Source organism: Callithrix jacchus, chromosome 21 (genome assembly GCF_049354715.1).
Source record: "Callithrix jacchus isolate 240 chromosome 21, calJac240_pri, whole genome shotgun sequence".
NCBI classification, from domain to species: Eukaryota; Metazoa; Chordata; class Mammalia; order Primates; family Cebidae; genus Callithrix; species Callithrix jacchus.
In genome coordinates, this window is record NC_133522.1 from 10,351,666 (window position 1) to 10,423,754 (window position 72,089).

Sequence of the window (72,089 nt, forward strand, 5' to 3'; positions counted from 1 at the left end):
TTTTTGTTTTTGTTGCAATTGCTTTTGGAGACTTGGCCAAAATTTCTTTGCCAAGGCTGACATCAAGAAAAGTATTTACTAGGTTGTTTTCCAGAATTTTTACAGTTTATAGTACTACATTTAAATCTTTAATCCATTTTGAGTTAATTTTTTTTTTGTATGGCGAAAGATAGGGGTCCAGCTTCAATCTTCTGCATGTGGCTAGCCTAACATCCCAGCACTATTTGTTGAAAAGGGAGTTTTTTCCTCCATTACTTATTATTGGCAGCCTTGTTGAAGATCAGATGGTTGCAGGTAGGTGGCTTTATTTTTAAGTTTTCTATTCTGATCCCTTGGTCTATGTGTCTGTTTTAGTACCAGTACCAAGCTATTTTGTAACTAAAGTTTTTTAGTATAATTTGAAGACAGGTAGTTTGATGACTCTGGCTTTGTTCTTTTGGTTTAGGATTCCACTGGCTATTGATAAAGACCCTCTTTTGAATTTTACATTTTTCCCCTAATTCTGTGAATAATGATATTGGTATTTCAACAGGAAAACATTGAATTTGTAAAGTTCTTTGGGAAGTGTGGCTATTAATATAATATTAATTCTTTCAACCCATGAACTTGGAATGCTTTTCCATTTGTATTGTCTCTGATTTCATTCAACACCATTTTGTAGTTCTCCTTATAGACATCTTCCTTGGTTGATTGTATTCCTAAGTATTTGATTTCCTTTATGGCTATTGTACGTGAGATTCTCTTTTTTATTTTATTGTCAGCCTGGATGTTGATGATGTATAGAAATATTTTGAATTTTGTACATTGATTTTTGTATTCTGAAACTTTACTGAAGTCATTTATCCTTCTATTAGGCTTTGCCAGAGCATTCTGGATTTTCTAGATGTACAATCATATCATCAGTAAAAATATATATATATTTTCTTCTTCTTTTTCCATTTGAATGTCTTTAATTTTTTTCTCTTGCTTGATTGCTCTGGCTAGGACTTCCTATGTTGTATAGAAGTGGTGAGAGCAGGTATCCTTGTCTTGTTCTACTTCTCAAGAAGAATAGTTTGAACTTTTGCCCATTAAGTATGATGTTTGCTGTTTATCTGTCATAAATGGCTCATATTATTTTAAGGTATGTTCTTTCAATGCCTAGTCTATACAGGGTTTTCAACATGAAGTGATGTTAAATTTTGTTGAGAGATTTTTCTGCTTCTATTGAGATAATTACATGGTTTTTGCTTTTTATTCTATTTATGTGGTGAATAACACTTATTGATATGTATGTACTGAACCAGCCTTGCATCCCAAGAATAAGGCCTGCTTGACTGTGGTGTATTAACTTTTCCATATGATGCTGGTTTCAGTTTGCTAATATTTTGTTGAGGAATTTGCATCTGTGTTCATGGGGGATATGGACCTGAAGTTTTTGTGTTGCTGTTGTGTCTCCACTAGGTTTTGATGCTGGCATCATAGAATTAGTTAGGGAGGAGCCTCTCTTCCTTGATTATTTTTGCAATAGTTTCAGTAGGATTGATATCAATTCTTCTTCATAAATCTGGTAGGATTAGGCTGTTAATTTATCTAGTGCAGGGCTTTTGTGGTTGGTGGTTTACTTATTATAGATTCAATTTCAGAAGCTTTTAAAAAATTTTTGTTTTTTCTTATGTTATTGGGGTACAGGTTGTGTTTGGCTACACTAGTACCTTATTTAGTGGTGATTTTTGAGATTTTTGAACAGTATACACTGCACCCTATTTGTAGCCCTTTATCTGTTGCTTTCCCCCACCATTCCCCTCAAGTCTCCAAAGTCCATTGTATCATTTTTATGCCTTTGCATCCTCATAGCTCTAACATATCAGTGGGAACATACAATGTTTCATTTTCCATTCCTGAGTTATATCACTAAAAATGATAGTCTCCAAATTTATCTAGGTCACTGTGAATGCTATTTTTCATTTCTTTTTGTGACTGAGTAGTATTCCACCACACACACACACACACACACACACACACACACATTTATATATATCAGTTCTTTATCCACTCATTCATTGATGGGCATTTTGACTGGTTCTACAATTTTGCAATTAAAAATTGTTCTGCTGTAAACATTTATGTGCAAGTATCTTTTTCATATGATTACTGCTTTTCCTCTGAGTAGACACCCAGTAGTGGTATTGCTGGATCCAATGGTAGTTCTACTGTTAGTTTTTAAAGGAATCTCCACACTGTTTTCCATAGTGGTTGTACCAATTTACATTCCCACCAGCAGTGTAGAAGTGCTCCCTGATTACCACATCCATGTCAACATCTACTGTTTTTTGACTTTTTGGTTATGGCTATTCTTTCAGGAATAAGGTGATACTGCATTTTAGTTTTGATTTACATTTTCTGATCATTAGTGATGTTGAGCATTTTTTATATGTTTGCTGTCCATTTGATAAGTTTTTTCCGTTTTAATTAATTTCAAAGAATGTTTTGATTTTTGCCTAATTTTGATATTCACAGAAGTGTTATTCTGGATTAAGCTATTTGATTTCTAAAACTACAATTTTGGCAAATGTTTTTGGTATTAATATTTGTTTTTATTGTCTGTGGTCTGAGAGTGTGTTTGGCATAATTTCATTTATTGAAAATTTATTGTGGCTTGCTTTCTGACTGAGCATATGATTGATCTTCAAATGTGTTCTGTGTGTAGATGAGAAGAATGTATATTCTGTGGTTATTGGTTGGAATGTTCTACAGATGTCTATTAGGTCCAATTTTTCAAGTGTTAAATTTAAGTTCAGAATTTCATTGTTAGTTTTTTGCCTTGATGTCTAGTGCTGTAAGTGGGCTGTTGTATTCTCCGACTCTTACTGTGTGGTTGTCTAAGTGTTCTCGATGGCCAAGAATAACTTGTTTTATAAATCTAGGTGCTCCAATGTTGGGTACATATGTATTTAGGACAGTTAAGGCATCTTGTTGGATTGATGAACTAAAATGTTTATTATTGTGTAATACCCTTCTTTGCATTTTTTATCTATTAATTTTTACTGTTGCTGGTTAGCAAACCCTGCTCTTTTCTGTTTTTCATTTGTATGATACATCTCTTTTTTCACCCCTTTTCTGTAAACCTTGAAAGTCTTCACATTTTAGCTGAATTTCTAGTAGAAAGCAGATGATTTGGTCCTTTTAAAAATCCATTTTCCCAATCTAAATATGTTAAGTGGAATATTTTTGCTGTTTACATACAAAGTTATTATGATATGTGAGGTCTTTATTATCCATCATAGTAATGTCAGCTAGTTGCTTTGTAATCTCAACTGTGTAACTGCATTATCAGGTCTCTGAACATTCTATTTATGTGTGTTTTATTTTCCATATCTAGAATTCCTTGGAATATTTGTTTTAGGATCAGTCTGATGGCAAAGTTTCTTAATGTTTGCATGTGTGGGAAATACTATTTCTCCTCTGTTTATGAGACTTAGTTTGACAGGATATAACATTCTTGGTTTGAATGTTTTTTTATTAAGATTAAAAATGGCCCTCGATCTCTTCTGGCTTTTAAAGTTTCGGCTGAGGATTTCACTCTTCATCTCATGGGATTCCTTTCATAGGTGATTTGACACTTTTCTTTATCTCCCTTTAAGAATTTTTCTCTAGCATTTTCCTTGGATAGTGTATTAGTTCATTTTATTTTGCCAAAAATGAATACCTTAGAATGAATAACGTATTTTCAAACATTGGTTTGTTTGGCTTATGGTTTTGTAGCTGTACCAGCATGACAGTAGCATCTGCTCAGCTTCTTGCGAAGCCTCAGGAAGCTTTTAATGATGGCTGAAGGGTTTCTTGTTGCTGTGCAATTGAGGTTCTCAAAAATGCCCTTCTGGTGGCTACAATTGAAATGGGCTCAGAGAAGAGCTTCTTCCCTCTGTCCAGAGCAGACAACTGTAGCTTGTTTGCCCACCATTGCTGGGACGCTGCCACTCTGTTTAAGGAGGGAGAGATGGGCCCTGTTTTTGTGCATTCCTGGGTGGGATGGCTTACTCACCACAAGGTGCAGCCATTGCAAAAAGCACTAGAGAGGCTGACACCAAATGTGCATGCACAAGACTGCAGCTGGGAAACCCCTTGTTGTGTCAACAGCAGTGGACTGAATGCGTGGGAAATCACCCCGCTGTCTATTTCTTTTCCTGGCCACAGGTGTTGCCCTCCTTTTGTAATTGGCACTACGCCTGCATTTCTTCTGTCCCAAGGCTACATTTTTCTCACTCTTCTGGTTGCATTTAAAAGGCTGCATTTTCCCCTTTCCTGGGGGTGTGATGTGCTGAGGGCTTAATCTGTGGGGAACCCAGGGACCTGCTTGTCCCTATAGTTTCCAAAATCAAAACATGTTCCAGGGTATGTTTGCAGGGCTATGTAACTTATGTAAGTGCAGTGACATAAGAGCTGAGGTTCCCCAAGGAAGGCGGTGACCCACAAAGGGTACACAACCAATCTGGCACCTGCTGTCTCAGTTGGAGGCTGAGGGGAGTGCAAGTGCAGTAGCACAAGCTGGCCACTCAGTACTCTGACCCTTAGTAGCTCCCAAATTGCCTGGACAGTGTTGCCTGGTGTTGCAAAGGCATGAGCCCTCTGCAAAATTGTCAGAGGCCTTATGCCTTTGTCAAAGGTTTAGAGAAGGTTTAGGTGGCAGGAACAGAGAAGGACCCCCCACCTAACCCTTCTGTGGGACTCTGAGCTCCTCGAGTCAGTCTTTGCCGGAGGTTTGCTGCTTACTTCTTCTGTGCCCCCGCTTCTTCATGTGGGCTCTCTGATCGGTCTTAGCTCTATTTCCTCAGGTTTCCATTTGGATAATGACTATTCACCTGTAATTTTCATCTTCTTTCTAGGGAAAAATGCCATCTAACATCTGTAGTGAGCCATCTTGGGTGGCTCAGCCTCAATTCAAATATATAAAGTGTCACTTTGGCTTCATAGAGTAGAGTAAATTTTAGGAAGATAAAAACGGATGCAGCAAAATTAACTAGAAAAATCTGCCATGATCATAAATGGGAAGAAATATAGCATGCCCTAGAATAATGGCAGTGGGGATGGTAAAAATCTCAATAAATATTTAGGAAATACAATGACTAGAATTAGGTAATTAATTGGAAACAATAGTTTTCTTGGATAACTAGGTGTGGTCATGCACTTAAATTGCAAATGCAGGCAGATGAGTAAGTTCGTGGGAGGAATTAGTGAGTTCAGTTTGTGATGTGTTAACTTTGAGGCTTGTGGGGCATTTAAATTGTGCCATCCAGTAATCAGTGAATATGTAGAGTTGAGGCTGAATAAAAGGTTTTGAGTTCTAGGTTTCAGGGTTGCTAGCATATGAATGATATTTTGTGATGAAATGAAATCATTTAAATATATTTCATTAAAGATGACTAAGGTATAAGAAAGACATATGATAACCACTAATGTTTATGAGAAATGATGAAGATGAAAAGCCTGCAAAAGAATCTAAGGAAAGGTAGCCAGATAGGTCAAAGGAAAACCAGAAAAAAAGCAACACTGAAGTTGGGGGAAAAATGGCGTTCTCAGGAATCAATAGTCAATAACATCAGCTGCTTAAAAGAGGGATACAGTGAATAAGGACTTGCTGTGAATTAAGAAGGGGAGGTCGTTGGTGCCTTTAGTGCCACTTTGCATTGAGTAAGAATTGAGGAACAAGAGAGAGAATGCATGTTTTTATTTGAAGACATTTGGTTCTTAAAAGTAGAGCTGTACCACTGAAGAACAATAAAGGGTCTAGAGAGAATATTTTATTTTTAAATGTGATAAGATTGTGATACTTAAATGTTAATGGATACTCCCATGGAAAAGGAGAGTGGTTGAATATAAAGGAAGGAGATAAAATTTCCAAGTAGAAATATTGTAGTTGTTATAGTTTTATTGTAATCGCTTATATAATTGGTTAAAGTGCCTCTAAGAAGATAACCTCTAAGCATCAATTATTTACTTCATTTAGACAGAAGTTGCTTAGCAAAGTTTGACTTAAGCCACAAAGAGTGGCAGTATTTTTGGCCTTTTGTTGCAGGTTGAAATATGATTAAATGATTTCAAAACTGTTCTCTCTTGCAGACCAGCCTTCATTTATTTTCACTGATATATGTGTTTAGAATATTTCTTTTACAGAAACATATATAAAAAATTCAGGAGCATGGAATAAAAATTATTTGTGGATTCCTATTTCTGGTTAGAGTATCAGAATAAAGTCTATTTAGAATCATAGGATAATTTCGGAGAAAACAACCTTCTAATGGACCACAATTTCTTAAAAAAGGCAGTTATGAAACATTTGAAGTTCTTAGATTTAATGATTTTCCCCTGAAACCATTAACCAAAATTTTACTTTGTGAGGCTAACAGAAAGCGAAGTAAATAGTGTAGAATTTTTTAGTTGTTGGTTATTATGATTATTCATTCACTTTGGTAGCCTCACACTGCTAAGGGGGTAAATATTGGAGTTCAAGACCTACCAAAGTGAAGTTGCTCTAGTAAAACGTCCAGACTTCCAGCTGAAAAAGCTTAATTGCAGAGAAACATAATATGGTTTGCACTGTACAGATTCAGAACCACTACCTACATTCAGCTCACACACTGTTTGAATTGAGGGAGCTTCCTCATTTAGCTTTCAACCAGAGAATAAGGAAACTCTTCCCAAAAGGGAAATAATGACATTGAAGCCTAAAAATGTTTCAATAATATTTTCATAAAAAATTTCAATGAAAAATAAAAGCTTTAGTTAAAAATGTTATAAGACACATTAAAAATGGGGAAGAGATAATTAAAATCAAGTAGTCAGATGGTAGATGTAAACACAATAGGCAATTACTTTAATAGCTTGAAAACTCTAAATAAAGGGAAAAATTGTCAGACTTTATTAAAACAAAGAAGTTGTATATTTCATATAATAGAACACTTTAAATATAAGAGAACTGAAAAGTTGGTATCAAAGACACAAAAATATATACAATCAACACACCAGCCAAAAGAAAACTTACATGGCTCTACAAATGTTAAAGAAAGTTTACTTTATGTCAGAAATGTTAAGAAAAACAGATATTCAAAAATAGGTAAGTTCTCAAGTAAGATATAACAAATATACATGAGTAGACACATAAGAAAAGAGTTTCAAAATATATGTGCAAAAATTATCACAGCTAAAAGAGATATCCCAATTCATAATCTTAGTGAAAGATTTAAAAAAATTCTCATTTTCTGGTGAAAATAGGAATATAGCAAGTCTGAAAAGCACCATTAAAAAATGAACAGAATAACAATAAAACACAATGTAAATAAAATAGAGATTATAAATCCTCTAGTTCTCATGTCACATTTACTATATAGTAAACCATTATAAACCAAAAATCAATGAATATCTTTTTTTAATTTAACTTTTAAGTTCAGGGTTACATGTGCAGGTTTGTTCTACAGGTAAGTTTCGTCATGGGGGGTTGTTGTGCAGATTATTTCATAACCCAGGTGCTGAGCCTAGTACCCATGAGTTTTATTCCTGTTGCTCTCCCTCCTTCTACCCTCCACCCTCTGACAAGCCTCAGTGCCTGTTACTCTTCTCTCTATGTCCACGTGTTCTCATCATTTACCTCCTTATAAAGTGAGAACATGTGGATTTGGTTTTCTGTCGCTGAAAACCTTAGTGTGTTAAGGATAATGGCCTCCAGCTCCATCCATGTTCCTGCAAAGGACAGAATCTCATTCTTTTTTAGTGACTGCATAGTACTCTATAGTGTATATGTACCCCTTTTTCTCTTATCAATCCACCATTGATGGGCATTTAGTTTGATTCCATGTCTTTGCTATTGTAAATAGCGCTCCAATGAACAAATATGTGGATGTGTATTTATGCCAGAACAGTTTATATTCCTTTGGGTCTATACCTAGTAAAGGGTTGCTGGGTCAAATGGTATTTCTGTTTTAGGTATTTTCAGCTGCAGTGGCTGAAAAAATTTGCATTCCCACCAACAGTGTATATAAATGCTACTTTTTCTCCACAACATCACCAGTATTTGTTATTTGTTTACGTTTTAGTAAAAGCATCCTGACTGGTGTAACATGGTATCTCACTGTGGTTTTGATTTGTATTTCTCTAATGGTCAGTGATACTGATAATTTTTCATATGATTGTTGGCTCAATGTATGTCTTCATTTGGAAAGAGTCTGTACAGGTCCTTTGCCCACTTTTTGATGCCGTAGCTTTTTTTTTTTTCTTGTAAATTTGTTTAAGTTTCTTACAGATGCTGGCTATTAGACATTTGTCAGGTGCATAGTTTGCAAAAATTTTCTCCCATTCTGTAGACTGTTTACTTTGTTGATAGTTTCTTTTGTTGTATAGAAGCTCTTAGGTTTAATTAGATCCCATATGTCAATTGTTGCTTTTCTTGAAATTGCTTTTGGCATCTTTGTGATGAAATTTTTGCCTGGTTCCTATATCCAGAATGGTATTACTTGGATTCCTTCCAGGGTTTTTATAATTTTGAGTTTTACATTTAAGTTGTTAATTCATCTTGAGTTGATTTTATTATATGGTGTAAGAAAGAGGTCTAGTTTCAATATTCTGTACATGGTTGGCCACTTATCCCAACACCATTTATTGAATAGGAAACATTTTCGCCATTGCTTGTTTTTGCCAGCTTTGCCAAAGAGCAGAGAGTTTTAGGTGTACTGCCTTATTTCTGGGTTCTCTATGTACCCATATCATGCTGTTTTGGTTACTGTAGTACTGTAGTAAAGTTTGAAGTCAGGTAGAGTGATGCTACCAGCTTTGCCTTTTTTTGTTGTTGTTTGTTTGTTTAGGATTGGCTTGACTATTTTGGCTTTTTTTAGTTTCATATGAATTTTAAAATAGTTTTTCTTAGTTCTGCGAAGAATGCCATTGGTAGTTTAGTAGCAATAGGACTGAATCTATAAACTGTTTTAAGCAGTATGGCCATTTTAATGATACTGAAGAATAAATAATTTTATAGTATTGAATCAATTCAGAGTTATAATCTCTAACCACATGGAATTAATATGAATATAAAAATCAATAAAATCTCCAAATATTTTGAAATTAAATATTAATTTATATTAAATAACTCATAGATTAGAAAATGAATCACAATTAAAATCAGAAAATATTTTAAATTGAAAAATATAAAATTAAACATCCAAAAGCGCAAAATTTAGAATCTCAATTTGTATATTAGTGTTGACTGAAAAATTATATATATGTTTCAAAAATAAAAATGCATATCAGTCTCTATAAATCACAGGTAAAATTAAAAAGAAATTAAATATAATAACAGAAATTGACTACCAGAAAACAGAAGTACAATAAAAAATAATGATAGAGGATAGTTTTTGTCAAACTTCTGTTAATATGTATAAAGAAAAAAAACTGAATAATATCTGAATTTACAATATTAGCAATTAAAATTTGATATCACAATGGTGTGTTCAAATATAAAACAGTAATAAAGAATGTTAAAGTAACTTTTGTAATGATATAGAAAATCAAAATAGTCTTGTATCTGTTAAAGAGATTGAATCTGAAATAAAATCTTACCACAGAAATCTCCAGATGGCCTTCAGAGTAAATTCTTCTAAACATTTGGGGAAGAAATAAGAAATAACATAAATTGTTCCAGAAGAAAACAAAGCAGGGGGGGGGGCACCTCTGAACTCATTACATAAAGCCAGCATAACTTTGCTACCAAAATCTTACTATATGGTAATTCCAATCATCATTATAAATAATATAAACAAGTAGAATTTAGAGATATTCAAAGAGTATTTATACATAATTCCCAAACTGACATTATTCTAGCAATGCAAATGTGGTTTAATATTTGGAAACCAATGAATGTGATTAACTGAATTAATAAACAAAACAAAAAATTAAATAATCTCATAAATGCAGATATATATTTCATAAAAATATAATAGAAACTCATACAATATGTATCTAGAAACTTTTTATTCTGATAAGGAATATCTTAAGTAATTATACAGGAAATGTGCCAATTTATAATGAATTTCACATTGAAATTGGCAATGAGATAAGATTGCTCACTATTCACTTCTGTTTAGCATATTTTTTGGAAATCCAACCACAAAAAAGAGTAAAGAAGATCAAATGCTAATTGCATCTCTTTTCAGTTAACATAGTTAAATACTTAGAAAATCCCAAATAATCAATAGACTACTAAAATTTAGAAGCAAATTTTAAACAATTGATATTTATATAATATCCCATGCAAGAATTCCATCAGAAAATATACATATTACTAATAAACATCAAGAAATAGCTGAATAAGCAGAGGCTATATTAGATTTATAAATTGGATGATTTCATTTTCATAAGATGCTAGCACTGTTTATGATTATCTAGTGTCTAAAGCATGTTTCAAAATTTATGTCAATTTTTTGGGTACAAGTGGAATTCTGTTACATACATAGATTGTGTAGCAGTGAAGTTAGTGTTTTTAGGGGATCCGTCCTTCAAATAATGTACATTGTAAACATTAATAATTTCTCATTATCCATCCCTTCGTGAACCACCACACACTTCTGAGTAGTCATTGTCTATCATCCCACACTCTAGATTCATGTGTATACATAATTTAGCTCTGACTTACAAATGAGAACATAAAATATTTATCTTTCTGCATCTGACTTGTTTTAATTAAGATAATGTCCTCCTGTTCCATTCATGTTGCTGCAAAATATGATTTAATTTTTCATGGGAGAATAGTATTTCATTATGTATTTGTACCATCTTTTCTTTATCCAACCATCCATTGATAAACACTTAATTCCATATATTTAATATTGCAAATAGTGCTGTGAAAAACATACAAATGCAGATATCTTTTTAATATAATAATTTATTTTTCTTTGAGTTGATAGGTTCTGGCAGCATTGCTGGATCAAATGGTAGGTTGATTTTTAGTTCTTTGAGAAGTTGCCATACTGTTTCATATAGAGGTTGCATAATTTACATTCCCATCAGCAGTGTTTGGGAGTTTTATTTTCTCTATACCTTTGGCAACGTCTTACTTTTTGTATTTTTAGTAATAGTCATTCTGGCTGGGGTAAGATTCTATGTTATTGTGGTTTTAATTTGCATTTGTCTGATGAATTGTGATGGTGAATATTTTTTTCATATACCTGTTGACCTGGCCATTTGAATGTCATATTTTCAAAATATCTATTCATATACTTTGCCCACTTTTTAACGGGGTTATTTGTTCGTTTCTGTTGGTGAATTGAGTTCTGTGTATAAACTGGATCTAAGACCTTGGTAGACGCATATTTTGTAAACATTTTGTCCCATTCTCCAGGTTCTGTGTTCTCTCTCTTATTTCTTTTGCTGTGTGGAAGCTTTTAGTTTAATTATGTACCATTTGTCTATTTTTGTTTTCGTTGCTTGTGCTTTTGGTGCCTTAGTCATGAATTCTTTGTTAAAGTATGACACGTTTTCTTTTTTCTGCTTTCCTTTCCTTTTTCCTCCTGCTTTCCCTTTTCTTTTCTTTCTCTTCCCTTCTATTCTTCTCTTTCCCTTTTTCCTTTCCTTTCCTTTCCCTTTCCCTTTTATGTTTCCTTCTCTCCCCTTTCTCTTCCTCTTCCTTTCCCCTCCCTTCCCTTGGCAATTGTAAGCCAAGGTAATTTTAAGAACAGCAAAGTGAAGGCTACAATTTTCATGTATTATATGTTATCAAGTGATATAAATACACCAAGAACTTCTAAAGTTCAATAAAACAGATACCAGCCCAAAAGAAAAAAAGAATAAAATAATTTAACTAATATTTTATAAAAATATCAATTCTAATGATCAATAACTGTATTGCCAGGTGTTCACCATTATTAATAATTATAGAAATAAAAATTAAAATCACAATTAGATGTTATTACCCTCATTAGAACACCTAATTATGAACCATACAAAAATATTAAGTATTGGTAAAAATATAAACAATGGAAACTTGCATAGTTGTGTTGTGGTTTATCACTGTGAGCATAATATACTTTAGTTACTTCGGGAAACTGAATTAGTTTACAAAGCTGAATGTACATTAGCCTATGAAAAGTTTACATGTGTTTGTGTCTGTGTGCATGTACTTTTACAAGGTTGTATCCACCTTTGAGTGCTGGTAACATCATTGAGTCTGGTGCTAGTTATTCTCACCAAAGTATACAAGTTAGAGCTTCTGCATTTTTCTTTATTAGTTACGTATTATTTTTCTATGGCTGCCATGACAAATTACTCCAAACTAGATAATTTCAATAAAATAAATTTGTTATCTCACAGTTCAGAGGTTCAGAAATATAAAATGCAGGGTCCTTTAGAGTTAGCTCATTCTGAAGGCTCTGAGGTAGAATCTGTTAAATGCCTCTCTCCCAAGAGGCTAGGGACAGCCAGCAATCCCTGGCATTCCTTGGCTTGTAAATTAATATCTTTAATCTCTGACTCTCTCTTCACATGTCCACTTGTCTACATGTTATTTTCTGTCTCTTATAAAAACATTCTTACTGGACTTGAATCCCATTTAATCCTATATGTACTCATCTTGATCCTTTAGTTATATTAGCAGAAAATCTATTGAAAATAATGTCACATTCTGTGATTTGGGGTGGATATATATTTTGGGGGGATATTATCAACTTGTAACACTTACGTTTCAATAAGCTGGTTGCATACAAAATATATACTCTTAAAATCACATATAGTATTAGGTTAATCAAATGATTAATGCTTATTCTTCGTGGTACATAAGTTTTAGCTAAGTTTGTTCTACAGGAAAAGAGAATTGATTCTGGATTCATTTTTAGCACCAGTAATAATAATAAATTAGCACATATTTTATAACAAGTATATTTATGTGTATACATATGTATATTTGTAATAATATATGCATTTGATAGCAATAGAAATATATATGTATGTATATGTTTTTATCGTCTGTATCTGTGCTACTTATTGCTTATTTTCCCTTGACTTTGATAAAATAGATCAAAAATTTTAATTTGACAAAATATGGAAAATCAAAGCAAAATGTATTTTGTGGATGTTGATTTATAAAAATAACTATATTTCTAAGCTTAAAATCAGTGGCTATATAATAAATTGATGTCATTATACTTTTAATAATGTTATATGTTAATTTACTATGGAACTATAATAATGTTGAAATTTGCAAACCAAAAACATTTCTCTTCTTATGTTTGTACATAATTTGAAACTTTACCCCAAACACATTTTGAATTAAAGACACTAATCACATAAATGTATAATTATGGCTTTCTCACTTATAAAAGCTGATTTTTTACACTCTAAAGATGGTTTTGGATTTAGTTTTCACCTTTCCAAAAACCAATTCATTTCTTATTTTACGTGCAATATGTTCATTATGATTTTCTATATGGCATATTGAAATAAAGAATTCTATCTTTGCATAATCCATACAGCTTTTTAAACTAAATCTCAATTTCCAAATTAAGAAATGAGTGCTTCAGCACTGCCTGTTTATATGCATACCAAAATGCTTATCTTGGTTTTATGATGTTGTTTGTAAGCTCTGGAGATACTAATGCTAATTTCGTCTTTGTTACTTTCTCGGATAATCTGTTCTGAGGCTTTGTGTATTGCTGACATAAAATGTTCAGATTTTATTTTTCCTTAGTGGACCTGTTGTTTAGTCTTGCTGTTGCTAAAACTTGTTATCATGTATCCTGCTCATTCAGCTGCAAGGTTCAATCCCTGTCCATCATGCTCTCTAATGCCCAATGTCGCTACTTTCCGGCAACTTTCTGTTTTTCTTTATTGGTATAAGCTCTTTTTCCCCTTTGGGAAGATAACAGTTGGTCTTATGGTAAGACTTATTTAAAGCTCTTTTCTCATTTTGAAAATATAATATAGTTTAGCCTTTATACATACAGGGGAAAATAATGTAATGGTATTTTTCAGTAATGATATTCTTAACATGGGGAAGTAATTAAAGAAAACTGTTGGAAAACAAGCCTAGTCAATGTAGAGGTACAGCGATATATTAAATAAAATCAGCACAGTCAACATAAAATAAGTGTTACAAAACAGAACATTAGCCTTTCAGATAGTGTAGGAGCATTATTAAACAGAGAATGATCTCAGAAAATCAACACTCCCAGTGATATGAGGATCAGTTAATAAAGGTAAATGAAATAGGACTGTAGACTTTCTATCATCCTAAAACACATGGATTAAAAAACATTATTGTTAAAACAGCATGCTTCAGATAGATAAAAATCTTCCATTCTTCACCATGTAAATATAATGCAACAAGAAATCAGACAGTTTAAGGAATGTGGCAGATGTCGTAGCTGTACACTTCCATATCACCTTGGCACTCATTCTTCCATGCATTCAGAAACTCTTGCTACTGAAAGCACCTGCATCTCTCCCCTGATGACTTTGCCAGAAGCACTTACCTAGAAAGCACTTTGGAAATGCTGGGAAAGTGAGTGACCAGGGAGCAGCTCTTACCCAATGACAGTGTAAGAGAAAAATCACAGCGACTTCCTTGCCTCATAAATAGGACAACTTATAAGTGCATTCTACCCCAGGGCTACTCCAATATCACACCCTAGAAGCAGCCACAGTAGCTGGGGGCTTCTTAGAAATCCCAGTGGCATATCTTAGACTTACAGAGTTGGAATATCTGGCAAATGAGCTTCAGAATTGCTTTAAGTGGATTTTTAGGTAGTGCTTATATATGCTAAAATTTGGGAAGCAGTATTTTATACTAGGAGCCACAAACCCATTTAGGTTATGTTTGTTACTGAAGCTGAGGCAAACCACCACAAATAAAAATTGATAAAGCAACACAAATGTATTATCTTACAGGTCTGGAGAAGTCCAACATCATTCTCATTCCGCTGAAGTCAGACTTAGTAGAGCTGATTACTTCTGGAGGTTCTAGGACAGACCCTGTTTTCTTGCCTTTGCCAACTTCTATTACTTGAATTGCAATCCTTTATCTCTATCTTCAAAACCAGCAGTGCATGTTGTTGTTTCATCTCCTTTACTGACTCTACTTTGGTGTTCATACTGCCTTCCTCTGTCTGACTTCCTTCCGCCCTCTGGCAGGGACTCTGCGACTACCTTAGGCACGAAGAATAATCTAGGATAATCTCCTCATCTCAAGATCCTTACATGAATCACAGCTTTAAAGTCCCTTTTTTTGCCAGGGAAGGCAATATATCCATAGGTTCTGAGAATTAGGACTGAGGCCTCTTTGGAGCCATTATTTAGCCTACCTTGGCTGGATAATAAACGTGTAAGTCCTATCTTCCAAGAGGCAAAGTTGAGGCTACTGCAGAGTCAGTTTATGTAAAAAGAGAGAAAGCTCCCGCCCTGCTTCGTTTTCCTGGGGCGCATCATCTCACCTGCTGGGCCTGCTTTGGCCCAGGTGGAAAACTTTCTGAGGAAGAACAACTAATCCGAGAAAGGGAATATGTGGGGGTGGGAAATGTTGGCTCCCTCTCCACCTATCAGTTTCATTCGCTGCCCGAGAAATACCCAGATATTTGTATTCCTTTCTTTCCTGAAGAGTTTTGCAAACTCAACTGGGGCAGCTGGGCAATGGTGAGGCAACTTTCTGAGTCTTTGACTCCCACCTAGACTGAGATTCCAATGCTAGGCACCCAGAAATTTCTAACCAATGCAAAGGTGGCAGCTGGCCTGGACCCTGTGCAGTAGTAGTAAGGTGAGCTATGGACTGATGACCCAAGTTTGGACAGAAACAGGCAAATGGGAAGTCTTAGCTTGGTTTCCATAACTCACAGTGCTACACCGCTAGGCATTGGTGCCCTTTGTCCATGAGGGCTACGTACATAAGCCGTGTGCCAGGTGTGACCTAAAAGCTGTGGTTTGCTGATATCGATTCTACTATTTCCCAGAGGTCATCATTGGGAAAGAGCTCCAGTTGCTCACGACAGTGATCTGCTGATGGCTCCACCCTCTACTTAATCCCTTCTCTTTCCTGTCCCATGGATTTCTCATCCCACCCTAATGCTTCCAGAAACAACTTCTCAAATAAATTACTTGCACATAAATCCTTTCTTCAGCAGCACTGCTCAGATAACAGAACTGGGACCAGAGATAGTAGAAATGTTTTAGGAAGTCAATTCTATTTGTCTAATATACACCAATTATAAACTTCATTTTTTATTAATAGCAGGCTTCTGGTAGATAGAAAGGTATAGGTTTTTTCTACTTATTTTCCCATTGGTTTATTTGTTATGATGGTGTTGGGTATAGACAGAAGAGCACAGTAATATTAATAAGGTAAAAATCCAGGGATGATCTCTAAATGAAACACACAATAGAGGAGACAATTATCTAGGAATATAAGGAAATTGATGAAAAAATACCGTTCAGCACTGAAAATGGTTATTTGGACCTCTAATATTTGAAAATCATGCTAGAAGAATAAAGAGCTTGGGCTGGGCGCGGTGGCTCACGCCTATAATCCCAGCACTTTGGGAGGCCGAGGCGGGTGGATCACGAGGTCCAGAGATCAAGACCATCCTGGTCAACATGGTGAAACTCCATCTCTACTAAAAATACAAAAAATTAGCTGGGCATGGTGGCGTGCCTGTAATTCCAGCTACTCAGGAGGGTGAGGCAGGAGAATTGCCTGAACCCAGGAGGTGGAGGTTGCGGTGAGCCGAGATCGCGCCATTGCACTCCAGCCTGGGTAACAAGAGCGAAACTCCATTGCAAAAAAAAAAAAAAAAAAAAAAAAAAGAATAAAGAGCTTGTCATACTTTTGCCCACTTGGCAGGATATTTTCTAAATCCAAGATAGCTAGTTCTCTGCTGAAGGTCTGAATAATGTTTCTCTAACACAAAGTTAAAATGCAAGTTTAAAGTTGGAAAAACTGTTCGCTTTCAATTATTTGAAGGAGGGACCATTTAATAAATGCCTTCATATATATATATACATACATACATATTTGTCCTTTCCTGGGGCAAAATAAGAATAAGATGGCAGAGATGGAACATTCAGAAGGATAATGTATATATTTCAGTTAGGTCTTAATCTGTTTTGGTTATAATACAAAATCTAAACTTTGATACTAACAGACACCATTTTTCACAAATATGTAGCTAATGTAACAAGAACCCACATTTTACAATTTCAATCAAGCTAACCGTTTTCACAACATATCCTTTACTAATATTATAATTAGAAAGAAAAATTTCATGTAGTGTGATTGTCACTAGTGAGATTCCAATTTAACTGTAATAACATTAGTGAGTAACAGGGCATGGAAATGAGCTCTATAAACTGGCAGAAGAAGGAAAAGATTTTATACCCACACTCTATTTAAAATGTGATCACTACTGTCTTAGTGCTTCTGTGATTGCTCAGGTTCTCAGGTAAAATATACTTAACACCTTAAAACAATTAACGTTTAAAATAAAAAAGCCAAGCTTATATAGAGGCAGTTGGAATTTGAGGGATGCATTCAGTAATTCATGTTACCTTTATGTACTAACTACAAGTGAATGAATGAAACCTACTGCCTCAACTAATAGTAAATATTTATCCATTTTATTGAATTTATTATCTCAGATTTTTAGAACATTTTATGTAAGTATAAAGATTAAAGTTAGATAAAATATAGATTTACACAGAAATCTATAATACAAGGATTTATGTAGGAAAGACTAATGTTAAAATGATAGAAGTAAATATATTTACTGACCTAATAACTTCTAAACACCTGACATGTAAGTAATTTCCAAAGTGGTGAACACTGTCACTATTTCTATTTCTGAGACCTTTACAAGAGAGGCAATATCATATTCATTGCTTTAATATTTTGACAATTTGTAAAATAAATGGAACATTGGTTTTACAAATCAAACCATAAACACTGAAGTGTATTAAATTTTGGCCTGTGGTAAGTTACCAATTAAGGATTAACACACCTGTGTAACTCAATAGAGCAGGAAGAGTTGAACGTTGAAAAATTTATGAGTATGTAGGCTATTTACACCTTTAAAAGTGATAATGAGTAAGAAAATAATTTGGAAACACTGTGTTAAAGACTTACGTGTTTTTTTTTTTTTTTTTTTTTTTTTTTTTTTTTTGAGATGGAGTTTAGCTCTTGTTACTCAAACTGGAGTGCAATGGCGTAATCTTGGCTCACCGCAACCTCCACCTCCTGGGTTCAGGCAATTCTCCTGCCTCAGCCTCCTGAGCAGCTGGGATTACAGGCACGCGCCACCACGCCCAGCTAACTTTTTGTATTTTTAGTAGAGACTGGGTTTCACCATGTTGACCAGTATGGTCTCGATCTCTTGACCTCGTGATCCACATGCCTTGGCCTCCCAAAGTGCTGGGATTACAGGCTTGAGCTACTGCGCCCAGCCAAGGACTTAATTTTTAAAAGAAACCAGAGATTGCAGTTTGTCCCAAAAGCATGGTTAACTTACTATCATTATGTCATTTTTGTAGTTTCTTCATGACCAGTGTAACGACATGTGTCTTCTCCCACAAAACGGTACACTATTGGTGAACAGGTTCCATATCTATTGTTCTCATTATAGCTTCCAGTGAACAAAATACTTGTATAAAGAATATGTCCAAACCGACGTTATTTTAAACCTCGCCTCTGAACACAACTATCAAACTCAGCTTTCTTTAACATTTTGCACATAGGAAATACAGAAAGCACAGGTAAGCTATATTTTATTTTAAAAGAGAGGATTTTATTGCCTATATTTACGTTAAAAGTGGGACTGATAGGAGGCCGAGGAGGAAGACTCACCTGATGTCAGGAGTTCAAGACCAGCCTGGCCATCATGGTGAAACTCCATCTCTACCAAGAATATAAAAATTAGGCAGGCATGGTGACAGTCACCTATAATCCCAGCTACTCAGGAGATTGAGGTAGGAGCATCATTTGAACTGGGAGGCAGAGGTTGCAGTGAGCAGACATCACACCATTGTACTCCAGCCTGGGTGACAAGAGCGAAACTGTCTCAAAAAGGAAATAAAAAGGTGGGGGGGGGAGGAACTGCTAATGTATCTATATTAATTTTTATATTTAGGTATAATTACTATATAAATATTTAGGTATAATTAACATACAATAAAGTCCATTTATTTAAATGTATCAAGACTTGACAAGTTTGCCAGTATGTACATCCCATATAATACTTCCCACATTCAAGACATTGAATATATTCATAATCTGCAAATCTACAAAGTGTTGATGTGCCCTATGGTAATCATAGTTTCCTACCTACCACCCCAGTGCCAGCTTTCTCAGGCAACAACTGATCTTACTTTTGTCATTATTGATTAAAGTGAATGTTCTGTGTGTGGGATGTCTGCAGTGTTGGGTGGAGCTGACCTCCCGTCCCTAGGGCTGGCTCTCTGGAACATGATGGCTGGGGTGCCAGTCCCTCAGGCTGGTCTTGCTCTGACATGGTTGTCATGCCAAAGAGAGGAATGTGACTCAAGTTCTGGGTCCATGATGCCTGCTCCAAACTAGGGATTATGGCTGATTATGCCCGCCCATATCTGGCAATCATGAGATCTGGATGATTCAAGAAAGCAGCCACCAATGCAGTTTAGCAGGAAGCAAAGCCTATTTGTGGCCTAAAAGACTTCCAGGTTCCTTTAGGGGAAGTTTTTTTCTGGGACAGTTGAGTACTGTGACATCATCAACAGCAGTGATGAGATGAATCCTGCTTAGGAGGAAACATCCATTAGAGAAACAGTCCCAAGAAAAATGAAAAGCTAGCAGCATACAGGAGACCTGAATGGGGTTGGAGCAGCATAGTGTCCCATGGATATTTGGCTATTTCTGGCCTCCTACGTCTGTCCTGAGGATATTGTGAATTTTTTTCTTCATTTTTAGAAATGCCTGGACTGTCACTTTTGGACCAGGTTGTACGGAAAGCATTACATACTGGGCGCTTTTGGTCTTTGCACCTGTGACCACAGTCAACGGGGAAGCTGTCCTGACTCTGGGCATATGTAGTCTAATCTCTGTACTGTATCTACAAGTGGTTTGCGGCTCAACTCTCCAAGAATTCAGCCATTGCAGAAGGAAGGCACTCCCAGAGCATTAAAGAATTCCAAATGCTTTTCTGGTGCAGAAAGATGGTTGGGCCCAGATAGACACCAATGTGGGAAATCAACTACAAGTTCAAAAAACAGGAGCCTACATTAAAGAGCAAGTATATATGGGACGATTTCAGTCTCTCATTCAGTATGAAGATGTTCACACCAACTCAGTCCAGGCCTGCTGCCTGTTGTAGGTCACTACCCTCAATTTCATCTTTATCTCTTATCTCTCTTATCCTTTTGGGATTTCCACATGATAGCCTGCTTGATTATGGTATCCCATTCTCTTAGGCATTGCTCACTTGCCTTCGATCTTTTTTCCTTCTGCTCCTCAGACCATAATTTCTATTGTCCCATCTTCAAGTTTACTGATTCTTTTTTCACTATGCTTAGATCTGCCTTAGAGTCCTTCCAGTGAGTTTTTTAGTTATTCTACTTCTCAGGTCCAGAATTACTTCTTGGTCTCTTTTTAGGTTTCCTAATATTCTGTTAAGATTCTCCTTTGTGGCTGGGCTTGGTGGCTCACGCCTATAATCCCAGCACTTTGGGAGGCCGAGGCGGGTTGATCATGAGGTCAAGAGATCGAGACCATCCTGGTCAACAGGGGGAAACCCCGTCTCTACTAAAAATATACAAAAAATAGCTGGACATGGTGGTGCGTGCCTGTAGTCCCAGCTACTCCGGAGGCTGAGGCAGGAGAATTGCCTGAACCCAGGAGGCGGAGGTTGTGGTGAGCCGAGATCGTGCCATTGCACTCCAGCCTGGGTAACAAGAGCGAAACTCCATCTCAAAAACAAACAAAAACATTCTCCTTTGTTCATGTGTGGTTTTCTTGTCTTTGTGTCTTAGTTTTTTGAGCATCTTTAAGACTATTGTTTTAATGTCTGCATTTTAGATCTTCTCTCATTTTGAGAAAGTTTGATTTTTTTTCCTTTGAATGGACCATATTTTCCCATTTCTTGGTCCGACATGTAATTATCTTAAATCAAAAACTGAGCATTTGAATCGAATAATGTGATAGTTCTAGAAATAAGACTCCCATTCTTCCTCAGGGTTTGCTCTTTCTTTTGTTGTGGTGGTTTTGTTTTGACTTTTTTTTTTTTTTTTTTGAGACGCAGTTTCGCTCTTGTTACCCAGGCTGGAGTGCAATGGCGCGATCTCGGCTCACTGCAACCTCCGCCTCCTGGGTTCAGGCAATTCTCCTGCCTCAGCCTCCTGAGTAGCTGGGATTACAGGCACGCGCCACCATGTCCAGCTATTTTTTGTATTTTTAGTAGAGATGGGGTTTCACCATGTTGACCAGAATGGTCTCGATCTGTTGACCTCGTGATCCACCTGCCTCGGCCTCCCAAAGTGCTGGGATCACAGGTGTGAGCCACCATGCCCGGCCTTGTTTTGATTTTTGCAGGTCATCTCTGTGGTGAGGATAAGCCTGTGGTGTAAACTTAAGGTCTTCTCAGGTCTTTTTAGAACCTACATCGTCTTCTGGGCATGCACCAGGACTTCTTAATTTCCTCATACATGTGGTTGCTTTTGGATGTTCTAGTCTTTAACGTCTGGCTCTCAAAAGGGAAAAAAAGAAAAAGGAAGAAAAAGAAAAAGGTACTGACCTTTGACGTCTACTGGATGTCACTTCAGGTGTTGGGTGAAGGGCTTGCAACAATGTGACTGGGCTGCCTACCTCCACGTGTGCGTGTCTGTGATTATTTGCAGTAATCAAAACACAGATGCCTAATGTTGGTGGACAGGATTCTTATCACCTACGTTGGCCATGCGCAGGTTTTTTAAGAAACACGTGCACAGCTGCTGTCATAAAGCTAGGAGTTGAGGGAAGAGTAAGAGCCAAAATTAACAGCCATTTACATCCAAGCCTTCTGAAATTTGTGAACTTATATATAGACTCTAGAGTTCCAAAATATGTAAATCAAACTGATTCTGCCAATGCAATTGTTGTCTAGGTGGGGACACAGATCTCTGGGGCTTCCTACTCCAACATAATAATGTTTTTGATATTGTTTCATTATTTAAAAAAAAATAACTCTTCTAAATAATTATCTTTTAGAAACAGTGAAACAATATAAGAAAAAATGGTATATTAATCAGTGTAGTTACCTTCTTGGGGCCATTCATTTTCTTTTGTGAATCAATATTTCATTTACTGTCATTTTTCTTCTTTCTGCAGGAACTCCAGACAGTAATATTTGGGTTCATGTGTGTCTGATAGTGACAATAATTTGACCTTTTGTGTGTATATTCAGACTTTATTTAGACTTTATTCTACCTTTGTCTTTGAAATATTCTTTTCCTTATAAAGTTCTAGGTTAACAACTCTTTCCTTTCAGTCCATTTAGTGAATTGCGTATGTGCTATTCCACTTACATTGTTGCTGATGAGAAATCTGCTGCCATCCTTATGTCTGTACATTGGTAAACATTTCATTTTATCTGTTGGTTTCTAGGATTTCCTCTTTAATATTGGTTTTAAATAATTTGATTATGATTTAATTTTGAATAGTTATATTTATGTTTTTGAACTCTGGGGTTTTTGAACTCTTTAGATCTGTGGAGTACATAATTTAAACTTTTTAAAATTTTCACCTATTATTTCTTCAAATTCATTTTCTGCCCCTTTGCCCTGCATCTTTTTTATCAAATTATACATGTGTTAAGTAAGTTGATATTGCCACACGAACTACTTATGCTCTTTTATGCTTTCATTTTTCCCCTGCCAATTGCTGATCAGAAAGCTTTCCCTATTTTTAATAGATTTTTCTACTGTTTTATTTTGAATATTTATTTCTTTTTTCTTCAATTTCATGAATGTGTTTATTTTCAATATCTAATCTGACATTAATCTGATCCAATGTACTTTAATGTCAATCATTCATTATTTCTCTCCTACTAGTTTAACTGGGGTTATTTTTATATGTCTTCAATGTCTCTATTCCAATGTGAACACATAAAATACAGTTTCAATAACTATTTTACAGACATTGACTACTCATTCTAATACCTATGTCAGTCTTGGATCAGTTTCAAATAATGGGTTTTCTTCCTCATAACGGGTTGTGCTTTTCTGCCACTGCATGGATGACAGCTTTTCACTAATTAGTAGACATTCTAAATTTTACTTTGTTGAGTCATGAATACATATTTTTTATTTCTATAAATATTCTTGAGCCTTGTTCTGAAGCTGAGAAAACTTACTTAGAAAGTGTTTGATCTTCTTTTTTGCCCTTATTTTTAAAAAATTATTAGATGAGAAAAGAGAAGCACTTATTCTATTGCTGTTTCTATTAAGATCCCTCTGAGTACTCTATCCAATTTCTTGTAAATTATGGGCTTGTTGGTCTGCTTTAATAAATTTTTATTCAAATTACTTATCTCCTGTACAAATTATAATGTATTCTTTATACCGAGATTGTTTTGTCATTTTCTGCAATTTCTTCTTTTGCCTAAGTCAACAATCATTGCATTTACTTTAATATTGCTATTTCTGTTGTTATGTTTTCAAATACGAGTCTAATTTTTATGTTTTCACATACTTTTCTGAATATATTTAAGCTTTCTTCATTTGTGATTGGTACAGTTCTCTTCTCCTTTCTGATTACTTTGTGCAAATAACTATATTACCTCAAATGTTTTGACTTTCTTTATCTAGTTTTACTTTGCAGTATTTTTTATGGAGTTGGTCTGATTTTCCTATTCCTAACCATTTCATGGGCAAGTTCCTACTTTAAAATTACAGTCTTTCATCAATGTGGTTAAATATGTTTCACTAATAGATAAGGGTTATGTTGGTGGGAGTGGAAAATTTTCTCAGCTGGAACATTTTGATTTTTATTCCTTTTCTCCAGTTAAGGTAAATTTTTATGAAAATAATCTGACATTTTTATTCCTAGGTAGTTCATGGAGATTTTTTTTAGTTTAAAAATATCATCTTTTGTTGGTATAGTAAAATGCAACTTTTTAAAGAATAAGACATTATTTGTTGTTCTGTATTGTCTTTTCAATATAACTTTTTATTTTTGCTTATTGTCTTATCTTAAATGACAACTTTTCCTTCTTTAATTATCTCCTTTCCCTGCAGAAAAATGTTTTCTAGGGTTTCCACCTCCAGTCCAACTAATTTCCAAGTTTCATCCCTAGACCAGATGATAGGTAGTACCAACTTTCAGACGTTTGTTCACTAATTTCACTCTTAATGTGGGACTTTTTCTGAGGACATCTATGCCTGCACTTTGACTGTAGTTTATACAATCCTCCTGGATTCTCTCCTAAGCCTCCTGTTAGAAAGTGGCTAAGCATTGTCTCCCCAAAACCATATATGGACCTGAAACCTATGAAGGAAACTTTATATAAATAGGTTCTTTGCAGGTGTAATCATGTGAAGATGAAGTAAATTTGGATTTAGGGCCCATTTAGATAAGCTGATGTTTTTATAAGAAGAGGAAAATTGAACACAGGACCACAAGGGAGAACACCGTGTGAAGATGGAGGCAGAGACTGGAGGGTTTTATCTGCAAGTCAATCAATACCAAGGACGGCTGGCAACCATCAGAAGCTGGGAGAGAAACATGGAATGGATTTTCTCTTAAAGTCTCCAGTAAAAACTGACCTTGCCACAACCTTGATTTCAGCTATCTGGCCACTGAATTGTGAAAGAGTGAATTTCTGTTGGTTTAGGCCACTTCATTTATGGTGATTTGTTCTGCCAGCTCTAGAAAACAAATGTAACTCCTCTCCTTCACTCTTTATATCCATAAACTTGCTGCTGAAGCAGGAACTTGACTTACAGATCTATTGAAATATGTTTATTTCACAAATTAGAACAGTAGGTTCATGGAATTCTCTACCTCCTAGCAACAGTAAAGGTCTACAACATGTGAGATTATTTATTTGTATGGATTTGGAAAGTCTGAGCAGTTGAGGTTCACAGAGATACAGTTTACCTGGAGGTATTTCGTTTTTATTGCTCTTTTAAGAAGTATCCAAGGATGACCATAAAAAAAAAAAGAATTTTTCAAAGAGTAGAGTCAATGGCTAATGAAGATATCAGAACTGGAAACTATATTTAGGAGAAGATAATGCCCTAATCCAGATTTCCTACTATCAATTTAGATTTTTTTAATGTGTTCTAAGTTTCAGAATTTCTCTGAATCATTGACTACCATAAGCTTGTCATCTTCCTCTTTCATAAAATAAATGCTTACTCTAGCTGATCTATATATCTTCATTCTTGTGTCTTCGGATATAGTGAGAGGGTAATATTTTTATTATATCATTGTTGCTATTTGTATTATTTTAGACAATAGATTTCTAGATTATATGAACTATATTCAGACCTAAAGAGAGGGCAGAAAAATTCTGGACTTCAAACTGAATGTAATGGTTAGATAAGAATTTTGGAGTAACTTCTTTTGGAATTGCATTGCCTGTCAAGACTACAGAATGATAGATTTTCCTGCCCCAATTATCTGCTTTCTATAAAAAAGCAAATAATTCACATTATTTTCCATTGGCATGTTAATTATAGTACCTTACCCATTATAGGAAAAGAAAATGTCTGTACCACCTTAATTTTGAGCATAGCCATGTAATGTTTTCTGTCATTTGGATGTGAGCAGATGTAGTTAAGATATCTGAGTAGCAAACATAACTGGAAGTTTCTATCAGCTAACTTGCTTTTTTTTTTCCATCCTAGTAACAGGGATGTTGGAAATGGAAATTATTCCTTTAACAATAGTCCAAAAGGGAGAGACACAGCACGGAACAGCCGCCACAGACATAAAGCCTCTGATAAGTCGTGTTTTTTGCCACTGAAGTCTGAGAGCTGTTTGTTACCTTGGCATAGTAGTCTAATACAGCCTTCAGGAACTTAAAAAATGTAACAACAATTACAAAACCAAATGGTTTTAATGGCTGGAAGTGATTGGTGTGTGGGATGAAATAATGAAAATTCCTTCATCTTTCATAACTTTGCTGGAGTACCTTTTTTAATGTTAAAACATTAAGTTAAAAATAGAACATGTGCCTGCAATCATTTTAACATTTTTCTTTATCCTATTCTTATTTATAGTATCATCAATGTTTATCAGACGTTTAGCAAATTCATGTTCATTGTAATGTGACTTAGTAACCAATTGTATCATGATCTGGAGTTCCTTTTACGTTATTGAATGTGGTCTATCCTTGTATCATGCTCTGAGCAATAAAATACAAAGAAAATGAGCATATGTCAGATCTGAATTCAGGCCTTATATAGTATTGAACACCTCTGTGTGTTTCTTGAAATCTTGCCCCCTGTATAAGAAGCTCAGGATGGCCTGATGGAGGATGGCAGACAGGGTGGCCTGCTGGAGGATGGCAGACAGGGTGGCCTGCTGGAGGATGGCAGACAGGGTGCGGGAACCAGCTTACACTACTTGGGAGAGCCAGTTGTTCACATCTTTTTCCAAATCCCATTCAGTGACATCTCACTTGTGAATTGAAATTACTTCAAGGTTGAGTATACATCCATCTTTGTGGATCAAAATGTTTTTTTCTAAATATCATGTCTTCATGTTATCATCTTAGTTCAGTAAAGTTTTCAACATCTGAAGGCCCTGACTTTCTAAAATCTCTCTCTCTCTCTCTCTCTCTTTCTCTTTTGTTTCTTCTTGCAAATAGCTGCCTTTATCTGAGCTTGTCTGTTTCTTTCAATACCTTTCCTAAAGAACTTGAAACTGAAACAATATTCTGAAACTGAATATTCTGAAACTGAAACAATATTCTGTTTTCCAGTCTTGAGATCTAAATGTTTCTTAGGTGACCAATCCTAAATTATTTAAAACCACACTTTTAGGACATATTTTACCAGTGTAAATTTCACCAATTTTTAACTTCTAATACAAGTTTTATTTTTCTTTCTGCTGAATTTAAAAGCAAATCCCAATGCAATTTATTTTTCAAGGCAGCACTCTACTTTTGATACCATAAACAAGGGTTTATTCTGTATTGTCTTTCCTGAAGAATGTAACCTGATGTAAACTCCACCGTCTGCAGACATGTAAGTTGCTGTTGCTGTGGAAAGGAGACGTGGAAAGTTGTGCCTCACTTCTTAGAGGTTTTTATTCTAAAAATAAAAAAATTACGACTTTATATATGCCTGATGTAGTCAAAAATCCTACATTTTTGTTCAAGAAAGGGGAGAAGCGAAAATCTAAGAATACCATTAATCATTACCATCGTAATAGAAGGGCTAGTATACAAAATAGAAAGAATGCCGTGATTAAAGGAAGAAAAGTGTGACAGTTATTGAAGAAAGTGTTCATTAGCTTTCTAGTGCAGTGATATCTCATGCAGAGTGCAAGACTGGCTATGAAAAGACAGCCAGCTTTGAAGGCTGCCGCAGGGACAGTATCAATGGCTAGTCTTACCAAGAGCAGCAGGGACAAGAAAGAGAGAACTACAGCAGCTCCCATGTAATCACATGTCCCTTTTCATGTCAACAGAGGTAAAGACAACCTAGAATCACGAGAAGAGGAAGAGTAAAGGAACTGAAGCTTTCCTTCCACTCTTAAGGTCAATATCTGGCTAGATTTGGGGGAGATACGGAGGTGACCATTAAATGGACACGTTTGATTGATGCTTTGAGGTTGGTCAAATTTTTATTTATAACTGAAGTAACCAGAAAATTAGCAACATATTAGAGAAATGTACTTTAGGAAATTGAAAGAGGTCTTTAAAACTATGACTGAAGGTAGTGTTTGAACACAAATAAAATATATAGAGTCAGTTCTAATTATTTGTGGCATTCGTGTTCTAGAATGGTACCACAGACATTGAGTTAGCAAATACTGAACCATTGCTCCTCAGGAAAATACAGAATTAGGTTTCGGAAAGCCTCTGATCACAGCATTTTAATTAACTAATCAATGCTTAATAGTGTTTTATGTGTGTATTTTTAAAGACATCTTAGTTAATGTGTTAATGATTTATTAGCATTAAACCTTCAGCCAATAGCACTCTAATGTCAGGCCTGAAAGCAGCTTATGAAACATGTATTTTCTCATGAAGGTACATCACGATTTCTCATACCTAGGAACACTGGACATCACATTGGCTTTATGCTTGGAGGTTTTTTTTTTTTTCTTTTTTGAGAGGGAGTCTCACTCTGTCACCCAGGCTGGAGTGCAGTGGTGCAATCGTGGCTTATTGCAATCTCTGCCTCAGGGTTTAAGCGATTCTCCTGTCTCAGCCTCCCGAGTAGCTAGGAGTACAGGTGCCTGCTACCACACCTGGCTATTTTTTTTTTTTTGTTTGTATTTTTAGTAGAGACGGGATTTCACTGTGTTAACCTGGATGGTCTCTATCTCCTGACGTCCTGATCCTCCAGCCTCAGCCTCCCAAAGTGCTGGGATTAGAGATGTGAGCCACTGTGCTCTGCGGGAGGTCATTTTCAAACGCAGTATCAACAACAAAAAGCACCTTGTAACTGAAATGACCAGAAAGTTAGAAATGCGTGTACAATTATACAGCTGTGGTAATGAACGAAGGCTTAAATATATGGCTCAAGTTGGTGTCTGGATACAAATAAAATAGATATACTTAAGATGTAAATATGTAAATATTAAATGTATACAATGTGTTAAAAAATGCGGCACCAAATAGACTGGAAAAAAGAAAACCCCACAACATTTATTTGCAGTATGTGACTAAAACAACAAAGTGGAACGCCTCCTGGTCTGATGTAGGCGGGGATCATGTACATGGGGCAACTTGAATATTTTGCTACTCTGTGCATGCCTATGAATAATCACAAACATATTGGGTACCATTGATCTTTGACAAATTTTAGAGTAGGGTTCAGAATAATAAATGTTTTTTTAGCTGAGTGTGAAACGGGAATTTGTTAACCACATGAGTATATGCTAAAGGTCAATCTAGCGAGACAATATTATATAGAAAGACAGAGAAGCAGAAATGAATGGCATAGATTGAGGGTTGTAAGAGTTCTGACATGCAGGGAAGGGAAAAATCATACATGGTGAGTGTGCCACATTAAAACTTTTGTCTAGGAATAAATGAGATGCCATCAGATTGTTTTGAGCAGAGAAATAGAGTTGATTTTACGTATACTCTTACTTTAGATAAGACTATACGTAAAGTTCCCTTTTTAAATTCCCTCTGGAAAAACTCTCAAGGATACACTAAAGGGATATGACAGAAGAAAGGAAGATCGAGGCTTCCAGTTTGTAGGTGAGAAATTTTGAGTCCTCTTTGATTCCAAGATTTGATGGCATAGAGTCCAAGACTCTAAGAAATCCTGTGAGAGAGGAGCAAAAAGATAATTCTGTGGCTGAAGTCGGGACTTCTAACTTGAAGTCTGAGATGAGCAACATTGAAAAAAAATTTAATGAAAGTTTAATAAATAATATATGTATATGTTTCAAAAATAGAAAAAAAGTTTCACATCATGCGTTTTAAACATACGGAGGGGTAGAAATGACATCAATTGGTCTCAGAAGTCCATTCTTAATTTTACTTCACTGTTAGAAGTGTTTTGTTAATATCTAAAGGAAAACCTCCATCTATTAATTTTATCACAGTGATTTGTTTTAGTACAAAAAGGATTACGGAAGACTACCAGAAAACCAAAACAAACAGTAAAATAAATTAATAAAATACAGCTTTTGTTTGAATTTCACAGTTGTTTCTGATTGTTTCCAAAGCTTTGGGGGTTTTAACAAACTCACCTGAAACAGTTCTACAGTCCCATGAAGTAGGGGCAGGCATTATCATCTCTGTATTACAGCTGGGAACCTTGAGGCACAAAGCTATTTAAGTGATATGTCCAAGGTCACTGAGCAGGTCACTGGTGAAGCCAAAAATAGAATCCAAATTCATCAGCCAGTTCTTTGTTCAGAAGACCATATTTGGTCTTTTATTACTCTGAAGAGAAACTTTAGCTTTATATTAGAGCCTTTTTTTTCTTATACACCAACCTAAAAAAAGTCAACATTTAAAAAGACCATTGAAAGGATGAGTATTAAATCAAATCAGATTTCATGCTTGAGATTTTCAAGTTACTCCTAGAAAAGTGTTTTCTTTTTCTTGTTTAACAGAAAAATATGCTTAGTAGTTTTTCATTGTTATTATCCCAATTCATAAAACTTTTCACCCTCCCTTAAATATTTAATGGCTCTATTTAACAATGGATATGTTCTGGTTTCTGCACAAGGAAATGCAAGCCATAGTAATTGGCTTTGCCTTCAGACAGCTGAGTCAGCAAGAAATCTAGCAGCCTGTAGAAACCTTTTTATTTGCTATCAGTTTTTCAAAGTTTCAAGCCATTGAAATATATTGAAAAAATATGGGAGGCAACTAAACCATGAAAATTAACCTTACATCTGCTTTATACGACTCTTGAACCTCTAGATTTGTAATTCCTTATCTGTGGCTGCTCAAACAATTTTCTGGTTCATAATGCTGTTAGTGCAATGGTAGGAAAGGAAAGTGGATTATAGTTTCCAGTACATATTTGTCTAAAAGTGCTTGTATTTCTCCAGCCATGAAAATAATCTTTTTCCCCTCTTGTGAAAATGTTTGACAACTAGAAATTCTACTTTTTAAGCTTCCTATTTACACATGTGGATATTATGAAAAATAACTGTATAAAGTACAAATTTATTAAATCATGTTAAAGCAATATGTGTTCACATACACTAAATAGGATCACATGTTTATCTTTATGTGTATATATATATGTATATATATATACACACACATATATACACAAATACACAGATAAGAGCTCATATATATATATGTTTGTATATACTATATAGTAATTTAAAAGTGAGTGCTATTAAAATATAATGATAGATAACATTTATGGAGCAATTACCTTAGGCACTCTATGAAAGCATTTACATAAAATATTTTATTTATTCTCGTCACATTATGAAGTGACTATTACTATAATTTTATCCATTTACTTAATGAGTAGATTGAGACATTAAGAACATAAGTCACTTGCCCAGAGTTGCATAGCTTCTATGTGGAAGAACAGAAATATAAGTACAGGCAGTCTGTCTTCTCTACGATGTGTAGTAACAGGAATCATTTATGGACATATGAGTATAATAAAACATACAATCTAGAACTTTAATAAAAACTAAATTCATAAACGGAGATCCAGAGAAAATAAATATCTTTCACAAGTTCTACAGTTAGCCAGTTTCCAATCCTGTAGTATGACTCAGGCAGTATTCCATTATAACTCTCTTGGAGTTAGTGTCAATGGATGATGTCAAAAGTTGCAAACCAGTCAAAACTGATCTTTTATGGCAATTATGCAATAGATACCTATATTAGTCCATTCTCACACTGCTACAAAGAACTACCTGAGACTGGGTAATGTATAAGGAAAGGAGGTTGAATTGACTCGCACTTCCGAAGGCTATACAGGAAGCATAGCTGGGAGGCCTGTGGAAACTTACCATCATGGCAGAAGGTGAAAGGAGAGTCAGCACTTCTTCAGGTGGCAGGGAGAGAAAGAGAGAGAGAGAGAGAGAGAGAGAACAAAGGGGGAGGTGCTACACACTTTTAAACCACCGGATACCCTGAGAACTCTGTATTATAAGAACAGCCAGGGAGAAGTCTGCCCCCATGATCCAGTTACCTCTCACCAGGTCCCTCCCCCAACATGGGGAATTTGATATAAGATTTGGAAGATTTGGATGGGGACACAAAGCCAAACAAATATCCAATTTTCCTCATAAAATATTTTGCTAACATGACATTTTTCAGCAGAGATCTTTAAAAGCTTAGGTAGAGAAAATATTTTTCATTTGTTGAATTTTCTATTGATATGTACGTTAACAATTCTTTTGCCATGTTTAGTACCTTCATATTTCCTAGTGATTGGTATTCAACAACATTTTTGCCACTCCCATTTACTAGTCAAACTGATTTTTTTCTAAATGTGAATCAAATGCCTCTTGTTGGATCTGTGCAATGCTACATGCAATGGAATGTCTTAGTATTTATCTCAGAAGAACTTTTTGCTGGATTTGACACTCTGGATTATTCTTCCCTTCTTCACTCTTCTTTAAATTTGTCTCTCTCTTATTCTGATTCATCTTGTAACTTTTTAACTCTGCCTCCTTTCATTTCTTTGTGAGAAGTTTTTTTAACAAATGTTGATTTTTCTCAATGTTTATTCAGGCTGTAGACTTCTATTTTTCTTACTGTGTAAATAGAGGATGATCACATCTCCTATAATACATGTATTTGGATAACCGTATGCAACTGTGTGTGTGTGCACCTGTGCATATGCATGTGTACATAGGCGTATACAAGAGAGAAAGCCAGTAAGTTTCAGATTCTATTTGTCTACTACACCTTCTCAACTCAACTACAGATGATAGCAAGTACAAACACCTAATCTCAGTGGTCAGAGACAACCCGATAGGGACAAACGTCTAAGCCGAGAGATGAAGCCTGAGAAGGATCCAATTATGTGAATATATTTGGAATTATTTTGTTTAAGTTTTATGTATTAATAACTATACTCAAATGCTACCATGTTAATGGAATTTTCTGCTAAATAATAGGTCACAAAAAGAATAGATTCGAAAACATATTTGGTCAATTTTACTTTCTAGAATCATCTGACTTGCCCATTTTGTTTAAGTTTTATGTATTAATAACTATACTCAAATGCTACCATGTTAATGGAATTTTCTGCTAAATAATAGGTCACAAAAAGAATAGATTCGAAAACATATTTGGTCAGTTTTACTTTCTAGAATCATCTGACTTGCCCACTTAATACTTTGGCTTTCTTGCTACACATTAAACTATTCAATGTCTTCTTAATTCTCCGGGGAAGGATATCCATGTTTTCCTTTCTCGAATATAACTTTTTTTCTTGTTTGTGAGTTTCAACACATCGTGCTGATAAGGTGTTCATTTCTTTGCAGCTCCTCTAGGCATTTTAAACATCTTGGTTTGGATTCATGTCTTATCTGACCTTCAGCTGATGACTTTTATCCTGTATCACTCCTGACATCTCTTTTCTTCCTTCACTCTGCAAATCTGTATGTGGAATGACCAGACTCTTTCCATTTTGTCTATCCTTCTGTGAATCTGACGGATCCCTGCAGAATGCTTTCCTTATACACTTAGAGGAGGTGATTCTGGCTCCCTCTATGGTTTGCAGCTTTCTCTCTGTCTTTCCCAAATTCTCCTTTTCGTCTATTTAGTTACCACAGGTGCATATCATTATTCCTCCTTCTAGACATATGCATAAATGAAGAATACAAAATATTTTTTCTTCTACCAATCTTTAGACAGGAATCTCATAGAGCCCCTGTCCATGTATTCAAAGTGATGGCTCACTTTCCATGAAAAGGGAACTCTCTGAAATGTCAACCAGCCTTGTTTTCCGATCTTCATCGCACAGTAATCAATGGGGATGAATAGAGTTGACAGATTCCATTCTCTAAGTTGTACCTCTCAATTATTTTGATGGTTTGTATCTCTCTCATCAAGTGCTTAAGGCTCTATAGCATCAGCTTAAGCCATGCTTTTAGAAGAGTGGGTGAAATCATCAACATCTTGTTCCATTTTGATCAGGTGAAGGATAACTCATCAGAAAGGAACTAGCAGTTTCAAAGACTCTAAAGTAGGAAATTCACTTGAAAATGTAATAAAGACGCTGACTGAATGTTTTATGTCTAAGTGCTTATGGTGTTCAAGCCCTCCCACTTTCCTTTATCTTCTACTTCACAGTTGGTCAAGCTGATCACAAAGACTGGGTGCTCTCTTCTTTGGCAAGGGCAGGAATTTCAAACCATGCAAGCCCCAGTTATGCATGAGAACCCTCACCCTAGACTCATCTGCTAATCACAATAAATATGAAGCCAATCTCCTTTCTTGTCTCTCAAGCCACTGTTTTTGGACCTGTGTGGGAGGTTGCCCTGCCTGCTATAGAAATCTCCATTATGTTAGTTATAAAATTTTCATAATCTGTTGGTGTAGATGTGGCATTATCAGTCACAAACCTGAACCAAAGTTTAGGTGCATGGAGATCCATCCAAATTCTATGGGGTGTGAGGAGGATGTCCAGACAATGGCCAGTATTATGGTAATGTGAAGGGGGGTGGTCACTCTTCTAGTGCTTGCTAATTGATTCTGTTGTCTGCTGGCAAGTATGCACTTGGAGCTGTTGACTGATGGCTAGTTTAAGCTTTGAGCCCTGCTGTTCTATGCATAAGTTATTCCGATAAATTTTGTTTATTTGTTTGTATTTTTGGTTTTTTCAAGTTAACATTTTTTTCAATGTTATTTTTTGTTTGTTTGTCTACTTTAAGTCCTGGGATGTAAGTATAGAATGTGAGTTTGTATAGGTACAGCAAACCACCACGGCACATAAGTATAAATGTGCGGTGATGGTTTGCTGCACCTATCAACCCATCATCTAGGTTTTAAGCCCCACATACATTAGCTGCTTGTCCTCAGCTCTCCCTCCCCTGACGCCCCACCCCTCGTCTGGCCCAGTGTGTGATGCTCCCCTCGCTTTGTCCATGTGTTCTCATTATTCAACTCCCATTTATGATTTGAGACTCTCTGGATGAAGAAACTTATAAATGTGAGGAGGATATAGAAAACCCCCTCAAATTATATCTGGTAACCACCTAAAAACAAAAACGGAAACAAAGGTCTACAATTTTGTCCAATTCAAAATCTGAAACTTACTAAAATAATTTCTACAACAAATAGATAAAAGGGTGCTGATTAAATTTTATGCCTCTATAATGAAGGTTTTCAATTAACTTTATAATCTGATTAAATTCACCAATTGGCAAATATTCAGGACCTTTATAAACACTAAAGCTCAAATTTCAGTTGTTACCCGGAAATCTCACTATTTCAAAGTAAAGTATCTCTTTACTCTTAGAAGAGCTACCAAATATAAAACAGAGGAAACATAGGTATGCTTCACTTTTACCATCAGAAATATCACTTTTGTAAACTCCCCACAGGCATAGTAAGCATAAACCTAAAATGTCCCAGGATGATCGTAAATGCTCACAATTAACCAGTAGTAAATTAAATAGTATTTGGCATTTACAATCAGATTTACAAAATGAGACCTCTTCAACCTTATTCCTCAGTTTCCTAGATTTTGGGCTTGGGAAACAGATGATTGGGCAATGGATTTAACAACGTCATTGTTTAAAACTCGGTCTCTGGCCCTCATCAATACTCACAAGCTCAGGATGATGAAAGGGGAAGCACAGAAACAGGCCATTGATGGAAGAGCTGAGGTCAGTAAGGGTAAGAGAGATTTTGTCTTTACTCTCTTGATTAATCTTTTAGCATTATTATTTCAACCATAGAGAGCCTCACCCTTGCTCCATTAGTAATAGTTCCAGGAAGTTTAGTTTGGAGAAGGCATGGATTGGTGAGAATAATATTTTAGGTAGCAAGTGAGAGCTGAAGGAGAAGAATGAAAATACCCAGAATATTAGGAAAGTGAAGGATTCTCTGTTTGAATTTATCTGTACAAAGAGTAATTCCTGAATGAGGGGCCTCAGGCTGTTATTAAGTTGTCCTCTGCCTAAAGGCAGATCAGAGCATTTGGTTCAGCTATGTTTTTGTTCAGCAGTCCTATCTGGGATCAAACTTTCTTTATAATAAAGCATTTGAGACTCAGTTTGATGAATTTAAAGTGAAAAACATTTACTTAAGAAATACAGTGCTAACAGGTATGTACAAAAAAAAATTGCCTATGGAGTAAGATTAAGATAAGTTAATGCATTCTTAATGCATTAAATGCCTTAGTGCATTCTTCAATTTATTCATAATTTAATAGCATTTGAATGAATTTTATGCAAACTTTTTCCTACTTTTAAAAATCTTTATTGACATTTTCCAAATTATGCATATCATCCAAAACTGTATAAAATTTTATATTTCAGAGAAATGTAATGCAGATGATGAAAGTTTTTCATGATTATTGAATCCATCATTTTTCAGCCTGGATTCAAACCCAAGTCCAATTAGGGTGACTACCCTAATATAAAATGCAAAATTTTATATTACCAAGAATGTATGCTCTTGAGTAAAAAGGAAGAAAGAGTAGTAATGCTACCTTTTAAAAACTTACGAAAGAGGTAATTTTATTTTAGTTCTGTTCTGTAAATCTATTTTAAGTGAGCATAGATTTTATTATGTTTATTGTCCGTTTCAAAGATTTAAAGACTACAATATTAAGTGATCTTTCTAAAGTAACTATTTTTAATAAGTATTAATAATAGAACAAATAAAGATCATTTTTTCCTAAATATGTGTTTAATTTTACAGATAATGTTTCTCAAATAGAGAATCTTATTAATTTTGTTTTTGTGTCCTTAAAAGAAAATATGCACATGATTTGGTTGTTACTAAAAAAATAATTAATTAATGTCTACTCTGTTTTCATGCCAGTACAAAAAAAAAAAAAAAAAGAATATGTGAGGACAGAGGGAGAATATTTAGTAAAATGGTGTGATGAACTATGATCCATATTCTCAAAGTACTTTTAAGTTTTTCCCCTATTTTCCCAGGAATGCTAGATATTCACAGATAGCGTGAATACTTCTGTGTAGCCACTATATTTTAATAAAATATTATTTTCCATTTTTGTGATATGCCTGTGGATGTTGTAAAAGACAGAGATTATTTATTTCTTCTTTTTTAGCCCTAATGCTAACTTTGGACCTGCTAAATGGTGGGATCAGCAAACATTTGATAGATAAGTGTTTCCTTAATATGAACCAGGAACCTGTAAAGTGAAAACACATAGAAGTGTGTGAGAAAGAGGAAATTAATTACATGGAGTTTTGTCTTAAAAGCATTATTACATTTATCTCTTTTGATAAGGTATAAACATGATATCTAAGTCATCTTGAGTTAGAGAAGCCTCCCCTGTTCCATAAGTGTGATGTTAGTTTTGAATGTGCATTGAGAAACAGTGGCATTTGAGAAAAAAAGAAATTACCTTACTACCAGTAATTTCAGCAGAAATTGTCGTGTGGTTGGGAAAATATTAATATGAAGACACTGCATCCAGCTTCTAAAGAATAACCGGATATATTCATGAATGGAAGGATTTGGTAACATACACGAGGACAGATATAAAACTACATGACCAATGAATATTACACACATGTACATGAATCAAATAAACAAACGATAAAAGACAAATTAAAACAATCTTTACTTTTTGTTGCAAACTAATTAATTAGACTAATAATCAAGGCTCTCTGTCTATTGATTCTGTGTGACCTATATATTATTTTACTAATTAAACACTTTCTTTTATCTAAGTCAGTCTCCAGACTACTTAGAACAGACTGAAGACATTGCATACATGTCCATGTGTTCATCAATATATTAGCAGTATACAATGACTATTTACTCTGTCAGATGATATTTTAGTCTCTGAGGTAATACTGATGTACAAGATAGAGTTCTAACGCACGTGAAATTCACAGTTCAGGAGGGGAATCAAAATGTTTTTCAAAAATTATACAGATATGTTCCTAACTGTGATTTTGTTTTTCAGAACGCCATGAGATTTTAAGTAAATAGAACCCATTTCATTTGGGATTGATTTAGGTTTCAGCAAAGGCCTTCCAGAAGAAGAGACATTAAGCAAAAACCTGAAGTATGAACCTGGTTTAGATAGGTGACATTGAAGAGAATGTGAGTGACAGTCTGGAGATGAGGATAATCTGAGCACATTCAACAGAATGAATGCTGAAGCAGCTCAATTACAATGAAGGTAGGGTGAGATGCTTTGAAAGGACCTCCGAGAGGTGGGTGGCAAATAGATCACACAGGGTGATGAAGGGTATGCAAAGCATTTCTTTATTGTAAGCCTTGAACAATTCTCTGGCCACTGCCTGGAATGCTTTCCTTTGCTCCTCTGTCTGTGGTAACTCTCCATATCCTTTAATTCCTACTACTTTTAACTTAATCATAGTGAATAACACTTATTATGTGCTTATCATATGCCAACTTCAGTGTGAGTTGTTTCATATATAGCATCTAATTTATTTTCCACCTGTATTATACACAGGATATTTACTCTTCTTCACAAGAAAGTGATGTGTAGAGAGATTCAGTATATTATTGAAGATTATACGTGGCAGAGTCAGGTTAAGAATCCAGCCTGTCTAATCCAAAGATTGTTTAGCCAGTAAGTCATACTAACTCTTTTAAAATAAATTTCATTCCACTAATTTCTACTCTCATTCTTTTAAAAAATCTAATCAAAACTGTTTTATTTTTAGTTTTTCAAACATTTATTGACATATGTGGCCACAGTTTAACCCAGAACCTGGAATTCAGTTCTGCCATGAAGGCATTATAAAGAATACTTAGACCGGACAACTTTTCCTAATATAGAGAGCTAGGTTCACAGAGGGCATTCGGTTAATATTTTGAGAGTCAGTGTCTCAGTGATCGAATTTGAGCCTAATTTGTTGTTCAGCTTTGCTGTGACCATCCGGGGCCACAGGGTGCCTGAGTCCCTTCAGACTAAGCTAGGCCACAAAAAGCAGTACATGTTTGTTCTAAATTTACCAAAATTCACTGTTCCTCCAGGGACTCCACTACACCTCTCAATGAGGAGAAGACAGACCCAAGGGTGTGTAATAACCTTAAGCATCCATAGAACTCAGAATTCTAAGCACTGTGTTCTCTTTCTAGCATGCCCAAATACTCAATAATAATGTCAATTAATTATATACCCATTTATGAATTGAGATAATAATGTTTTTTGTTCAAACTTGCTAAAAAGTTACAGATAATTTTGGTGAAAGCTCCATGCTCTAGTTTGGTTATCATTATTATCAAGGGTGAATCTATCATCTGTTCACAAATTCTTTAACAGAAGAGCTCTTGCAAATTAAAAATCATATGAGAGTAAAGAAAGAACTTATCCATTAAATAATGATATCTGGAGACTCATGAATTAAGATTTCCCTTCAGTTCTTAAAATGATTTAGAAGCAAGAAAGCCTGATTAACAGAAACATACGATGTATATTTTCCTGTCTATTATCATTGGTATTGTGTGAACCTAAGGAAGAAAATCCATAGTTGAACCAAAAGCACAGTTCTCTGAACTAATATGATGATAATTTATGTCAGATGAAGAATATTTAAGAGAAGATACTTTAACATTCTGTGTCCCGCAAACAGGTCTTTCATTAAATATAAAATAAGTATTTTCCAGGGAATTGGTTCTGTGCACCACTGATACATAGTTATTTAAAAATTGATTTATTTGTAGTGTATTTCTAGACATATTTTGGGCTTCTGAATTTCTTTCATCTTTTATATGGAAGTGTTTACTTACTTTTTAACTTACAACTCCTATAATATATTTATATTTAAATATCAGAGTAATAGTATTGTAGCCTTCTTTCATGAAGAAAACTAAAAATACAAACACTTTAAAAATTGTTGTAATTTGTGAGAGCATTATGTTAGTAACATATTGAAATTGTTGTTCTCTGCATTGTATTAGGGTTACAGTGACACAAGTTTGCTGTTCTGAACCACTAAATTGCCTTGCCTGCAGCTATAACATGTAACAGTTTCAGGAATGAAAGGGGTACACATACCTGACTGGTTATTGTTGCCTATGTATTTGTGCAATGAGATAGACTTTTTAGGGCTTGGTTGGCTATTTGAATGATGGATATGGTTCCCCTGATATGGCCATTGTATCATTCATTGTTCCTTGGAAAGTTGCATTTGTGTATAACTTTTCTAAATCTAGCTTGGGTGGGTAACTTTCCTCTGTCCTCTTTGTGCTGTACTCTTTCCCCTCTATCTAGAGAAACAAGGTCAAGGCATGTTCTCTGATGCTTGTTCATTAACAGCTCTGTGGGTGATGCTCCTAGAGAGGTCTGATGTGTTGTATGATGTTCTCACACAAACTATGTTAATTTCTAATCAGTGATTATGAGTTTTAATTGTGTTGAGGTAGCTAGAGGTTTGTTAAATGGACCGTACTTCAAAATGGTAAGTTGAAGCAGTAAATGTTAAAACCAAGGAATCCTCCAACTTCTTGCACCTAATTTTTTGCATGTTAATTCCTGAAAAGACAATAAGAAAGCTAGTGGATTAATGTAGTATTTATGTAAGGCTGCCAATGTAAATATAATTCTGTGATTTAATTTTGTTAGTGGTATGACATTTTATATTTTATATATATATATATAAAATGTCATACCACTAACAAAATTATATATAATATATATATAATATATAATATATAATATATAATTTATATATAATATATATATAAAATGTGCATATATAATGTATGCATATGTATATATATTAGATATGTATGTATATATAATATATAAGATGTATAAAACATAATAGATATAAAATAAAATATTAGCTATATAATATAGTGCATAAAATATAGACATATACCTTGTAATATATAAATTATATATGTATGTAATATATGAATATATCTAGTATATGTAATATATACTTGTCAATTATATTTATATGCACATACACATATACATATACATATGGATATGTCTGTGTCTATGTTTGTGTATTTTTTTGTGTGTGTCTTGCAAGCTTAACCTTTAAAAAAAAATTTCAGGAGGGATGGAGAGGAAGCGAGTGATTATGCATACATATACTGTCCATGTTTGCTTAGCTAGTATGAAGCAGAATCTGGATTCAAACTCAAGAACTCTGACTCCCAAACCACCACCCAATTAGGATTCCTTTGAAAACTCTGAGTCTTCTGTTTGATATAAATACAGCTGATTGGCATGGAAATAAATGTGTTTCTTTTTTAACTTAAAAATATTCTTATTTTGTTTTCAACATTTAGCATTTTTTTGTATCAAAGTTCTAAGTAACTGCAAGTCTTTTTATAATGTGTATATTTGTTGTTTGTTTTGTTTTAATTCTGTATAGTTTTTTGTTTTTGTTTTTCATAATTGGTAATTTAATTCCTCAGGCTATGCAGTTGGATTATGTACAACAAAGCACCTCTTAGCCTCTTCAGACCCTTTCATTGCAAGCTGCTTTTCTGTACTTGTGGAAAGAAAAAGGAAGAAAAAGATATGCATTTTCTTAAGATAGAATGATGCCTATTTCTTTCTTCATTTCCTCCTACTTCTTCCTATTATCTTTGTAGAAAGAATTGCTGAATCTGTTGATATGTAATTTTCATTTAATTCTCCAACATCTTATTGCTATTTAAAATGGTTTAAGAAATTGGTTTAATATAGTCAAGAAACATTATATAGGAACATTCATCTGTAATTTCTCTATATTTAAATAAAACATTACTTCTCTCTTGGCGGTTAGTTTTGGCCATTTAAAAATGCTGTGTTTTAGTGGTTTTTTAAAATATTATATGCATGCTCATAGTATAAACATCAAATTTCATCAGGATAGGTAGTGAAATGTCAGTAACTTTACAATCTCTGTTTCACACCCAAACAGTAATTTAAGTTGTTTTCATAACAAACATATATTGTCTTTATTCTAATACTCAGAAAAAATTTTTTTTAATCCTCAAACTAAAGAGAGTGTTGGTTCAGCAATGATGTTATGAAGTTACTTTCAATTAAATATGCGGTTTGATCAGAAGAAAAAAAAGATCCATCAGATCTCAGCCAAGCTCTTTTGGATGACTTTTTTTCTTCAAAATCAAATACACTAAAATTTCCAAACAGTAACACTTACAATGTTTCAGTCTTTTTTAAGGTAGTCTGAATTGAGAGATATTAAGGTTTATATCTAATTTCATAGTTTATTCAGTAGGAAATAAGAAAATTAGTTTAAATGACTGAGCCACATCAGGAGATCAAGACTGGACAAAGTGTTAATTTATCTAGAGATTTTACCAGGCAGATTGCCAATATCCAAGTTCATTAGACAGGTCCTAGGACTAATAAGGACTCTTGGGGGCTACAATGTGAAATAACTGAGTAGATGAGTCAGGCAAAGATTTTAGAAAGTTTGGCTTCCAGTCTCACATTCCCAGGAGTTGAACAGATTGGAGGAGAAAAAAAGTGCTCAAAAATTAGTGATTTTGAATTAGAAGTGGGGCATAAAGTTCCCATTATTGCACTTGGGCAATATTAACTGGATTACAAGAAACCACAGTATTCAGAAACAACATAAATCAGGAAATCTCTTTCCGTTAGGAAGTACATTTTATTAAACTTAGTATTCTTGCTTCCTGATTTGTTACCTAAGCTAAATGGATTCTGATGGCCCTAGACTTTAGCTTGGTGCAAGGTGAGGGCTGACCTTAAGCAAATTTCTGGTTTCTCACAAACCAGTTTTGGTTCTTGTTTCTGTGTGACTTTGAGCTGGGTCTGAGAAATCCAAGGACAAGGTGCCATTTCTCAGAACAGTCTCATTAGGACCATCTTTAGTATTGCCTGAAATTAGCAATTTACACACTTAGTGGATGAACTAGCAGAGAGAGAGAGAGAGAGAGAGAGAGAGAGAGAGAGAGAGAGAGAGAGAGAGAGAGAGAAAGAAAGAGATAGCGCAAGAATGACAGCCTTAAGAAAAATGGCATTTATTAGGGCCCCACCATTCTTAATGCCTAATGCTAGAGACCGACAGTGCATGGTGCTAGAGACTGAAGAGACATAAAAACAGAAAAGGCATAGCTCTTGCTGTCAGGTTCTTACAATTTTGGGTCTTTCTTTGTTTTTGTTAAATTATTGATTGGATTTTATCACTAAAGGTATGGCACCATTAAAAATAAGTAAAAAAAAAAAAAGTAAAGAAAAAAATAAAGGAAGAATGGAAGAGAGGGAGGATAGGAAATGAATGAAACAAAACCAAGGAAGAGATAAATCTGCTACAGTCCTGCAAGTTGGCTGTGCTTGCAGAAGACGGTTGACATATTCCACTCTGGTTCACATTTCCTGTTTAACTTTGAGCACAGAATAAAGGATAGAAAAAATCATTTTTTTGCACAGCAAACTTTAAACAAATCAGGATAATATATTGGTAATTTTGAGAAGTAGCAACTCTCATTAAATCGTTTGTAATTGAATTATCATGCCCTTAAAATTACATGATAGATTATTATCTTCAGTCGTATTAGTTAAAGTAAGAATGATATACAACCAAACTATCAGTAAGGCTAATTCTCTGAGACCATAAGAGAACCAAGTCAATATCCCCATAGCTACATCATATTGATCATTCATTTGATTTAAGAAGAAAGGAGACAAATATGTTAGTGCAAAGGAGACAAATGAGCATGTGCCTGGCCAATCCCTGACTCATTTACAAAGGAAGCTAATGTAACTCTCTTACTCATTTTACGGGAAATATGATAGATCTGATTATATAATTTATGCCTCCTTTCAGACTTCCTACACCCCACTAATTGTCTCTTCCTTTCTTTTCTCCACTTTTTGCTCAGGTATTTGGCAGTTATTGCACTTTTTGGATCTTTTTTTTAAGGATGTTACTATCAATCTTTCGCCTACATCTAAATGGCATACCTAGGAAGAATATTCCATTTTTAGCCTTAATATTTGCAAATTACTTGAGGTAATATGAGGGAAAAATTAAGTATTCACCCACATATGTCACTGTAGCTTTAACATTTTACTTAAAATTGCATAATCAAAGCCTATCAGTATATTTTGCTGCTTAGTCTTAAATCTAGCAAATTGATTGCTTTAAATGGATTTTTCTTTATCTTAGAGATTTGGTGCAATAAATTATTTTAAGTAATGTTCATTTTGACTGGAATTGTAAATCATCATTTTCTAAGTTAAATACATTTTAAAACTTTGGTTTTAAATTTCAGGATTAATGCATAATATTCTAAAGTTCCTGGTATGAACAAAGACACACACACACACACACACACACACACACACACACATACACACACAGCTCTTGAAACTGTAGACATCAAAGTGTGCTTTAAAAATTTAAGTGTAAATTAGCTCAAAACATATAGATTAAATCTCTTTGAAATGCATTTGTGTTTAAAATTTAATGTTAGTAATGCTTAGCTTGAAGGTATATTGGGTTGCTTAGTAAAAACATTTGAATTATCTTATTGAACCGAATTTAATGTTTTTAACTAGAAATGAATATGCAGCCATAACTCCTAAATTCATTGAAATAAATGCACAGTTAACACACATTCTAAGAATCTTATAAGCAATGCAAGTCATGTATTTGAGAAAGGTTTCCTAGACCACTGCTTCTTAAAGTTCACTGTACATATATGAATTGTCTGGGGGTCTTGATAAAAGCAAAATCTAATTTTGTATGTGTGCGATAGGTCCTGAAATTCTGCATTTCTTACAGGCTCCCACATGATGCTGCCACTATGCTCTATGAATCGTGCTTTGAATGGCAAGAGTCTAGATCACAGGCCAAATAGGAAAGGTATATTCCTTTCCTTGTCTTGAAACTTTAAGAAAAAATCTTTCAAATAGTATAATATATGGTTTATATATTATAATTCTTCCCTTCTAGATTTCCGTCAGAAAGCTGTAGATATGGTGTCTGCTGAAGGCTTAGAAGCAACATAGACACACGAAGTTGGCTAACTACTCTGTAACTCATTACCTTGCTTTTGGTTTTCAAAAACACATGTTTAATCTGATTTTGAATGTGGGAGGTAGTTGACTAGTACAATTACAATTGCTGTCAGCTATGGGCATAGGCTTCAACTTTAACTAACTATATATAGATAATAGAAGTAGATATGAATATTAATTCAGTGAAGTCAAAGAAGGATTTTTAAATGATTATTGTATTGAGATCTAAAAAATGTGCAGAATTTCTATACATATAATTATATATATTTATAATTATAATTGTATATAACTATATAATTGCATATAACTATATATAATATATATAACTAACACATATAGTTATATATGCCATATATAGTGTATATTATAAAGTTTATGTGTTATATATAACATATAATAATATATTATATATATTATTTATTGTAGCCATATTATATATAGTTATATTTAAAATATGTATTATATGTGTAATTATATATATTATATATAGCTACATCTGTTACATATACAATATATAACACATATATGATTATATGTAAACTCTATATAATTATATGTAAACTCTATATAATTATATACAACATATATAATTATATAATCCATAACTAACTATATATATAAATTTATAAAATATATATTAATATTTTAAGTTCCAGGATACATGTGCAGAACTTGCAGGTTTGTTACATAGGACAAGTTAGCTATATTTAAGCTATATTAGTGTAAACATTGAGAGTCCCACTAGTGGTTCCAGCCAAATTAGAAATGGAGTTCACAAGTTACTATCTCAATAAGGTTAAACTCGACCAGTATGATGGGAATTCCCTTTGACAGAATCTTCTTTGGAACTTTGTTTGTGGTTAATCACAGTCATAATCATTCTTATATTACATAAAACATTATTTTAATAGGTATGCTAAGTATGAATTTATAATTACTATGGAAATTTTTTATATTTTCTGTTTTGTCATTTAATTTCCTAAAGAGGAGACTGATACTTATGGAAGATTATATGAGGATTCTTGGGAAGAAAGTAGAAAAATCTCCTTTATTATTCCAAACAAAAAGACAATTTGTTCAATAAATGAATTTAATTATGAAATTTTTATTTGTTGAGTAATCAAATATTGATGACATACTTAGTCTTTAAACTAGAATTTGTGAATTGGTGCTGTGCATTAAAAAGAGGAGACACAGTTTGCCTAATAGGTTAAGCAATTAATTTTACTTCAGTATGACTGTGTTTAAGAAAAGTCTATATAGATATAAAAAGGGACTAATAAGTAGAATTTCTGAAAAATATTTCTTATGTGAAAATAAGTATCACTAACTTGGGACTACAGTGAGATCTCATTTAAGAATTCAGAAATAAGTGAAGTATAATAGCTCTTTGAATGATTAATTATTAAATCATGAGAGTAAAGCAGAGCAGAAATAAACAGGTCACTGGAAAGGGAAAGAATACGTTCAAGGCCTGTGAGATTTAATTGTTACCTGAATAATATATTAATATAGCTGGGAATAGAATAAGACGTTGATCAGGGAAGTTGGTCAGTGGCAAAATCATAGATAAAGGGAGTAACACCTTAGCAACACCCATCAGATCTTTCTCTTGGACAGAGTTTTAACCAATAACCTGAACCTTCTGTTCACGTGTCCTTCCTCTGCCCTGTACTCACCTCCTTACTCTCCTACTCTTCTTGTTCACGAAGCTCTCTTATCTGTGAGATGGATGATGAGAGACTCTCCTAACTTGATGCTACTGAACATTTGATACACCCAGCTCCTTTTTTGTTTTGTTTTAGTTCCTAGCAAAATTAGCAAATTTTATATTCCTTCCCCTTGCAGACCTCCTTACAACAGAAAACACACAAATCTCATGGTTTTGAAAATGTCAGGCCTTGTGATAAATTTTATTATTTTTTATACAATAAACAAAAGCCGGGCGCGGTGGCTCACGCTTATAATTCCAGCAATTTGGGAGGCCGAGGCGGGTGGATCACGAGGTCAAGAGATCGAGATCATCCTGGTCAACATGGTGAAACCCGAACTCTACTAAAAATGCAAAAATTAGCTGGGCATGATGGTGCACACCTGTAGTCCCAGCTACTTGGGAGGCTGAGGCAAGAGAGTTGCTTGAACCCAGGAGGCGGAGGTTGCGGTGAGCCGAGATCATGCCATTACACTCAAGCCTGGGTGACAAGAGCAAAACTCCATCTCAAAAAAAATAATAAAATAAAATAAAATAAAATAAAATAAACAATAGATAATACAATGTACTGTGTGAGAAGTCCTGATTGGGTGCTAGGCTTTGAACACCTAGATGGGGCTAAATACCTGAAGTGTGTTTAGCTTTCTTCTACAAGTTGGGCAATATACATAAATATATACGCATGTGTACCTTTAAGAAATGCAAATAAATTATTTGTAATAAGTCTTTATGCTAACTCCTTGTATAAACCTTTTAAAAACTTTTTTTTAAATAAAATTAATAGGCAATAGTAGATAGCTCTTTGTAAAGAGCAAATTACTGTTGGTAAGTTACTTTAATCCAAAGTACAAATACAGAGATGGGAACTGTGAAAGAAGTGGGATAGGTCTATGGGCTTCTATTTTTAAAATGATGTCAACCATAGTAGAATGATTTACAATGCACAAGTATGTTTATTGCAGCACCATTCACAACAGCAAAGACTTGGAACCAACCCAAATGCCCATCAATGATAGGCTGGAAAAAGAAAATGCAGCACATATACAGCATGGAATACTATGAAGCCAAAAACAGGATGAGTTCATGTATTTTGCAGGGACATGGATGAAGCTGGAAACCATCATTCTCAGCAAAGTAACACCAGAACAGAAAACCAAACACCACATGTTCTCACGCTTGAACAATGGAACATCACACCCCAGGGCCTGTCAGGGAATGGGAGCCAGGGGAGGGACAGCATTCGGAGAAATACCTAATGTCGATGATGAGTGGATATGTGCATCAAACCACCATGACATGTGTATACCTATGTAACAAACCTGCACATTCTGCACATGTATCCCAGAACTTAAAGTATAATAATAAAAAAAAAGAAAAAAGAAAAAAAATGATGTCAATTCTCAAAGATCAGTATAAGCTTCCCTCTTCTGATCCTTGATTTAAGGGTCTTAGAATAAATGGGACAGGCCTGCAAGACATAAAGAACACTCAGTCTGTCAAGCACTCTTCCAGTTCAACATTTGCTTTTTATTTCTCTTATTCTGAGATGAAATGACAAACGTAAAGAAGATAGCATATTGTTTTCTTGTCACAGAGCGAGAGTATCCCCAGCATTTATCCTGGTATGTTATACATTACTTTTCCTTCCTTTTTCTTCTCACTGCTCCAGTGCTTTAGGAGTGGGGCAAAATTAAGCAAACAGAAAGTAGAAAGCTAATTTGTGATTGATTGTATAAATGTGCTTCAGTTCATTGCATTATATTCTACTTTTTGTTGTTCATTTGTCAAATATTATTAAAGTAATTATGTATGTCTGGCATAAGAATAGATCCTGGGGACTTATAGTCTCCAAAAACTTGCCAGGTTTTGTTTTCATGAAATTTTCAGTTTAGTGAAGATGACAAAATATACTCAGAAGTCATAACCATATGCAAAACGTGCCAATAGAGATGACTATGTACTTCTTACAATAGAGATGAATGGTAGAAGATATGAATATTAATTCAGTGGAGTCAAGGGAGGCTTCTTAAATGATCATTGAATTGAGATCTGAAAAATGCATAGGGTTACTAGTTGTAAGTGAGGAGGAAACAGCAATCATTTCATTCAGTATGTACAGAGAACATGTGACAAGAGTGAGCATCGCTTAAAAGAGATTAGCAGAAGGCCATAATGCCAGAAGTCTGGTGTGCAAAAGTGAAAGTTGTATAAAATCTGAAAAAGCTGACCTGGAATTGACATTTCAAGGATTTTCTGGCATTTTTAAGTCTTGTATGTTACCCTAAGCTAAATGGAACACCTTAAAAGGAGGCCTCGCTGGGTGCGGTGGCTCAGCCTATAATCCCAGCACTTTGAGAGGCTGAGACGGGTGGATCACGAGGTCAAGAGATCGAGACCATCCTGGCCAACATGGTGAAACCCTGTCTCTACTAAAATTACAAAAATTAGCCAGGCGTTTGACACACACCTGTAATCCCAGCTACTCAGGAGACTGAGGCGGAAGAATCGCTTGAACCCAGGAGGCAGGGGTTGCAGTGAGCCGAGATCATGCCACTGTGCTCCAGTCTGGTGACAGAACAAGACTCCATCTCAAAAAAAAGGAAGACTCAAGTTCGGCAATCATGAAGTGATTGTACCCTCTAGGTGATAGATAAAGCTTACTGATAATACAGCTATGTTGGTAGGATTTTGTTTCGTTTCTAAAAGAGGATGGCATCTTGAGCAGAATTAGATTCTAAATAAGGAATTTAGTCCTCAGCCATTAGTTCTAGGTTGGTCCTAATAGGTAACAAACTATATTGTTTACCTTTTGAAAGGGATGGTTTTGAGAGAACTGGCCATAATTAAGACTTTTGTCAGGATCTCAGGAAAAATCTGAGAGTTCCCTGGGCAACATGGAAACATGGCCTTGCCACCTATAAGAGATTCCAAGGATGGCCTTTAATGGAGTGAAAAAGCCTTTAAAAAATATGAATTACTTGAAATCTTTGCTGGTGAAGATTCTTACATCACGTGAACAGTTCATTGGTATGAATTCACTGGTATTTACTGGGTCGCTTTTAGTCTCTGAGTTGGTGTCAGAGCAATCAACAGTTTTTATTTTCCATTAGCTAATGTTTTATCATAGATCTGCCCCTAGAAAAGCTTGTGTGAATAGTTACAGTACTGTACAGGCATTTTCTAGTCAATCTCCTTGTTTTTGCAAGTATCATGGAAAATTAGGTTTGGCTACCATAGCTCATAGGATAAATATCTGTTATTAAACGTGATCTCTGGACTCTTATCAGAGTAATTGATGGTCGATGAGCTTTCTAAAAAGTCCATTTGGGGTCAGGTTCACAAATGTTGCAAGGCAGTTTTTGGAAATATTTTGTTCAATGACACAAGAAAGCAGAGGTCGTGTGATCAGTGCAGAGGTTAGATTCAATAAAAAATTAGATGGCCATTAAACTTTCAGGGTTTGGAAAATTCTAAGCAATACTCTGCTTATTTCCACTTCCTCTTTAAATTTTATTTTATTTTATGAACTTTTTTTAAATTTAGAGGGTTGGTTTCTTGTCTTTTCTATTCAAAAAGAATTGGGTATATGAAAAGTTCTGCTCATACACCCTGAAAACATTCTAAAAGTAGGTGGGCAACACAGTTTGTGGATACTTTGATTCCATTTTCCATTCTATAAAGAGCCAGCAGACTGTAGGGTGGAAGAAATTGCACTTGCACTTGTAGTAAGCAGAAATCACTTGATTATAAGTGAGAAACAAACAACAGAGTAGTAGCCAAAAGGAGGGTTAAGAACCCATTGCACTTTATCCACAGAACAATTGACTTTCTGCCTTTGTACATCAGTCACGTGAGCTTGGTCAATAGCTGGTCCTGAGAGATGGACACTCTCTGTATGTGCTGACAAAATCAGGTTTATGTATCCGCACTATTGAAGGGCAGAACTTTGACCACAGCAAATTTGTTAAAGTAATGAATGCCACCCTAGAGAACTTCAGTTGGCTCTCTTGCTAGCCTGACACAAGAAACCTAACCTCTATGCATTACTGTATTGGTTGAACACCTGCTTAAAAGTAGGGGTTCACTTCTGAGGGTTCTATTGATGTAGGAAGACATTGGCACATTTGAATATAAAATGTAGCATTACTCTTTACTTATCAATAATATTCTATGTTATCATAAATAAAGTTAAACCAAAGTAATAATTGAAATTTTAGTGATTATTAGGTGAAATATTTTAAATACAGAACTGATGACTGCATTTGAAGAATTCACTGTCTCTCAAAATTGGTGAGAGTAGTTAGTTGTGAGAGTTTATTTTGCAGGATTAAGATAGTTGCAGTAGTGATATATATATATAATTAACTAGAAATATGACAGAAGGTGAATGAGTGGGACTATGTTGAATCAAAGAAAGAAACCGGAATTTGAATAAGGTAAAATGAAAATAAAAAATAACCTGGGGTTTTAGAAAGTGTATATTTTGTGTAAGGATATTTATGTGTGTGTGTGTGTAAGTATATTAGTCCTTGCACTGCTATAAAGAAATACCTGAGCCTATTTATAGTAAATTATAAAGAAAAGAGTTTATTTGGCTCACAGTTATGCAGACTGCACAGGAATCATGGCAGCATCTGCTTATGGAAGGCCTCAGGGAACGTTTATTCACTGTGGAAGACAAAGTGGAGCAGGTGTCTTACACGGCAGGAGCAGGACCAGGAGGTCCTGCTCAACACCATCACCTGTAGGAGGAGTTTGGGTATTACATATACCCCGTGGTCAATTAACCATTAGTGAATAGATAATCCCTGGTGAGAGCGCTTAAAGAGAGAATGACTTTTTTTTTTTTTTAATTATCCACATTAACAGAAAATCTGAAAGTAAATAAACATCAGTGATCAAGGGAACTAGAATAGGTGATACTGGGAAAGGGCTAGGCTGAGCACATCTTAGTGATATCAGCAGTAAAAATAACCAGAGCAATGACATTGACCGCACTGTGATCTGAAACACTACTATATCAGCCCTTTAATATTACATCTCATCATCCTCACTGGAAACATACGAGCTGTGTATTATTGTTTGCAATGTAAAAACAAAAAAGCTGAGTATTAAATACATTTAATAATTTTCTGAAATTATAGTCATAGCCAGATAGAATAAATGTCAGATCTTAGATTTGAATTCAGCTGAGTCTAACCCCAGAGTCTTCTGTGTGTATTTGTTTTAGGTCATGGACTTTAGCACTGTAAAGGGTAGGCAATAGGTAGCTCTTTATCATTTAATATTAGTATATCTTTATCATTAATGTTAATATGATATTATCAATATCATATTGAGTTGACAGAACCAAAATCAATATATCATTTGGAAACATTTTTATGCATAAATACCTAGAAATAATTCCACATCTTTGCTAGTGTGAATAGTGCAGTGATGAACACATGAATGCATATATCCTTTTGGTAGATTGATTTATATTCTTAAAGACACATGCACTTGTGTGTTCATTACTGTACTGTTAACAATAGCAAAGACACAGAATCAACCCAGGTGCTCATCAGTGGTAGATAAGATAAAGAAAATGTGCTATATACACAATGAAATACCATGCAGCCATAAAAAGAATAAAATTGTATCCTTTGCAGCCACATGGACAGAATGTGAGGTTGCAATCCTATGCAAATTAATGCAGAAGCATCAAACTAAACATAGCATGTTGTGACTTATAAGTGGGAACTAAACATTGAGCACACAAGGTCATAAATATGGAAACATTAGATGCTTTGTAATGCTGGAGGGTGGAAGGATGGGGAAATGGGTTACAAATACCTTTATAGATACTATACTCACTACTTGGGTAACAGGATCTAAATCTCAGCATCACACAATATTCCCAGGTAACAAATATGGGCATATTGTGTGAGACACATATACCCTCTCTATCTAAAAGAAAAGCTGAAATTTAAAAAATTAGGGAATCAGTTATGTATATATATATATATAACATATGTAATTCGGTTTTGATAGTCACTGCTAAATTGTCCATCAAAAATATGTATCATTCTTAAAAGTATTGACATATGAGCTGATAAAGACATACTTAATTCTAGTTAAACAAATAAAATAAAATAAAACTTGGAGCAGAAACTATCAGACTATCTAACTATTATATTTGAATTATGTATAAAAAAAAGTAGGACCATAAAAGGTCACAGAAAATTGCTGTGGAAGGTCAGCAACAAAGTTATGATGTAGAAAATATATTTCATGAGACATTTTCAGTACTTTAAACACAAATTTATGCTAAGTAGATTCCAAGCTAAATTTGATTTTCACAATTAAATATTACTAAGTAATCACAGTAAGTCAGCATCTTTGAACTATTTGTATTTTACATTATAATGTAAGATGATTTATTAAAATTGTAGAGTACTGCCGTGTTTAGGAAGAAAAGGTCTGGATTCTACTTACCTATGTACAAATGAGGGCTTTGCCAGCAGAAGTGAATGAATTAGTTTGTTTAAACCTCAGTTTTACCATGTAGTGAGTGGTGACTAACAACTGCACTTAGCTTATAAGATCGTTTTAAGTGTTTAATAGAATAAGCACTTGCTTCTACAATTGGTACCTGTTAAATGCTTGACACAATTTCTGTTTTTATAATTGACTTTAGCTTGTTTATATAATGAAGCTTAACTGCTTGCATGTCCCACAAGTAATATATTTATCTGTGTTTACAATGTAGCCTTCTACCTTCTGAGATATCACGTTTTTATGTTCTTAAGCACAAAATATCAGTCTATGACTTTCTTTTCTACCCTCAATGGCCTTTCTGACTTTTCACTACACAAACACGTGTTCATTCTTTTCAGAAAACAATATATGCTATACCAACTGCCTTTGCTGCTTTAATTGGAACTTGAAGAAACTTTCATGTAATTCAGTATATCTTAAACTCTTTCCTGTTTTATTTTTTAGATCATTAATTGAGGCAAGAAGACATGTTACAAGTACAAAAGAATGGAAACATTTTAAATAATGAGAAATTGAATTCAGCAACAAATTTGAACTTAAAAGCACCGAAGTCTGAATAAACAGCACATAATGAGCAAAAACATCTTTAGCATGCTTAATTTGTTCCAGGTAATATAAGCACTTTACACTATTAATCCTTAATTAATGCTCTCTGATGCAGGTTATTTTGTTTTTGTTCTTGTTTTTATTTATATTATTTTTTTAAATTGCATTTTAGGTTTTGGGGTACATGTGCAGAACATGCAAGATAGTTGCATGGGTACACACATGGCAGTGTGTTTTGCTGCCTTCCTCCCCTTCACCCACATCTGGCATTTATCCCAATGCTATCCCTCCCCAGCTACCCCCACCTCTGTCCCTCCCCTATTCCCCCAAATAGACCCCAGTGTGCAGTACTCCCTTGCTTGTGTCCATGTGTTCTCATTGTTTGACATTTTACAGATAAGGAATCAGTGTCTGGTGTAACTTTTTGGTAATGCCCAACCTACATTGTCTAAATCTGGTTCAGTTTTGGTTTCTTCTCCTACTTGGGCACAATATTGTACTTACATCAATTATGGTAGCTATTTGAAAAATTAAACCTTATCAGGCTGAAAAAATTAGTAAAGATTTTCTTTCTTTTTTTTTTTTTTTTTATTGGTTAAGGCCAAAGATAAGAACATATCCAACCCCTTTTTCATAGTCTTTTGCAATTAGTAAATTATTTTAGATAATCAAAACAGTATATAAATTGAAGAGATAGATGCTGAAATGGAATATATTGTTTCCAAGCTTTACCTAGTCTAAGATTTATTCTGACATAAGACCTATTATATCTAAATTTAAAAGGTTCATTAGAGATGATTTACTGAAAGTTTATGAGAAATGTGAAGTTCGATTTTTTTCTTTTGATGGAGTCTCTATCACCCAGGGTGGAGTATGGTGGCACATTCTCAGCTCCCTGCAACCTCCACCTCACAGGCTCAAGCAATTCTTCTGCCTCAGCATACCTGGTAGCTGGGATTACAAGTGCCCACCACCACGCCAGGTTAATTTTTGTATTTTTAGTAGAGATGGGATTTCACCGTGTTGGCCAGGCTGGCCTCAAACTCCTGGAATCAGGTGATCCACCCACCTTGGCCTCCCAAAGTACTGGGACGAAAGCTTGAACTACCACGCTTAGCCTGAAGTATGCATATGTGCATGACATATTTGCCTGTTTCTGTATCCTGCATCTGTATGTAGAAAGAGTGAAAGACAGCTAGCACCAACGAGAACTGGTCAAGTTGATGCCGGTCATTAAAATTCTTAAAAGACAAAACCATACCCATAGCCAAATATTCTATAGTGTAGAGTAAACTGATTTAGTATGTAGGTGAAATCCCATAGAAGAATACAGTAACATGGTTTTTGTTAAATCATCTTTGTGGTATTGTCCTATATTTGTACAGAAGTTTGTGTCATATGGGAGGTGTTATTTTCTTACAAAACTTAATCAAGTATGCAGTCTGTGAAGCAAATAAATACTAAAATGGAGCCAAACAAAAAACATCTTTAATGTGGCGGTAGTGATAGAAATGATTGTACAGATTAAAAGTTTCTTTTAACATTAAATTAACATAAATTTGTTACTATTGTCTTGAAAGGTGGCAAAAATGATGTAATGATCTTCTGATGTCTTAGTATATGGAGAGAGAGCCGGTAACAAGTATTGTTGGCCAAAATGAAACTGTCGGCAACTACTCAAATAGTTCTTCAGAACTCGAATAGTGAAATGCAATTGTGGAGCGGTCTCCGTTTGTGGTACTTCACTGTCATGTGAAACACAGGTCTTGTTAGTTAAACCAATCACGTTAGATTGATAATTCAATGTTAAAAATGCTGTTTATTTGGTTTATTCACACCATGTTGAGTCACAAGAAATTGTATTAGGTTGCAGAATTACTCTAACGATTTTTTGTATCTATGATGCCTAATTCACTGTCATTTTTACTATTTACCTGGCTGCAAAATCAAGAAAAAATTTAATGAAATTTATGTAGCATTTATCTAGAAGTGAGCCTCAGTTTCTAGAATTTTGTGTCAATACTGGGAATGTGCACTTGTTTAGCGATGTATGCAATTCTATTATGCGTGAATTTTGATGGTTTTAAAATTGCTGAAACTAAGTTAAATTGGCAAAATTATAAAGTCATTATAACTTTTACTATTAACACTATGACTCTGTCCAGCATTACTTGTTTCTTCAGTCTGAACTACTGCTTTCTGCTTTTGACCTCGGAGAAAATCAAATCATTTGCAATATCAGTCTCTCCTGTTGGGGAAAATAAAACTATACAACAAGTTTGTAATTTCTTTTCAGTCTCTCACTACTAGTCCACCTTTGTCCTTCTGCATCACTGGCCTATGTGACGGCAAAGGAGAATTATTTAGTCTCTGTCTTTATCTGTTACCTCTCTAACACTGGAATTCCATCTCCAGGTAGAAAACACGATTCTGATTCCGTTGTAGTGCATTTTCAATGTGAATGATATATAACTACTTTCCCTCTAACATTTCTGTTATTTAAAAATTTTTGTGCAATAATTTTTCTTCCAAGTCTCACTTTGTTCCTTTGCTTCTTCATAGTTTTATTATAATGCTGATATTACATGACAGATATAGAAAATGATGAATATTGGAGCTTTTCTCAATATAACATTTTACTAATACAAATATTGATCATGTATTAAATTATTCAAAATTAACTAGGGAAAATAACTATTTACAATACAGAGTCAATGGCAGATCATATATATGATGATGGTTTCAAAAGATTATAATGCCATTTTTTACTGTACCTTTTCTGTGTTTAAATATGTTTAGATACACAAATACTTACCACTGCATTACAGTTGCCTCCAGTTTTTAGTACAATAACTTGTTGTCGAGGTCTGTAGCCTGGGGGCAATCAATTCTACCGTATAGCCTAAGTGTGTAAACACTGTGTTGTCTAGGTTTATGCAGACAGACTATTATGTACTCACAATGGCAATAGCTCCTAATGAAACATTTATTGGGATGTTTCTCTCTTTTCAGTCATGTGTGACTGTAAACCTCATAAGAAAAAGGTAATTTTATTTTTTTTTTCACACTACCAGTTAAGTTTTCTTTTCTTTTTTTTTTTTTTTAGATGGAGTTTTGCTCTTGTTACCCAGGCTGCAGTGCAATGGCATGATCTCGTGATCTCGGCTCACCGCAACCTCCACCTCCTGGATTCAAGGAATTCTCCTGCCTCAGCCTCACGAGTAGCTGGGACTACAGGCATGCGCCACCATGCCGAGCTAATTTTTGTATTTTTAGTAGAGACGGGGTTTCACCATGTTGACCAGGATGGTCTCGATCTCTTGAGACCTCATGGTCCACCCACCTCGGCCTCCCAAAGTGCTGGGATTATAGGTGTAAGCCACCTAGCCCAGCCTCTAGTTAAGTTTTCAAATTGACAAGTCTTCGCTACAGGGACAGATACTCTTAGTATACTTCCTCTTAGATTTGTATCTAAGAGGATACAAATGAGACACCATTCTATCTCATTTCACCCTTTCTATTTTTATTTTTTAGAAGCTTAAATTCTGATATTTGTTCTTTTGTGACCCAGTCTCTATTCATAAACTATGACATCTTTTATGATATCTTGATTTTATAAGTTATGTACTCTTATAGCAAACCAGTAGATTTGAAAATAATCAAAAAGCATTTTGGGGGTAATTTTCTAACAGTTATAAATACGATGCTCCCATAAGCAAAATGTGAAAGCTGTATTGTTTATCCTGTGCCTTTATTCAATTTTCTTTATATTTTCTTGACTCTAATAAAATGTAAAATAAAATGTGACTTCATTAGGACACCTCATATATGCAATATGTTTTTGCTAAAGTTTAGTTATGCTAACTTGTCTCATATTGCGTCTTGTAAAGCAGAACAAGTCTGTGATAAGACATCAGAGAAAGAAACCAAAACTTAAAAAGCCATTTGGGCAGATATTAAAACATTACCTATTAAAATTCCAGATTAAATTATTTTATCTATTTTCATATTATGACACTTTAGATACTTTTAACTTTAAAAGCCCCTAAATTGTTGTCTACTTATTACACAAATAAAGATACTGCTTAGACAAGTCATTTTAGTTTTCTATTTATTTATTTAAATTAAAGAGATATTATTAGGAGTGTGTGAGGAGATGGATTTGACAGAAGTGTTCAAAGACAAGTCCATTCCTTCACATTATCTATTATTTAAGTCACAAAATGTATAATCCCAATGACCAAATTCCAGTGTTGACTGGCATTACTCACTGCTCATGACAAAGGCCTTTCTTGACCAAATTTCCATTTGGCTCTTTGAAGCCCCCTCTTCAGACAGGCCTTTACCTTGACCCATCATGTCTTTGACCTCCTCAGCCCAGTTTTAGCAGAGAGTCCTGCTAGATCAACCCCCTACTCTTGGTGTCTGATCAAGTTCCTCATCCTCTGCCTTTGATGTATAAGTCTTGGCTTGTTTTTAGCAGGTATGCTATTAGGTGAGTTTTGAAGGACCCCCTTATCTTTCTTATCTCCTTTTGATGATTTTTCACCCGCTGCCCCCCTCACCCTGCTCCTTGGCTATAAATCCCCACTTGTCATTGTCGTATTCATAGTTGAGCTCTATCACTTTTCCTTATTGCAACTCCCATTGCAATAATAATGAATAAAACCTTTATTGTGGCTGGGTGCAGTGGCTCATGCCTATAATCCCAGCACTTTGGGAGGCCGAGGCGGGTGGATCACGAGGTCAAGAGATCAAGACCATCCTGGTCAACAAGGTGAAACACTGTCTCTACTAAAAATACAAAAATTAGCTGGGTATGGTGGTGTGCACCAGTAGTTCCAGCTACTCGCGAGGCTGAGGCAGGAGAATTGCTTGAACCCAGAAGGCGGAGGTTGCAGTGAGCCAAGATCATGCCATTGCACTCCAGTCTGGGTAACAACAGCGAAACTCCTTAAAATTAAAAAAAAAAAATCTTTTTGTTTTTAATAAGTGTCACAATAATCTTTCTTTAACATTAAGTTTATACTAATTGTGTTCGTGAGAGTTTTCTTGCTGGAATGAATAAATCCCATATATGTACTATAATCCTAGAGATTTATTTCCAGTTCAAGCAAATCCATTGCAGATTTCCTTGATTAAGTGCATTTTGGGCTATGTTGTTCCAGGCAGTAACGTCAAAAATCTGGGCTCTTTCCCTGACTCTTCATACCTTAGCCCTTCCTGTCCAGCAAGCTGTGTGAATAAGGAGAACATACGGGAGAATGTGAGAGACATTATCAAGGGTGGCATGAAATTGGCACAAATGATCTTCTCCAGTACCTCATTGGTCAGAAATCAGCTTCAAGGTATCATCTAGACACATGGAAACTGAGAAATGTAATAATTGTGCTTGCCCAAATGGGAAATTATTCTTTTCTTCAAAACATATTGTGGAAGGACTGGCTGGTATTCCTTTGCAACTGGGTATGCTTTGCTACATAATACTCCCTTAGCCACATCATATACAATTAGATTGACGGGAGAGGTTATTTAAAATAGTTTTTTTTTTTTTTTTCTAAGACACAAAGGCAAAGGGCTGAGTTGATTTTCCCTTTCTCGCCCACATTGCTAACGACCTTCCAATTTGGAGGTGATACAAATCAGGGAAGAGATGCAATCATAATGGATGACAGACCAGGATTCCTTGAGGTCTTAGCATGGTGGAACAATGTACAGATCAAACCAGGTAAAACTTAATTGTGACAAACCAACTCTTCACTTTAGTCAAAAGGTTGATTACCCGGCCTCTAGTTAAAGGCGGACAGGCTCACTTTAGAATCCTGTTATATGCAAAATATTTAGAAGGCTTAGTTCACAATGTGCTAAAGCCATCTCATAGTGGCCATGGTAGGAGTTGTGTGATTTGGTTTAAATATAAAAGAGAATGAAGGACAAGGTTGAGGGTGGTGGTGATATTCCTGCCTGATTCTGTAGTGCTCAGGCTCAGGTTTCCTCTGAAGAATGGAGAAAAAATTCAAAACCCCATGCCAATAAGACATTGAAAGTCTGGGATTTTTTTTTTTTTTTCTGAAGAACAAAAGATGTAAGAAACATGAACTGTCTTGACATGTTTAAATAGTTGTCATTTGAAGGAAGAATTAACAGACTTGCTCTGAGTAGGAGCGAAAGAAGGATGAGTTTTTGCGAACCTAAAGTTGGAAATTTTAAACTTTGACCTTACTGGTATTGAAGTAAGCTGTTCCAGAGGTCAAAAGCTTCTCACCATTATATGGTCAAATAGGGTTTGAATCACTACTAGAAACAAGGATTCTGGAATGAAATTTCAAGTATTGGAAGAGGACTTTTTTCAACTCTGAGAGTCTACGATTCATTGATTCAGATATAACTCACTGGAACCTTCACTTAAACAATGTCTCTTTGGCTGTTCCAATATTAGGTGACAGGAGTAATTTAGTTCAATAAACATTTGCTAAAACATTTTCTGTGTAACATCTTATGCTAGACACAGTATCTAATGTTTAGGAGTTAAACCCGAGGAGAATGCACAGATGGACATTATTGTGTACTAGCATAAGTAGTCTAATAAAGGATAGTAAGGAGGGTTAGGGGCAGGAAAGCAAGCTAATCTAGGAACAGTATTTTGCCAGGTTTATATGGTAAATGAGACCAAATAACAAGAAAACAGGCTTGTATTAGACACTGGAGATTTAATTTGGGGGGACAGACTGGATTCAGTGACACCAGCTCCATATCCTTTAACTTTTCTGCTCCCAGATCTAAACTTCGACCTATGGAGTATAGGATATCACACTGAGGTCCAGCAAAGCCTGTAAGTACTGCGTTCAGGCTATTCAACACATCGCTGTCTTCTGAGGCGGAGAAGTGTACACCACCATATGAGAAGACAGTACCATTGGCCATCGGCTATTCCTAAAGAAACATCACATTGACTTTGTCATGTTTCCCAAGCATGAGGTTACCAAGTGTGTAGATTACTAGCAGGTGGTGAAGATTGCAACACCCTTCTCTTGAAGAAAACTTTCTTTTCCTAGTATTAACTCAAGCTTCTTAAAAACAAATATTTCTTATCTGATATGTCATTTTCCTGGTTGAGAACATTGTCGAACATTTAAGAAGTCTGGACTTGCTGGCCAAACCGTTATCTAGGCAAAAGCTCTGACTTGGAATACAGTCATTCCACAGATAAATTCTTCAATTTCTCAGTTTCTCGTGACAGTAACTTCCACCTCACTCATAATTTAAAAACACTTATTGAGTGCCTTCTGGGTTCTAAAGCTGTAACAGTAAGAAAGATAGTCATAGCTCCTAACTGCTTGCAAGGCAAGAGTATTGAACTTGTAGTATACTAGTGAGTACATATGAAGAGTTCAGAAAAATAGAACTGATATGCTGGAGATGTTACAAAAAGGGGGAAAATGAGGGATCATCCTACAAATGGTTCCCTAGCAATTGGTTAGTCTTTTGGAGAAAAATAAAGTAAGAAACTCATTTTGCAGTGTGTTCCTACCGTGGTTAGTATATATTCACTTCAAAATTCAGGTGTGGTTGATTTGATAGTATTAAGAAGTGGGGCCTTTAAGAGGTAATTATGATATGAGGGCCACTCCCCCATAAAGGGGATGGAAACTTTGTAAAATAAGCATGCCGTGTTTGGGAACTTGCCCTTCATGCCTTGTGACAATGCAGCAAAAAGGTCCTCATTCGATGCAGCACTTTGATCTTGGACTTCACCGCCTCCAGAATGATAAAATTAATTTCTCTCCTTTATGATTTACCCTGTCTTAGGTATTCTGTTAGAGTGGCACAAATGGACTGAGAAAACTCCAAAATAATTCTTATATGGATTAAAAATTAAATCATGAAGAAGAAAGCATGAAGAAAGCACAGACAAAGTAATTTCAGAATAGAAAGGACTACTAATTATTTAATGGGAAAAAGAAATAAAAAAGAATACAGACATAGTCACATATATGTCAACATCATAAACAAAATTTAAAGACAAATTAGACAAGAATGCAATAATGTTTTAAAACAAAAAGATGGGGAGGATAATATAAAAATAAAAACAAATTTATAATAAAATGAACCGAAATGAAGACAAATCACAAAATATGTAACATCTCCAGTAAAAAGATATCCGATATAATGCAAAATTGAAATTAATACTACAAAATAGAAAACAGATTGTCCCCTCTTATGCTAGTAAAATATTCCTGTTTTGATTTTGCTTCTGCATTTATTTAATAATGCCTAGGTTTGTCCATCAGAGGCCAAAACTTGAATTTTCATATACTATTGGTAAAAGAATAAATTTGTATGTATTTCTGAGTAGAAATTTGAAGCTATTTGTCCAGAACTTTAAAAATTTCATATACTTAACTAATAATTCTACTTCCTAGAATTGACAGCATAAAAGATTGAGAGGCTCGGGAGACTATATTTCCAGATGTTCACTACAGCAAAGTTTAATACCAAGAAGCTGGAAATAATTACATTATTCAATGATAAAGAGTCTCCTTTTTTATGGTACACTAAATAATTTCAAAATTACAGAAAAATCACGTTCTAGATAAATCATCTTTTCCCATTTGTAAAATGGCATCCTCTCATTTTTGTGGTTTCCTCAGTCATGGCTCAAGCGTCACTGAAATCACTAGTAGTATCTAGCCCAAATAAACATAATCCTTCATTCCTTTATGAGCCTCTAAACAAGGATTAATAATAAATGCTGGCAAAGATTTAGAGAAAGAAAAACCTCCTGTTGGTGGGAATGAAAATTAATTTCTGGTTTATGATGTTACTGTGTTGTCAGTATGTTGCAATGCACAAAGAAACCATTGTAGGCACTGGAGATTCTGCTGTTAAAAAATACATATTGCCTTCCTACGCAGCTTTCACTTTGAGCAGGGCGAGCTGGGTGTCCAATCTCTTGGCTGCCCTGGGCCACATTGGAAGAAGAAGTGTGTTGGCCCACGAAAAAAATATACTAACACTAACAATAGCTGATGAGCTAATAAAAAATAAAAATTGCAAAAACATCTCATACCGTTTTTTTTTTTTTTTTTTCACGAGACGGAGTTTCGCTCTTGTTACCCAGGCTGGAGTGCAATGGCACCATCTCGGCTCACAGCAACCTCCGCCTCCTGGGTTCAGGCAATTCTCCTGCCTCAGCCTCCTGAGTAGCTGGGATTACAGGCACACGCTACCGTGCCCAGCTAATTTTTTGTATTTTTAGTAGAGACGGGGTTTCACCATGTTGACCAGGATGGTCTCAATCTCTTGACCTCGTGATCCACCCGCCTCGACCTCCCAAAGTGCTGGGATTACAGGCCTGAGCCACCGCACCCGGCCCATCTCATAACATTTTAAGAAACTTGATGAATTTGTTTTGGGCCACATTGATAGATGTCCTGGGCCACAGGTTGGACAAGCTTGCTTTAGAGGATGAGACATATCATATACAAATTATTTCAGGTGGTAACAGATCATATATAATAAATCATGAAAAATAGGATAAACAGACATTTGGGTGAGTATGGTGTTTTACAGAGTTTTCAGGGAGTCTCTGATAAAGTAACATTTCAGCAAAGATATGAAGCTAGTAAAAAAAATAAGTCATGAAGTCTCTGAGTGATGAAGTCAAACAAAAGTAACAGCGAGAGCAAAGGTCCCCCCCAATAAAAGGATGAGGAACAGTTAGGAAGCTCTTGAGACCAGTGGTGTGAGATATGGAATAGTGGTCAGAGATGAGGACTGATTGATAGTGATGGTGGGGGGAGTTGGTTGAGGGATACATTTAAATCTATGAGATCCTATATGCCACGCTAGGAGTTCTGGGTGTTTTGAGCTGTGTGGGAAACAGCCAGAGCTATTTAAACAGATGAAAGAATATTATGGCCTATGATAGAGCATTGTGACAAATGTCTGCAAATAATCTGTAAAGAGGCACCAGTAGAACCAGGGAGATCAGTTAAGCAGTAGCATGAGAAAGACATAACAAACGAGTCCTTGCCTAAGGCTGGAGATGATGATAAGTGGTTGAATTTGGGATGTCTTTTGAGTTTCAGTGGCAGGATTTTGCTAATAGATTGAATTTTGAGTGTGAGCAAGAGAGAGAAAGTCATAAACAACTCCAATATTGTATTGACTAACTTTGATTGAAGTACAAGGTTTTAGAAGAGATTTCAGGGTGGTTCACATTTAGTTAAGCTTGACTTACCAATTATATGTATATTTATAAATCAAAATTGATTTACCAATTATATATCAAAAGGGACATTTTGAGTGGACATTTGGACTAAGTCTGTAGATAGGAAAGTGGCTGTTTTTATCAGCACATATTTGAGAGTTACTCTGCAAATGTATTATTGAAAGCCGTGTGACTTAAATGTTACTTAGGGAGTGAGTGTAGCTAATACAAAGTTGCAAGATAATTCATTTAGAGTTTAGGGAGATTAGGAGGATTCAGAAAGAAACCTGAATAGGGATGGGCAGTGAGGCTGAGAAACACCAGTTGCTTGTGATCTCACGAAGGCAAAGTGAAGATGATGATTCATGAGTGTACGAGGGATCACTGCATCAAGCTCTGTTGGATTGACAGAGACAAAGATTCAGCGTGACCATCAGATGTGACAACATGACAGTCATTTGTGATTTGATGAGATTAAATCAGGAGAAGGGTCTAGAAGAAATCCAGATTAGAGTGAATGGGAACTAAAAAAGTGCAAACAGCAAAGAGAGAAAACTATTTGGACAACTTTTGTTTTGAAAAAAAAAAAAAAGAAAAATCGTAGTGGCTAGAAGAACATATGGGAAAAATCGGTTTGTAAAGAGATAATAGTAGAGCATGTTTCTGGTCTCAGGAACAAGAGAGAAAAACTGATGAATCAGGAGAAAGAGGTAGATAATCAAGCTTGTCATGTTACTATCTACAATAGCAAGGTCACACTTTTCATTATTCCTGTAAAAGTGGGATCTTTTGACATTTTTCACATTTTATGTCTCTAACATTCAAAGCAGAGAAGCAGAGATCCAGAGCTCAACTGCTCTGTCTTATCGATCAAGAATTTGCTGTGAGATAAAGGAACATAGCAGCATCAAGACCCTTAGCTATAGGCCTTTTCCTTTTAAATATAGTCACATCTGCCCCATATTCTTACTTTCTTTTATCCTTTTACAGAGGAATATGTGTCTCTCCTATGCAAAAGTAATCCTTTTGTTTTGTGAGTCTTTTCAAAATCAGCTAACTTGAATTGTTTTCTAGTTGTTTCAACTAAAAAGTCATTGATAAAACACACTGAAGACATTTTAAATTGAAGAATGAATTAATGCAAGCAAAATTCTCACAATGCACTGTGTGTGCTCATAGGCTATAAACATTCTCTCTCTCTCTCTCTCTTTCTCTCCCTCTCTCTCTCTCTCTCTCACACACACACACACACACACACACCCACACACCGCCTCTTTTTAATCATCTAGTCCTGAGTTTGTCTGAAATCCTAATTGCAAAGTATAAACAAACCACTGAAGTTAATTTCTTTGGACGAAAAAAAAATAAGTTAGAATCAACAATTTGTTTGGGATAACATACTCTGATACAGGCCAGGGAGCAAAGATCAACCACATTCTACCACAAGATGGTTTTCATTAGTGTGCTTCCACCGGCCATACCTCCACAGATATTTGACATTAGTTACTGTGTAACTGGATTCAATCACTCCCAAATTCTTGTCCATCTCACTGCCACTGCTGCTATGAATAATCTCTAAATGAATGGCAGTTCGTAGATCATGTGACTGTTCCCTAGTTGGCAGGAAATGGGAAGAGGTTGATTTTTCCCCATTTTGTTGTTATCAAAATAACTTACAATAAAACTTCCACTTAATACGTGCTTAAAAAGACCCTGACAATTGATTTAAAACATGTGTTGGGGTAGAGACCAATCCTTGAATTACAGGAACGTTTAAGAATACATAAATGACCCTGGGAAATTAGATTATCTACGCTGAAGTTGTTTCTCCATTAGGATTTGTGTTTCTTTAACGGAACACATCATGAGGTGAATTGCCAAATTTACTCCTTGGCATATACACCCGAAACATCATCGTCACCCAGTGCATGTTTCTACGGGAGTGAGACAGACAATAGCAATGAGCAACAGCTACAATTTTTCTAATTTTCTTACCGGGCATGCCTGACATTTATATTTGTATATTGCTAGCTTATATTTGTGGTTTTATATTCCTCAATTACAAAATCTATCTATTAGTGTGTTAGTGGAGGAATTGCCTCAAGTCAGCACAAGAGACAGTCAGAAACTGTGCATGTCCAAAATCCTTTTGAAAACGTGAATTTTTGCATTAATACTTGATTTTTAAAAAGCTTTTATCTGCCATTATCTAGTGGTTGAGAGATGGTCAAATCTAATTCTCTCACTTCCAGCATCAAAATTTATATTAAATGTGAAATGCATAAATGTAAACATTTTTTTGAAACTGTATAAAGCTCTATCAATGAAATATGTTATTTGTTATTATATTTAGAAAGACAATTCTTCCAACAGGTTAGTTTTAGAACACAAGATTACATCATAGGAGAAAATAAAATGTTAATGGAATATAAATTATTAGTTAAGAAATCTAATTAAAGAAATACATTTAATAAAATAGATATTGTGTCTTTATTGTCTGATTCTGCTTCTAGACTTAAAACTCTCCTATTACCATTATAGATTTGATATTAATAAAAATTGGACATACTCATTACCTGATGATCACTGATTTTTATGACGTCTTCCAATATGAAAAGCACACTTCCCTCGGTAGGGCCTAAAACAATGCGGCTGAACACTGGGAGTTTTGTGAATACTTTATGGTAATTCAAGAGGCCACATGTTGAAATCCACAGTCATTGATAGCGTTTTGGCATGGATATCAAAGAGTGGCAATATTGGCAGCTTTGGGTAGAGAATTAATGCTGGGGATCATTCATTTTAATTAGGGGTTGGAGTATCTTGGCATGGAGTGCATAGCGCAGCCAAATGAGCACTTGAGTAAGAAATTTTCTAATTCTAGATCTAGCTTTGTCTTTTTATTAAATATTAAATGTGCATATTTCCCTTCATAAAGTTAGAGAGAGATTATAAGAAATGCAATAAAATTATAAAATATAGTCCAATGATACATTTTTTACGCTAAGAATATTCTACAATGTTTAAGCTATATAAAACCCATAGTCTTGTGTAACCAATGAAGCTTTATCTGTGCAGTTTTAAAAAATCTATAAATGCCATAGGATTGTTGTTTCAAATAAGATATTAAATATGTAAACTCCGTGAAAACTGTAAAGTACTGTGCAAATGGCAGGTAATTATGCTTATGGTTGTAACTATACTGGTATCATTTACAGCAGTGCCTAAGGATAAGGAGTAACATTTTCATGGCAAACACTAAACTGAGTTTTCTATTGACAGACTTCTATTTCAGTGATACCTGTTTAAGGACTATCTCTTGTGTAGCATACAAAGGTCAAAACAGAAGTTGCAGGCAGTCACCCTCTACCACCATCTACTGCCAGGCAAGTGACTAAGAAAAAGGTAACTGAGAAATGGCTCAGCTTTTGAAGGTCTACCTATAAGTCTGTGGTCCAAAATAATGGCATATTTACCACTACCTTATAAAAATAGCAGTCACTAGATAAAAACATAATGGTGTTTGGGAAAAGAACATATAGCCTAGCGAAAGCTGATGTTTGAATTGGTGTTATTCACTCTAGTAGGACATTTTCTGATATTTGGCATTTTTACTAGAAATAGAATTCACCTTATGCAGATGTCTGCTAATTTAATATAATATAACACATTTTTCCCAAAAGCAAAGATGATATTCTTTAAGCAGTCCTTCAAGATTACAAGGTAAGCCCACTGGGGATTTGTCCTCACCCTTTTGGGATGCATGTTGATTCCATAGACTCCTCTTGAAGATACTCTTTTTGGGAGGACTACTTCAAATGAGCTTCTTGAGAAAAGACACTGGTGATATTTGAGGGGCATCATGTAGCACCTTTCTTTTCTTTTTTTTTTAAATAAATTAATTTGAAGTAGGATATTTGTTCCAATAAGGAGCAACACATTTAGACTTATTTGCCTTTCATAACTTAGTTTAAATGGCTTGTTGAAGACGGCTGGCAATGAGGATTTTCCAGTGGGTGTATTGGAAATCAAGATCCAGCATATAGCCTGGGAGAGAAGAGCTGGGAAGATAAAGCAAGAACAAAAGGCCTTGAAACAGCACTTGGTTCTAGAGCAGTGGAGATAAATACACGTTACTGAGTAAATGATGAACCAAAAGAGGAAGGGAAATAGTTTGGATTAAAAGAGTTTAGAGAGGATGGACGTGGTGGCTCACACCTGTAATCTCAGCACTTTGGGAAGCCAAGGCGGCGGATCATTAGGTCAGGAGTTTAAGGCCAGCTTGACCAACATGGTGAAATCCCGTCTCTACTAAAATACAAAAAAAAAAAAAAAAAAAAAAAAATTAGCCTGGTGTGGTGGTGCGCAACTGTTCCCAGCTACTAGGAAGGCTGAGGCAAGACAATTGCTTGAACCCGGGAAGAAGAGGTTGCATTGAGCCGAGATGGCTGCACTCCAGCCTGGGCAACAGAGCAAGACTCCATCTGAAAAAAAAAAAAAAAAAAGATTTTAGAGGAATACAAATTTGGTGGGGCTGCTCTTACAAAAGAACATATGAGGAATAGCTGAGTTCAAACAAATTGCTTTTGTTATCACTGAGGAAAATTTGATTTATGAAATTATTAAGCTCCATGCTTTGTCCCTGATATGATGGGTCCCTGATATTTGGCATTTGCCAGAAAGGCATGATGTCATTCTGCTGGTGCCAGGTTGGGCTAATCAAACAGATATGAAGGTATTGATGAGAAATACTTACTGTTTTATTTTCTGCTTTCTGTCTTTTCTTTCAACAATTTGAGTGTTTTAGTCTCCAGAAATGTCAATCCTTTATTCTTCTGATACTGAAAGAAATGAGGGTTGATAATGCAACGAAATGAGCATTTGACACAGGAAAATGTGCAAATCAACTTTTCACATTAGTTACTGTTACAGCGATTCACTCCAGGGGTGCCATTTCTAGGTCAAAACATCATAACTGTTCTTCACCAGCAAAACACAAGAGAAATAAATGCTGAGTCTGGAAAATAGGAGTGCATTTTGTGAATTCTGGAGAGGAGGGCTCCACAGACGAGAGAATCTTAAAACACTTTTTCTCTGTAGGAGAGTCGCTGGCTGAAAGGTACTACATATCCCAGACACGTACACACCGATAGAATGTGGCGTGAAAATCAGCAGTTATGTTAGGCCCCTAAATGCTGCTTCTGTAGCCAAAACTGCTATATTCTCCCTTAATCCCTGATTTGAAACAGTAGGTCTTCCTGAGCATCATTTTTTTTCTCTTCATTTTTCTCTTTTAAAATTGCATTTTGTTCTCAGTAAATTCTGTGGGGATGAAAACTGACAGAAAGTAAAAAGACACAGTGACAAAAGAAGCTGTGTGTTAGTTTAATTGTGTGCCTCAAAGTCATATTCTAATATTATCATCAGTTCAGTCACAGTCCATCTTACATTTCAGATGAAATCTAAGAGGATAAACAATTTAAAATAAATTTTATGTGCTGCTTGTGGTGAGCAGACAGATCATTGCATCCATCAAATCCCTGTTTACATCAATAGAGACTAGCACAATCTTAAACTAGCAAAAACCGCTCATGCTTTGTTGCTATTAGTATTCTCAGCTGCTTCACGGTCCAAGGCCAGCAGCGGGAGATCACTTAGGCGTCCATCACCCATAGTGGTTCTTTTAGAATATAATCCCTAACTCACTTTAATACAAAGAAGTGTCTTTCATTCTGAAGTGCAGACACCGGTAGAGAGAATACAATGCAGTTATTGACAGAGCAACTGATAAACTCTCGATAATTCAGTAGAGGGCTCAGGTTTTATTATTGCTCAATTAGAATTCCTTGAAAGCTTTGAATGTTCCAACTACTTTAGCTTCTTGGGTGCAAGCAGATGGTTACTTGACAGGGTGTCAAATGACGGCAAAAGGGCAGATGTAAAATTTTAGAATGTGTGGCTACAAATGGGTGGGAATACAGATTTTTTAAAGTGCAATTGTGATTGCTCTTTCCATTATTTTTAAAGTACAGAATTTATCTAATCCACCAGTACTTACCTTTACCTACATGTTTTATAAGTCAGTGAAGTGGAATTGCTATCACATCTTTATAAAGATGCAAAAACAAATTAAAATAGAAATTGCATCCTAAGTTAAGCAATCTGAAAAACTTAAAAACCGTTATTTTAAGAAGTACTGACTTCATTCTACAACTATTCTTCACAACTATTGTAGAGTAGATGTTATCGTTCATTTACATTATTATAAATTGATTGGTTGCTTCATTTTATGTAACAGTTGTTTTATAATGATAGTAATAATATAGCATCTAATACAGTGAAAAGTTCAAGATATAAAGCATATTTACGCAATCACTTTTATTTTCGTAAAATGGCAATAAAAACAAATTCAATTTCTAATGTGAAAATACCATTTTTTTAAAAGTTTACTTAAAGTGTGAAACTCCTTTCTAAATCAACTGATAACAAATCAGTTTTTTTTCTTTTAATTGGCTGGGTTAGTCTGTGGCTGATCAAATTTCTTCATATGGCCTTTCTCATCTAGTCTAGTAGTGAAAGAGAAACTTATTTTGTATATATTTTAGATCTAAGACAAAAATTAAAATTACTGTATATTTTCAGCTAATTTTAAGGTGTTGATAGTTAAATTATTCTTACGGAAATCATAAAGTGCATTATAAGTGAATATAGACTAATTCAGTACTCCTTGTCTTTAATTACTAAAACTAAGGACAATGATAGTTATCAAAACCATGGGCTGAACTAGTATACATTGACTGGCTGATGTTTCCTTAATGAATTTAATATAAAGAGACTGAGTTGTTTATTACTAATTTCTGTGGGGAAACTGGCTTAGAATCGATCATATCTGATCACCTCTTGAAGACAAATTACATACATTTTCATCACATCAAGGGTAAATGGTAGTCTACAATCCAACATAAAGTAGAAAACAAATTCAACTGTTAAGATAATTTTGCATCACTGTCTGAAATATTTGCTTAATTTCTCAACCATTAGCAAATGTGTTCCCATAGACATCATTTTTTGCCCTCCAATTTTTTAAGAAGACATTCAAACAGGGTGCTATTTTGATTAATGAGTGACTTTTTCAGGAAAATTTCCTTTGTGTTGCTTTTATCATTCTAAATATAAATTATAATGGTATTTTATATGACAGAAAGAATTGGTATATAAAGATATTATCAGACTCATCTTCAACAAACTCAATAAATCACTCAAATATTTTTGGAATGACATGATTCTCTATAGAATGTGGATTGGTGTCATTAAGTCAGCACAGGATACCATTGTTAGATACAAAACAAAATGATAAAAACTCTCTTCATGCTTACTGATTTATAATGTTGGTAGGTTAAACAATGTGCACCCATTAAATAAAGCCCATGTAGTTAGTTTCTTGTTTTCTCTGTGCTGCCTGAACATTTGAGAATATTCAAATCATCTGAAAATAATTTCTGAGAAACCATTAAGGCCTTCTGGGTATGTGGTCATGTCATTGAGGGTGCTCTGAGAATGAAAATTACATTTCTTGGAAGTCTTTGAGATTGCTGTAATGCTCCTAGGAAAATAATTTAATATTCCATAGTTTTTGTAAAGGACAATAAGTGCATGTGGGAAAAAAAACTAACATTCATAGACCTAATTATTAGTGTTAAGATTCTTAATGTGAAATAGAATTACTGTGCTATGTTTACCCTCGTCTTCACCGATTTATACCCTTACAGAAGAAAGGTGATACTTATCTCTTCTTGGCATATAAAATATAATATACTTTTCTTAGAATAGTTTCAAGAGAACCTATAAAAAACATTTCTTGATCAGAATTTCTGCTCATGTACACAATTACCCAGTGAAACAGAGCCTTATTCCTCAAGTCATGTGTAAGGAACCAGCCCTACATCACCCATGGTTACCCCAAGTTCAGTGGCAACAAAGTAATGAAAAAAAGACAGACTAAGAGAGAAAGTGGAACCAGGGGGCCATCACTTTATTACTTTGGAGGGAACAGTGAAGGCCCCTGCCTCTGATCATCCACACTATTTATTGTTTACAATAACTTTGATCTATAGGGTGGGGTGGAGTGATGGTGGGGAGAGGGTGACATGATGGTGGGGTGAATCAGTGAGCCAGAACTGAATCAGTGAGTGGGAACTGGTGTGTCATTCTAAGGATTGATAACAGTGGCAGTTTAGGAGTTTCACAAAACAAGAACATGTGGTTTTCTTTAGCTTATTATCTATGTGCCGCTGATGGAACTCGGGCCTTGCA